Raw genomic sequence first — 72,089 nt, forward strand, 5'->3', positions numbered from 1 at the left:
TTATTTTTTTGTGATAATCTAATTTTCAGATATCAGCCAGCTGCAAAAATGACATATAATTGCGTGACAGTGGTGCTGTTGGTTCAACAGGAAGGCAGACAAAAGCTAAACTTCACTGGGCGTTCTTGACTTTGGAAGATGTAAATGGGAGAATGACCTCCACACTTCAGCCTGCTTAGAAAATTGTTCTGAAGTTTTTAACTGCAGCTTGCTGTTATGAAACTGAGATTTTGGACCAAGCTGACCTTGAATAAAGATGGCCTTGTCTCCAGTTTTTTACCACTTTCAAGTAAGGCTTCCATTTGCTGTAAGTAATGACTTTATTGATGAATAAATTTGCCAACATTTGGCTCAGTTCTTGATAAAAAAAAAAATTTATTTTGCTTGGTGTCATTACAAGCGTCACACCTGCTGTTGCTCTCATTGTTACTGTGCGAAATAATCTGAGAACAGAGTGGACAGTGCTAACAGCCAATGGGTATGTCTGAAGTTTTTAATGTCAAAGTCAACTTTTACATGATTAATCTTCATACCAAACCATTCGTCAAGAGCTCTTCTTCTTCTTCCACATCATAGCAAATGCAATTAGTTCATTATGTAATTACAGGGGGGAATTGGCAAAGAAACAGAGCCAATTCCTAAAGGTAAAGAAAACAAAGAAGAGGAAAACAAAAATAACATTTTTTTCCTTTTTTTTATCAAGTGCAGATTTGAACCTTAAGCATGCCATCGTTTGTTATGGTTTCCGGTTGTCTGTTCTACAGTGTACTTTATTTGTACATGGCTAGGGTAACAGCACAAGGGGGATGACAGGTACATGGCGTCCACTGAAGTGTCTCTTCTCAAAAGTGTCTTGATTAGTAGGTGGCAGATCTCAGACATGATGCCTTTCTCTGTCTCTCTCCCCTCTTCATTTTCGCAGTAGACTGAAACATCTTCATGTTTAAACGTGCAGTATAAAAAAAAGAGACACACCCACACAGATTCATTTACATAAAGTTCCCTTAAATCCACTCTTAAGTGTTTGAAAGGTGCCATCATGGAACTGCCATAAAACAGCAGTTTGAAGAAATATTTGCCACTTTTAAAAGGCAGGGCTGTCTCAAGAGTCTCTTTGCAAAACTCACAAACTGGTTTCTCCACGGGTTCTTGATGCCCTTTAAGGGTCTGAAAACCATTTATCTCAACTCATTCTCCCAGAGAATGAGCACGTGTCCTTTTGTCTCTCAGAACATACCATGCAGGATATTATGATTGTTTTCAAGCCCCATGAAGTCTCCAAGAAGCGAAAAATCCCAAATGTTAGGCTTTGAATTTTGTTACATCCTCAGCACAGTCCATCAAAAACAGAGCTCAGTAAACAGCCATATTGGGGTATATGGGAGTAATGAAGGCTTTGGGAGTAAATACATCAGTGGACCTGAAGCTAAAGAGTGTTTTTTACAGAGTTGGAAAGTTAAAGATATATACAGGTATACAAAGTGTATCCACACACACGGAGCTGTTCTTATCCTTGTAAAATCTAAGGAGGTGTCACAATGATTCCTGCTTCATTTCCAGTCCAGTTATCTTTCAGTGAGGTGACAGTCAAGCCGCGACTCTGTGAGTAAGCTGAACCTTACTACACATTTTTTTTTAAATGTCTTAGTTCACTCTTATGTTCCGAAAACAACCAGAAAAATTAAGAGACACACTAGCAATTTTCCAGCAGTGCTACATTCCTCTATCCAGACATTAATGAGATCAGAACAGATCAAGGGAGGAGAAGAGAGGAGAAAAGAAACTCATTAAGACCACAGGGACGACCTAACCCTATTATCCCTATCACACCACTGAGCCACACACTGATGATGGGAATTAAGATGTGTTGGCCTCAATCCACACCCACTCTTTAGCCCAATGCAGCAGAGTGTGTCGAAGTCGTGCAGTAGCTGATGGGAAGGACAAAATGTGAAGGAGTCTGTTATCTGTGCAGTTCAGCACAGCAGTATGGGCGTGTTCAGGTCAGCACTGCGCGGTGAAACGGGTCGCAGCACAAGTCTTACGTTCCCAATTCACTATGTTCTTTTTTTAATATATATATATATATATATATATATATATAGCCTCTGGCATCCTTTGTGCCAAAGTGAGCGAAAGGGCCCAAGGTTACTTCAAACTCTCTCCACGATAAAGAAGAAACGATCTCATCCACTGAAGCTAACTCCCTTGCTGCAATCATTATCTCCATTTCCCCGCGAGCACACACATTTAGTACAGATGTATCCAAATAGGCGTGGTATTCAAAAAAGCATGTGGTTTAAAAAAGAGAGGAAAAAAAAGTTAGCATAATCTTTCTTTCATGCAGTTTTTTTCTTTCCTTTTTTTCTTACAGAAGCTATAGAAGTTTGGTCTTTTCTATGAGTCCTACGTACAGCAGAATAGCTCCGGTTTTCACATTGTCTATCGTCACTTACAGTAGATGTCACTGAAATTCCCTTTAATGTAGTCTCACACATCAGTCAGAGATGAATAATTATTAAATACATTTCATGTTTAAATACTGGATGGAGGGGAGCAGGCAAAATGCTACAGCTAGTTCAATGATAATGTTAAAAAATTATGATAAAAAAGCACATACATACATAGTGCACATGAACTATGCACTGCGTTTATATGACTTATGTTTAAATATGCTGTGTGTATGTGTGTGTTGTGTTTGCCTGTTCTTAATTTTTTCTGTATGAAAGTTAATGCAGGTTATTACATACTTTATGTTACACAGCCACTGACTCGTGTCATAAACGGTGGCCTTATGCACGTCCACATTCTGTAAATGCACTGTATGTTTGTGTTTACATGCTATGCTCAGTGTATGAGCGCTTGCATGCGTATGAGTGCATATGTGTCCGCGTGTGCGTGAGAGAGCACTTATCATACATGAACACCGTTAGGATACCGTAGATGTGCAATGAACTAAGCACCCCAGTCTACTCAACGAAAGACAGCAGCGGAGAGATAACGCTGCTGTTTTATCAAATACTGACATACACTATATACATACAGACTGGGTGTAAAGGTAAAATAATAAACATATATTCTCACACACGCCCGAATACTGTGGCACTACTGACATACTATGAGGACACTGTATTCTGAAAAATTACATTTGATTGTAAGAAAAGTCTGTTTTCACATTGTTGCTGTTTGTTCTGAATCGTATGTGTTTTAAACAACTGACGTTTTTTTCTAGTGTGTAACATTACGGCAATCACACTCAGGTGGTACTTTACGCTCTATTTATGACAGAAAATCCTCAAGACATGAGCAGTTTGATTGGTTAATATCCCCCTCTTGTGTTATGATACAGTTGATTAGACATTAGAAAAATTGATTGGTTTGAATTAGATTCAAATAACTCAATCAAAGACCCGTCACTTCTTTTTTAATCTGTTTTGACTGGATGAAACCTCTGTGGTTTTTCAGCAGATGGCTCACCAGTTGAGTCCAAATCTGGTCTGCTGTAGACTCAGTTTTTATACGCACTCAGGAATTTATAGCATCAGAATTTACACCGTCTCCGCTTCTTTCTTCTTCATACAGTTCCCTCTGTGGGATAGGGTCAGGCATGCATCAGATTCAGGTAAAAAGAAGAGAAGATTGTCCTCCTCCACATTGTCATAAGAGGAGCTTTGCCTGTAGGTAACTTTCACCAGTATTTAGAAAAATGCTTTAGAAAGTGTTCTTTCTGTTCAGGGTTCTCCTAGGAGTTTATCCAATTTTTTTCCTACATTTAAGGGCCTATAAATATTAGTCAGAATCAAAAAGTATTTTTGGAAAACATCTTTTCTGACAGTTTCACATCTTCCCAGGTTCCAAGTCCTTTCACGCTGATGACTTGCCAGTGAAGTTTTAATCCTCCCTCTTGTTATGGAAAAGGAAGTAGTGGTGAGGACTGCAAGGATGTCACAGGTAGACCTCACGGCGTGACAAGGTTAGGCAGGATGTGGTCTTGTAGTCCCCTCCTGTCCGCGTCAGTGGTATGACCTCAGGTGGGTTTTGGCCTTCTCCCCCTCCCTCCTCTTGTTGGCGTCTCCCAAAACCAGCACTGCTAAATGTGTCGTAGGATGCAGAAGTCATCTTGCGGTTAAGAAGGTTACGGTTGTGATCACCCATATTCCTGTTGTGGTTTCCCCTACCCAGGGTGCCAAGCGGATCCCCATTGGCTAAAGGTAATCTCTGACCTTCTCCACTGACGACCACTCCGGGTTCGGAGCTCCCCGCGCTTCCCGCACTCTCACTGTCACTCTCATGGTCGTTACCGCGAAGGTTATTGTTGTCATCTCCGGGGGCAAAGGTCGAGAGTCGTGGTGGGTCGCTGCCGTGGCGCTGACGCGGCCGTGCCGAAGAGCGGACAGGCATCCAACAAGTGTCAGAATGGCCAAACTCATCACACTCCCTGGTACACTTCCCTGTCAAAGCTACATCTGGCAGCTGTCTAGCATCTGGATACAGAAAAAAGAAACAAAAGAAGTTAAATGACATCTCTGCCTTAATTTAACAAGTAATATATCACAATGAAAACACTGGCGAAAAGAGAGTGAAAGGGGAATGTCACAATGAACTGACTCACGGTGCCACACACTAGACCACCAAATGATGAGGAGACAAGGAAATAAAAAGTACCAGAGAGAAAGGAGAGTTGAACAATGAGACAGGAAGACAGAAAATAGCTTTAAAAAGATGGTTTTAGACAAAGGTTGCAAAGGAGGGGGTTGAATTAAAGGAAAAATGCTGCTGGAGCAAAAAGAAAAACTGCTGACATCCAAAGAATGCATAAAAAAATCAGGTGCGGTTCAGCATTACATTAAAGGTAAAAGTTGAGGTCAAAGCAAAAAAAAAAAAAGAAAAAGAAAAAAATACTGAAAAGAAAAGGAAATTCATCAGCAGGAATTTGAATGGCAAGACTAAATTTCTTTATGTGGAAGGAATTGATTGGATGTGTATTTGTAACATTCCTCCAGTGCTTTTTTCCAAAGGTTAGCAAGACTACCAGAGATTTAATGCTGATGTATTGTAGCCTTATGTATGCAAAACCAGTCGTTTGTCTTTTCATGTCTTGTCATGTCATGTAATGTGTTCATTTCCTGTTAAAGCTTCTAACTTTGGCTTCACTTGAATTTACCGCAAGAAATTAGATATCTCTGCTGTAATCTGCCAGCAAAGTTTTACTGAATATGTAGAGCGGCAGCAGTAACTTCATGCGAAACCAAACAAGAACATACTTGTGCAGTATAATTAAAGCCAACACAATGAATTCTCTGTTCAATTCGTCTCTCCATCTGACCGTGACAAAAACTTATTAAACTCAACAAAATTTCGCACACTGGCAAGAAGCAGCATTGAACTGGAAACTCACTGATAGCCACAGAACTAGTTATTCACCAAGGTCACAGTGACCCTGGCTTGTTGCCGATGTTGCTGCAGCCCTGGCATGACCATATACAGAGGAAAGACGAGTGAAAAGATCAAAAGAATAACTTTTTTTGTCGCTTGCCATCCTTGACAAAGACTTTGCACAAAAAGGTGAAAACACAATTTCATTGGTGAAGCAGATGCTTGGACAAGGCCAGGGATGGTTCTCTGGCATAACATACTAACACACATTAGCTTTTATTAAAAAAAACCTTCACATATTACTCAGAAACACTCTGTATATGTGGGACAAGTGCATGCACACACAGAGACACACAGACACACACACAGAACAAATGCTTTTTTGTATAAAACAGATTTCCATCATGTGAAAGACTGAAAAGATTCCCGAGGCCTTGACAGCAAGCCGAGGTTTTAATGAAAGTGTTATTGTGTGTTTTTATGGCATAGAAAGAGGAGGTGAGGGGGTGCGAGAGAGAGATAGGGAAAGAGAAAATGAGAGACATAGATAGTGTCTATCAACATGTCCAAGCAAAGTAAAACATATACAAGTAAATGCATTGCTCGGCCTTTTTGAGCTCTAATGCGCCATGTGTGTACCATTCTCCACATGCTCCTCCTCCCCTACGCTGCCCTCAGGTGTGGTTCGCTCGTAGCCTTCCTCTGGAAGTGGCAGGGCTCCCAACCGAGGCCCTGATGAACTCTTGCTACTCGGAGTCTCCGAGTCTTCCAGGCCACTGTCATAGCAACCACCGTCCTGTGGTTGGCTCACTACCGAGAAGGTCACCCGGCGAAGGGTCCCCTGCAGAAAACAAACGCACAATATGAGATTAATCATCCAGTATTCCTAATCTGAGGTTCTAAATCTGAGGATTAGGCTGTTGGGCAGGGGTCTGCAAAGACATATTGGGATTATCGGAGGATGTTCGCCTTGATTATGGGCTTAGCTGCTACAATGCAGGGTAATAGTTATCAACCAATCATGGCACTCCCTCAAAGTTTTCAGTTGGCCTTTAATCCCAGTTTAGATTAAGGTTTCTGGACATGGTTGATGTTTACAAACCTCTGGACGGGCCAGAGAGAGTTTCTTTTCAATCTGGAATGGTGCCTAGTAGTAGCAGCTGGGTAATATAAAGTTCAAGCTCACAAACAACATTCAGCACTGTATTGAAATAAGAGAAGGATGTTAAATGATGAGTCTGGTGACATTTTACATCTTTCTCATTGACAGCAAGAAAAAACGGACATGCACAGATTTTATGCTTTTGACTAAAGCAAAAGCCGGGGTGAAGGCCTTCCGTTTTCCTGTCTGTCTCTCAGGTACAAATACTGGCAGGTCAGATTTTTCGGAAATGTGCTGGAATGGTGGAACATGCACAAAGGAAGAGGCCATTAAATTTCAGTCTGAGCGTGGTTAACTCTTTTGAAACTGCAAAAAAGGCCTCGGTGGTGCATGTGCTTTCCAGTTAAAAAGGCTTGTCTGTGTCTCCAAAGGCTCATACAGCCTCTCTGGCACAAAGGGTGACATGTTCCTTCAAAATGAATGACAGGCAGCGTATTCAGCTCAAGCCAGTCTCTACTAGATCATCCTGCTGTGTATGTGGAATTCGCACTAGCTTACTTACTAAAATCCACTGCATTTATTTAACCCCTTTAAAGCCTGAGTTTTAATTTATGTCACATTTGCTACACCTGGCATTTTTTTTACCTCTATTTTTGTTATTTATTGCTTAAAATGTATTGTGAGATTTATTTAGGTTTTTCGGGGGAGTGGGGAGGGTTGACAGATGATGTAGAAGTCTAAAAAATGCATTTTAATATAATACACTGGGCATTAAAGGGTTAATAAAAAAAATAAGAATGTAAAACTACACATTTGTGATCCACAACAATTTACTCTTTGGGCTCCAGTTCCAGAGATATGAGATATCAAAAGATCTGACAAGCGTTTTCCTTCATTTTATCTTAGTTTAGAAGTAAGCCAACTCATCATAATGTAGAAATTTATTAATATCTGAATAGCAAAAAATAAATAAGAACTGCAACTTTCAAAAATAGGTTGCAAGCATCCTTGCGACACAAACCACTGAACCATCTCCCATCAATAACAAATAATCTAGTTTTACAGTGTAAGTGGTTTCAGGAGTGAATTACATCATTCATGCAAACTAAGCATCGCACCTGCTCCAGTTTTAACGCTCTAATCACCCCCAGTCTAGTTAGCGGAGTGGTTTTCACTTTGAGGCGAGACAGAGAGGATAAAGATTGTTATAAGTTCACGCTGAGAGGCTATCAGTGAAAGTTAAACGACGCTGTCTGGCCTGAAGGGATCACTCTGCACCAGGAAGCCCATTTCTATATAACCCCCCTTCCCCCACAAACCCCTTTCATACTCATTTATCTGGTCACAAAATTACATCCCTTTCAACCTAAATCTGCTTTGAAACATGCAGCGTATGGGGAGGAAGTGACTGAGCAGAGGACGGAAGCAGATTAGGGTGGACAAAACGTCAGCTCAGAAAGTCACCTCAGGATAATCGGGGAGGAAAACTGATGGAGGGCTGCAATAAAAGTCCGGACTGTACCAAATCTTCCTTTTCTTTCAAACAGGCACACAAGCGCGCGCAGAAAGAAAAGAAACATTTGAGCGAGTTCACCTAATGAACGCACAAGACAAGATGAGAGGCGAACACAGCAAAATTAATTAAGGAGAAACGGGAAATTAATGGAGCACGTGTTTCTTCTGCCACTTCTTAACATCGTTGAGATAAAATGGGGATGAGAAAAAGTGACTCAGACAACAGGGATGGGAGGCACGTGCAAGGGTGAGGAAAGAGCCGAGACATTGGAATCTAATGGAAAACCAGTAGTTCTTGCAACCTCGGTGGCTTCATTTTAACTCTCCACAGACAGCAATGTATTTTTTAGAGCGTTCACTTAGTTGAAGCAGCTCAACCTCTTTTCCACTTATTCAAACAGGGGGCAACAGCTCAGAGAGGGAACAGTGGATAAATGAGTAGAAGCTGGGTGTAAAGAGTCAGCGAGAACATGAGTAAGAAAATGTGGGAACTTGTAATAATAAGTGTTTTCCGACATCACAGGTGTTGACAAAAAGAAATCCTCTATTCACTTAACAGGCTGTCAAAACTTTTCTACTTCTGATCATAAAATAATATTAACTCAACATTACGGCAGGATGTGTTTTCATGATCACAGATTTATTTCATGAAAATAATGATGAAAAATTATAATAATTTCTGATCACAAGGCCACAAGAGGGGCATGCCCGTGTTCAAGGGATATAAAACAGGAAAAAGAAAGAAAGATATTCTCATGTATGGCTTTGACAAAACAAACTTGCCCCCTAATAAATGACTGGGCAACTTTAAAAACACAGTCCGCTGTTCAGAAGCTCTTTCCTGAATCCGCTAATTTCTTTTCTTGCCCAGCTGAGAAAAACGCTCTCTATCTTACACAATAGAAGATATTTCAACCAGTATAATTGCACAGTTGACATTTCTCCCTTTTCAATCTGAAAAATGTCCAGAATAAAATAAAAATCACTTCTATTTTGATTGTATTCAATAACATCAAGGATGTGCCGTTACATCTACCTGAGTGAGGAAATACACAACTTAAGAAAAGAGGTAATAATCGTACTTTTGTGCAACTAGGTAATTTGTTTCAGGTGGGCAAAGCTGTCAGTAAACAGAGGTATATTGAGATGACAAGTAACAATAACACTGTCAATATGTTTTATATTAGCTACTATGCTAAGAAAGTTAGCGTGTGAGCAACCTTTGCTAATTGAGCAGTAAGTATAAAGTATAAAGCTGAGGCTGCTGTGTCGAAAGATCTGATTCAGCACACAAACTCTTCATGTTCTCTTCATGTGGTTATTGAGCAATTACTTAGTGTGCTCAATAAAGACGAAAAGCACAGCTGTTTGCGTGTTGCTAGTCTAGTCAGTCTGCGGTTGTCTATAATTGTCACATGAAGATCAGATAACATTTTATGGGCAATCAATGTAGAGATCATGGTCTTTCCAAAGGCTTAGCAAACTTTTTCTTAGAGCTGTACTTCTGAATATGAGATTCTTAGCTCTGTGGCTTAAATGTAACATGTCAGCTACATGAGAGGGGGTAGGATTACTGTGTAAGTGTAGAAATCCAGCTTGCAACACAGAGCACGCCTTGATTTACAGCAGCTTATTGCAAAACTGGTGCGGGTTGCTCCTCTGTGTGTGTTTTATTACAGATCTGATCTGTTCAGCCATGATTCCGTCTAATTCAATTTCCCTCTAACCTTGTTTCTGGCCAGACTTGCCCCCTTTCATTCCTTCATCCTTGTTATTTTTTATTTTCTACTTCTCTCCCGCTTCTCCCCCTTCTTCGCTTCGGCCAATTCTACAGTCACCCCCTCTCCACAGCTGTAGCATAGCTCTCCCTCTGTCCTCCGTGACTCCTGTTCACTTCCTCCATCTCCTCCTCAATCCTTTCTTCTCCTTGCCAGTCAGCGTTATGATGTGGCGATCGATGATGTGTCCTTGACCTCGTTATGAGTCCCTCTCTGCTTCCCCACAGCGGGCTTTATTGACCCATAACTTCTCTGCACTCCCCAAACCCCCTTTTCCAGCGTCTTCTCACATCCACTGCCTTAGCCTCATTGACAAACCTCGCTTCTTTTCTTTTGCCAAATCCCATATTTTGGCATCTTCTAGTCATTACATTCTATGACTCCACACTCTACACATTCTGCCTCAGCTCCTCTTGCTACTTCACATTGTCGTCTCACTTTTTCCTTTTCGCTCTCACTCACCCTCTGCTACCCAGTAACCATTTGAACATCTTTCTTTTGTGAATATGGATTTCTTAAAAAGCTTTTCACATCTCCGCCTTCTTTGCTTATACCTGCGAAGTGTCTCCTACTCTCTCCTTGCTTCTTTGCCAGCTTCTACCTTTGCACTGAAAAACCTCCTTGATGTTTTCCAACCTGACTGACAAAAGCACTTTTGTGTGTGCATGTGCACTTTCTCTAATTTGGAGGAGGAACTTCAAAAAAGTCTCATTATTATAATAGGTAACATAGTGCTATACTCAAATATCAACTGAATGTGAAAACACATTTATTAGTTTCAAAACACACGCATGGATGAACTGGCTAAGGTCCAGTGTGGCCTATGAATTCATGCCTGATGGAGTATTAATTGAGTCTGACGGAGGACATAAAAAAAACCCTTCCCCCTAATCTGACATGGGCCATTACAGTCCAATACTGACATGGGAGCTTCGCTCATCTGCGCAGCAAAGTGAGCGAGTGTGAGTGTCCGCGTTTGATCGATTATGTTTTCATATGTGTGTGTGGATGTAATGCAACTATATTGTACAAACATATGACCATCCTGGAAGTTGGTCTGAAGTTATTTCTGGCAGATCGAAAGAGTGAATCAAAAGGAAGCATGATGGGTCTGAACTAAGAATAAACTTAACCATCTGTATCTTGCAGCTCTGAAGAGAAAAAAAAAGAGTTCCTAATATAGCTTTCATTTCAGGGCAAAACCGTGTTGCAGACTGTGTGTGTGAGTGTGTGTATATGCATATGAGTGAGACTTCTCACATTTATGTTTGTGTTTGATAGCCGTGTACGAGTGTGAGACTTTCAAAACCTGCAAGATGTGTTATGTCAGCCCGTGAGACTAGTCGCACCTGCGTGTGCGTCTGTGTTTGTAGAATGTGTGTGTGTGCGCGTGCACAGGTTGGCTCAGTCATCAAGGTAATTAGTGTGTAAACCTCCATGCTGTCGGTTCAAAGAGAATTAACGAGCTCTAGTTAATTAACAGTCTCCCTCTTTTCTTGTTACATGTGTCTGCATATTCAACACATGTGTGTATCTGCACATCTGATTCTTGGTCTCTCTGTGTGTGTGTGTGTGTCTGTGTGTGAGAGAGAGAGAGCATTTGGATGTGAGACCGTGTTTGTGTTTGTTTATGCCCTGGTACACTCTGGTCTGCATAATGAACTGACAGGATGCAGCTTATGCATAAACCAAAACTACAAATATGGTTGTAGGACTGGAGCCACAGTTCCCTTTCGCTCTCTGCTCGTTCTCCTTGATGTTTGACATCATCTTTGTATAGGTGAAGAGCCACTGCGGCTAATTTTTAGAAACCAAGTGTACTGGGTTGTAACAGTGCATAGACAGGGGGACAAATTCCCATCATGAACACAGATTTATTCAAATCATGTTGCATGGAGGCAGAGTGAGACACATTCAGTAAATACAGACCAAAAAATGTAAAATAATTCATTTGACGGATTGACTGATATGACTTTTTAAATGCTGATACATAATATAAAATCATTATCCATTAAAAGAGTTGATGATAGCTTTTAACTTCTGAACTGACAATTGATAAAAGTCAGTGTAATTAGGTTTCGGCTAAACATACTTAATGACCATAATGATTGGTTTTTTTCTTTGTGGCTTCTTTCTTTTATTCAAGAAAACAAAACTATGAAAAGAAGTGTAAAATGTAACAGGCTGTGACAGAACAAATATTAAATTTATCGACTGAGAGCTGGAAATGCTAGTGTTGATGATGATAAATTTTTATCTTTATAATTCATAATGACGTTAGCCGGTCCTACTGCCCGGCATCAAAAGTGTTGTGATGGATTATACTTTCATCTGTCTTTGCCCAACATATTGCTGCATGTTTGTATTTATTGCTGTTTGCTAAAAATAAAAAAACTGGATGTTAAAAGAAAAAGTGTTTTTCCCGTGTTGTTAATATAGTTCTTTTGAAACAGGCCAAAGTCGGTTTATTCACTGAGTCCAACGTCAATCAAGCAGACAACAAACATCCTGTTTGTAATCGCTCCCTCCAGACACCTGAAATTTTCCTTACGTTGACTGAGGGGTGCCGCGGTGTAATTTCCCTGGCAGCGATCCTTGAATCGTGATTTAATCCTGAGAACACGTTACGTTTGATGGCATACATCAATATTTGTAAAATAAGATATTTTTAGGCCAAAAATTGGATTGTGTGACTGATGTGGGATACTGAAAGTCTTAATTACAGACCAGATTTATGGAATTCTTTAAGAGGCTTAGCAGCTCTAGTGGGCAGGATGACCTCTTGAATGATTAGAATAACCCTGGCATTTAAGCATAATATGAGTAATGACTTAATAATCAATTAAAAAAAATAAATTAGTGATTAAACGAGTACATTGCTCTAAAAAGCCTTTAATATACAAATGAATAAAGTAAATAGCGATCTATTCTTTGGTTCTGTACAAAGCTGTCAAAAAATAAATAAATCAGAGGGTTGGCAGTTCAGTCCCTGGTCCCTCCACCTTGGGCAGGACGGTCAACCCTTAGTTGCTCCTGATGGCCGGTGAGCTTCATACGCCAGCTCTACTGTGACTAGTGTTGCACGAGAAAGGATTAAAAATGCCTTAAAAGTGCAGATTATTCAACATAGCTATTTTTTATTAACAGATAATATCACTTTATCCCGATTCTTATAATCTGGAAGTTTATTTACTATCTAAAAAAATACCAGACCTGATAAAATGTCAGCCTAATGCTTATTACAGCTATAACTGTGTGGAATACGTAAGGTGATATTGCACTATACTACCAGAGCACACACTGAAAACTAATATGCTCCTGTTGACACCACATGGGTATAGTCCAGACTTCATATCCGGAATGCTGATCAGTCAAAATGACCTTTGTTTCTGCTCTGTTGTTTTGCTGCCGTTTAGAAATCATGTTGTGCTAATACAGACAGCCAGCGTGCATGTGGTCATACTTTAAGAGTAGAGTGAATACTGGAATGAATAAGTGAACTCAATAACAGCGACCAGATTACAATGCAAATATTATTGAAAAATAATGAGCTTGCATTGACTGCTTTAAAGCAGGCATCCTTACACCTTGCATGATTAAACTGCCATGAAAAAGGCGTTTATGCAGAGACACTTCTTCACTGTGGATTCACACAAAGTGGCTCTACGGATGACATGTTGCATGACTTGCATTTAACTTCAAAGCTTGCTTTTCCTTGCCTTTCTTTACTATTGTTTTCTACCATTTTAATTGCCATTTAAATTCTCTGGCTCCAGATGTCTTGTTTCATAACTGTAAGGGATTTTTTTCTTTTTACAAGCACCTTAAGTGTGAAATTTGTTGGTGAAAAAAACAACAACACATGAATATCTTTGTTGTTGTTTCTTTTTTTTTAATCTAATTGCACAAACAAAGTTCATTTCTACTCCAACACTTTTTGCTATTTCTTTTCTTCTGTCTTTTCTCATCATGTCAAAGAGTCCAATAAAATAAATGAAACTAAAGTTTAACTGGAAAATGAGTTAACTGGTAAAATTCGTGTGATCCTAATAAAATCTCCAAGAGTTTATGAGAAAACCTCCTGAAATCTTTTGCTGTCAACTGTTAAGTTATGCATCAAAGCCAGTGAGGAGGGGAAACAGTGAAGCACGCTGACAGAAAGCATCTTTCAGTTACTGCGCAAACAGGACAGACGGGTTAACAATTTATTTGATGATGATATATTTAAACTGGTTATTTAAATATAGAAATGATCTGCAACTTTGTTCAAGCCCTTAGTGGTGTAACAGAGTGACGTTTCCAGTGCCATAATGCAGTTTCTTAAGGCTATGTTGAAAAGAGCAGACATCCTGCTTACGCAGTGTCACCGCTGGGTCAAGCAGACAGGTACAGACATGTGTCAAGAGACTACGTGGAAGGGAGTGACGGATGATGGATGGAACAACTGATCAAAGGTGGGATGAGGAAAAAAAATGTCTGTTAATCAGCATTTGTAGCGAGGTAAATATAAAATAATAAAAGGAAAAGACTCGGCATGACCACAGACTGTCTGAAGTAGAAGTGAAGAAGAGATGAAGAATGTCGTTCAGAGGGAGAGACGCGGACTGTTGTGGCATTTGCAGAATGCACAAAATGGTTTGGAGCAGGTTGAAACTCAGCTCAGGGAGGGATGAAGCAATATGAGTGGCATTTCTTCAGCTGTCTGGCCCAGTGATGTTGATGAGTCAAGGCGCCTTATTATCACAGTGCACACTCACGCACTCGCACAGACATTCATAGCTTCCACGCTGATGCCGTAAATGCGCACTTCAGCCACGCTTGCTCACACTCACACTTGCAAGTGTGCACTTTAACACACACTGACAACACATCTATAACTATGCAGCATGTATGTTGCAGTGGGACCACCTCTGCAGTAACAGCAATCCTCCCTTATCCATGCTTCTGCTTTTTCCCTCCCTTCCCATGTTTCTCTGCTCTCCTTCACCCTTTGTTCCCTCACCCCCCACTTTCTCCCCTTTCATTTCCTCTTTCTTCTTTCATTCCCCTCATTCTGCAGTTCACCGATCTTCTCTCCCTCTTTCCCTCCCCTCTTCCTTTCTCTTCTTTCCTCTGTCTCAGTCTCTCGCTCTCCATTGCTCCCTCTAGAAGCAGGTGATGTAGAAGGGTGCTCAGCAGTATCTGACTATCAGGCCTGACTCTGTGAGAGGAATGATAATCACTGTGCTGCACTGCAGAGAGAAAAAGAAGAGAGGGAGAGAGAGAGAGAGAAAGGGAGAAGAGGGAGGGAGAGGGGGTATGAGGTAGAGAAAAAGGGGGGCAAGTGCGGCAGTAGAAATGAGGGGGCAAATTAAAGTGCGTGGGGGGGTGGAGACGCAGAGGGCAAGAGAGCGGGACAAAGAGAAAGGAGGCAAAGAAAAAGGAGAAATATGGGGAGAAGGGTATAGAAGAAAGAAAGACCGGATTACAGAAATTGAGCAGTGCTTTAGAAACATGTTACCTTCTTGGTGTCACGCTCCCTCATTCCCCTCACAGGAGCACCTTCTCTTGTTCCACTCCCCTAATCTTTTCCCCTCCTGCATACACACTTACACACAACCACACTCGCACTCCTCAAACAACACCACCCCTACCACCACAACAGCTTGTTGTACAACAGCCCCGCGGTATGAGGGAGAGCCTTAGCCTTGTGTCTGAGCGCCAGAGAACATTAACTGCAGCAGCGAGGTCATCTGATCGGCACTATGCGGACCCATTCGCTCCCTCTCTCCACACTCCTCTTCAGAATGCTGCAGTCTGCTGCAAGCCCTCCGGTGGCAAACACTGGAACTACGAGCCTCGCTGACTTCTGACACGCCTGTCCCGCTTAACAGTTTTTGCTTTGTGCGAGGCACGTTTGTGATTTGTTGAAGCTTTGTGAACTTCAATCACTTTCTCTTATTGGCTCCATTTAGAAATAAAACCGTGAGTCAGTTGTGCACCATTTTAGCCCTAACTAGTTATTTAAAGTGTGTGGATGTTTGCAGGTATTTTGCGGATGACTGTTTGTGCAGAGGCAGACAGGCAGAGAGAGTGTTTCGCTGCATGTGGATCGACTGCTTCGCCATCCACCACAGCTTTATTACCATCAATCTGTCCACTCTGGCATTGTGCTTTCTCCCTTCTCCCTGTCTCCATCTGGGCTCTCCACCCTGCAGATACACATTGAAAATCATTGACTCTATTCACAGCATCAGCCCTTTGAAATGTTTATCCTTTTGTGCAGCCGTGGCTGTCTATAGGGGAAAAAACAAAACAGAAACAAAGGCTCATAGTGTGAGATGTGAAACGAGGCTTACCGGACAAATGCCCATGATTCAGATTAGCTCCTCTGTTGGTGTGTGTGTGCTGGTGGTGTTCATCACTTTCCAGTGCTAGTCCTTAAAACAGTCATCTCTTATAATATCCATGACAGCAGTCATTGTTAAGAAAGATGCAAACAGGATGGCCGCGTACAACTGGCCTTCTGTGTGCCTGCGTGAGTAAGAGAGACCATACATATGTATGCCTGCTATTTAGATGGTATTTACTGCCCATTCTGTCTTCGTGTGTGTGTGTGTGTGTGTGTGTGTGTGAGAATTTGTACCATTAGACTAATAGTATGCGTGTTAGGAACAGGCTTTTCCCACCCACTGCTATTGTCCATTAAGGTTGACCAGATGAAGAGTGAACAATAGCTTCTCTGTGGGGGCCAGTGTATGAAAGAGTAAAAGTGAGGATGAGGCTAAAGATACGTACTTTTTGTAAAAGGCTGGCAAACAAGATCACGCAAACAAGATCACACATCCACGCGCGGGCACACACAAACACAACCTCCCTGTTGAGAGTGATTAGGAGTGCTGCTGTGAACAATAGATAGAGTCAATAAAGGACCTCAGAGACGTCCGACTACAAGAGCAAGGTCTCTTTCCCCCTGCTCCCTCCACCACCTCTACCTCGGTTCACACTCCCATTTTTTTTCTCCTTCACACTCTTTTGCCTCGTTTACACTTTCAGCTCTTTTGGTGTGGCATCCTTTCTCTGTCAAACAAGACCGCTCTTCCTCCCCGACTTTCCAAACTATTTCATTTCTCATATCTTTCCCAGCTTTCTCCATAAACCTCTCATTTTCTTCTTGTTTCTCGTTGTTTCTCTACCTCCCCCTCACATATACTTTGTCTCCTTTGTGACGCTCCTGTCTTTTGTGAAATGGGCGGACGGGCTGAGCTGACAGAGGCTGACACGATGGAGCGCCATGGCAAACTGAAATCCATCCTGTCAGTTTAGACTCAGTGTCACTCATTTTACAAGGTTAAAGATAGCTTTGCCTAATGTGCTGTCAGATACAAACAAGCACGTACACCACATAGGCCTTGCCACACATAATCACAACCCACATATGCGTATGCTATAACTCTGGCACGCACAAGTACAAACACACACTCACACATGCCTGCTCTGCACTCCAGGCGACTGCCACATTAATTCACCTGCCTACATATAAAATGGCATATTTGTACATTAGTTGTGGATCTTATAGATTGTGTGTTTATACTTTGTGGGGACATAAATGTATTTACACCATCATATTGTGGGGACCAACTTCCCATTTGGGAACCATAAACAAGTCCCAATAATAACTAGGGCACAATTCGGAGGTGAAGACATGGTTTGCGAGCAGGTTTAGTTTAAGTTTAGGGAAGGGAAGCAGTTAAGCAAATAGCAGCTATGGTTAGTTTCAGGAGAAGCCTTCAGATAAAAAAATTAAGTCAATTTAATGTCCTCTAAAATGATTTAAACACAACTGTGTGGGTGTATGTGCATGTGCAAACCCCTTTACAGCCCTATCACCCCCGTGACAGACACAGTGCCACAGAAATGTCTTGGGGTGCCTCGCCCAATGTCTTGACAATAGTCTCAGTGTGTGTGAGTGACAGAGAGTGGCTCGGGGACACAGAGGGGGCGTTATACTGGGTAGACGACACGCACGAAGATGTACAGGCACACACACACGTGCACACACGCACATTAAAGAGAGAAGACAGTGAACTCTTTCTCTCCCTCTGCACTATTTCTCATTCCCTCTCTCCCTGACGCAGAGAGACTCAATCATTCTCGCACTCTGTCTCCTTTGACGCATAGGAGAAACAAAATAACTGCTCCCTCACTCTCTCCTCTTTTTTTCTTTGTGTGTGTGCGTGCGTGTACAAACGCAGACTGTATAATTAATACGGCTTTCATTTTCTTTCAGCTATGAAGTATGCTTTTGGTATGCAAACAGACTTCTTGCATGCGAGTGTGTGATAACGTGTGTGAGTCTGCGCGTGCATGTGCGCGCGTGTGTGTGTTCGATACACCAGAGACCAAGTGCAAAGTTGGGCCATTGAGCGGTCGGAGAAGGAAGAAGGAGAGTTAATTAGAAAGCAGGGGAGACTCCAAAGCGTCCCTATCGATAACCTCACACCACACTTCAAGCGTATATATGTACATTGGCTTTTGCAATCCCCTTTGAAAATTATAGTTCGGCATTAGGGTTAAGAAATGGCTCCCGTGAAGTCATATTCAGCAGAGCCTTTTACTCAGAAGTCTGCCTGATTATTATGCGACTCGTGGCATTAAAAAATGTTGAAAAGTGCAAATTATTCTGCAGCTAATGCAGTAAAAATAGTTTAGATGCTGTTTGTCTGCAGCATAAAACGACAGGTATAGATTGCACTTTTAAGGTGTCAGTAAGGAACCTCATTAGGGTTCATTTTGGGTGTATGAGGATTTGTGTATGGTATATTAAAATATAACCATCTATATAACATCTGTCACATTTTCTTTATGTTCTGATTCAGTGCTTCTGTTTTCAGGCTTCAGGGCTTAACTGTGGATTATTTTCACAACTCATTAATAATTTAGTCTCATTAGCCCAATAGGCTGACAGAAATTGCCATTTGTAACCAACCAAGAGTCCAGACTACATATTCAGTATGCTGGCATAGAAGATTCTGAAATCCAACCTGTTTTCATCCCTAAAAGTTACATAAATTTTTAAATACTGAAACTGTTGCAGTCTACGGCTCTTGTACGGTGTCCATCTGCAGAGGAAGCTATGTGTTTTTAGAAAGCATTGATCTTTCAAGCTTTCTTTTAAGCCACGAGACAACAATCCAATTACTCTTTAAAGCTTATTCAAGGAAGAAATGTATTTTTCAGCCCATTAGGGGGATTTAATCCCCTTAGTTTATCTGAAAACTAATTTTCACAAGACAGCAACGAGACCTCTAATGTACACAATATTTCAGCAACTTAAGCACTATATATATTGAAAACTTTGAGCTTAAGTGGAGCACTTTGTAGATGCAAATACATTCACTGATCTCTACATGGGTTCAGACATGATATGCGCATTTGGATTCCTCACAGTCCAGATCTCATATTCTACACAAATCCCCATACGGGAATAAGAAATGAATTATTTAACCATTCATAATGATCATGCCATGTAAGAGTAACACCACTTTGTAAAAGTCACACAGAGACACTTTCTTGCAGGAGCGACTTATTAATCAGATTTAAAAAAAACATTTTTTTTTGATATTCAGTTAGTTAACAATTTTAAATTCAATGTTTGATCATCCACAGCTACACTGTTACTGCTGCTGCTGTTGCCTTTTGGTTGAGATCTACTAAAGATCTACTGCAAACATGGTGAGCACGTTTAACATCTGTCTTTTAGAGAATTCAGAGAAAAAAAAGGGGGGAAAAGAAAAAGAGTAACAACAAAAAAACCCCTTCAGAGCATGTTAAGGTGAAATCGTTGATTCAACATATTTTTGACAGAAGACTCCCTGCAAAGGCTCTGCAGGATTTAAAAGGGCCGCTGTCAGCAAAGGCCGGCATTAGAAAACACTCTCACACATCAAATTCTAATCAAAGCCTGGTCTTTTTAACAGCATGAAAGCTTTTATGTTAACACGACACCACGACCAAAGCTTTATTCACGCTTTTAAAAAGAGACTGACCCAAGCATGTGTGTGTGCCTGCACCTGACAATACACCATATCTGTGTCAACACACTCTACCCTTGCTTCTCATCTTACCGGTGATACCGTGTGTGACTCCCCTAACCATGAATAAATTGTCTGTGATCCGCGCTTACAAAGTGTACACCTGTGTGTGTCTTTGTATGGATGCAGGTAGGGATGTGTATATTTTCCAAGCTGTCTCAAGTTGTCGGCTCGGATGTGAGCATTCTTTTATCCAGCCAATTAGAGGTTGCCATTTCATCCCATGGAAACCTGTTTGGGGCCTAATTGGAAGACGTATTTGCATGACTTTGATTTCAGTTTCTTAGTGCGCTTGTTTTAAAGCTTCTGTGTGCATATGCGGATGTGAGTAATTTTCAGTAAAAGTGAGGGGTTTTTTTTTGCTTTTACCCCCTTTTTCCTCAAGTGCTGTTAGTTGCCATCTTCATATTAGTGCTGCATTTGTGAAACAAGAGGAGAACCTCTTAAATAATCTATGTCTGATTTGTACCTGTGCACTGTTGACCCATTAAGAACGAGCTTTATGGTAATGCCTTGCTATTACTGTGCTATATCAGGAGAAAGTCTTTGACTTTAAGTGTAGTTTGATTCATCACGTTCACTGTGTTTTGGCTCTAAGTGTCTGTATGTGAACATAAATCATGTTAGTTTATGCGTATGGAGGTAGTTCTTCCTTTCCAAAGTCCAAGGGAACAAGAGTGTGTGATTATACAGCCTGTGTGAAAATGTGTGTCTGTCAAGCAGGTCAACCTGTTTTAACATCTCTGTTTGAAGACACTGGCTATTTCTTAGGGCTTGGGTCAGCTAGATCTTTTGGTCTGTGTGTAAGTGTAAGTGTGTCTGCACATTTACGTGGGTGTCTCTCTTCTGGTTTATTTCTGACATGAACAGGCAAGTGGGACTCTACAAGGATCGAACACGCACACATAGCGTGTACGCTCACACATGCACTGGGAGAGGTTTGGGTCAGTGGTATAATATGGAGAAATGCTGCAGGCAGAGGCATGCCCACTCAGATTTATGTAACTTTTTCATTAGGGCAGGTAGAAAGCTCTCATCTCTTTCCCTCTCCCTGTCTCTCCCTCTCTCCCTGACACGCACACACACACACACACACACACACACACACACACACACACACACACACACACACACACACACACACACACACACACACACACACCAAAATAGCCTGTAGAGTCTGAGCTGGCTTTCCTCTCAAAGTGAACCTCCTTCCCTCCTCTCTTCTTCTACTTCTAACCCTAGACCCATACACCTCATTTCTATCTTTTTCAGTCCATCTCCTCCTTCCCTGTACTCCCCCCATCAGCTTTCCACCCCTAGGCAATACCTAAGAATGCATTTTCATTTTGTAGCTTCACATCTCCCTCCACCACTCACTGAAGCATTGCCTGTTCTCCCACTCACCTTATTTCTCTTCATCCACCTACCCAAATCTCCTACAACCACCCCACACCGCCACCACTATACCCCCCCCCCCCCCCCCCCCCCCCCCCCAAAGTTAGTGGTACTAACCAGGAATTTCTTTTCTACTCTTTCATTTATTCTCCTCCTCTTCTACAGTCTTCATCTCGATCTTCCGATTTATCTATCTTCCACCAACAATTCTAAACAGATGGCTACACGTAGCCTGGAGCAAAAACATTGGCTTTGGACTACAGCGCTACCAGGGCCAGTCTTTTGCACTCACGCAAGATCTAATAAGCTGATATCCGGCGAGAAATGTGCTCTGATTCGCCAGTGGCAAAAATGCATAAACCATATTGCACAGTGCAGATATTCACACCTTAGGCTTGTTCCTTGGTAGCATGCTTAATTTTATCCAACCCCCCCAAAAATGAAAAGCAAAGATTAAAGCTGATTTTAACTACGGTCTAAAAACAGACGAAAAAGAGGGAGCAGGAAATGGAGAGGGTTGTTAAGAGTCATTTGTAAAATTTAAAGAAACTATTAAGTGTTATAAAAAAAGAAAGTTTGGAACCATTAAAAACACGTTTTAAAAAAGATGGATCCAGATGGAGAGTGATGAAAAGAGATGAAACCACTTAGGGAGAACAAAGAGATCAATCAAGAGAAAGACAGACGGAGGAAGATGTAATTGTGCGTGTGTGAGTGTGTGGAGGGGGCGGGGGGTAAAGTCAGACATTGGGGATGGAAGATTGGAAAGAGACACTTTTTTTAATTGGACGGCTTACACAGCGCTGAGTTCTAAAGCAAATATCTCAGGCGCCTGCTCTGTACAATAAAATAATAAGTGTTTATAAGCACATTCCAGTGAGTAGATTTTTGCCACCTTGGTTTTGTAAGTTTGTACATTGAAGCTTAGATCTGTTACCATCACTTTTGAGAGTATGTACTGTCTTTTTTTAAGACTCATAATTAGACATATATCTTTATATTCCAATACTTTAACTCTGAGCATTCACCTCCTTTGCTTTAAGCCTGATTGTGATTTAAGAATAAAAGCGCTTTTTCTTTATGTGTGTTTGCAGACCTGTCATTGGATAGGTGTTTGATGATTCGTAAGTTGTTTCCTCTGTAGATGTCATGAGTTCAAAACTCAGTTTCAGCATCTTTTAACGAAAGCATGCTGATATTGTGTCAGTCCATTCTACATAATAAAATCAGTCCGTCCACCGAGCTGTCACCTGGAACATCGACTGGCAACGCTAAACCAATTTTAATCAAGTTGACTCACCCTAGATTGATTCAGTTTGAGTTTATCCAATCTGACTTGATTCCACACAATCTGAATTATTCAATTTAGCTGCGCTGTGCGCAGTCCAGTTCAGTTCAATTCAAAATCCATTCAAGCCAATTTAATTCGGCTCAACTCAATACCACTTAATGCACTGAAGATTCTTTTGTGTAGGTGGATAAAACCAGTCATAGGGCTACTAAGCTGTCTCGAATCCCTGTCTAGTGTGAGAAAGAGTGCTTTTGTTTAGCAATATTGGGTAAAATTGCTCAACCCACAGACAACCATTAAGGTAATGCTGGAAGGCAGATGAGCTGAATGCCGAGCTGTACAATGCGGAGCAGAGTCTTCAAGACGCAAATAAAAGGAAGCATCGCAGTGAGGGGCTTGCTATGTAGGTCTTTGTGTGTGCTCAAATGTGTGTCTGTGTCAGGGAGTTAAGAGAGAGTGTTTGTGAGCCTCCGCAGATGTGTGTGATTCTTGGAGGCAGAGTGTGCCCGGGCTTGTGAATGTGATTCCGATCCAGAGGGAATGGAAGAAGAAACTGATGTAAGAGATGGAAAACTTTCCTATCCACTTGTGTGTCATCATATTCTTATCAGACTTCATTTGCTTGCAGTGAAAAAGTGTGTATGCATAAGGATCTGGGAGGGTGTGTAATTATGTGCTATTATGTACACACAAAAGTGTTTCGGTGGGCACGTCTGTGTGTGTTAAAATCATAATTTTGACAGTGCCTGCCACATGTATCCCTGCTTCAGCTTGCCTGCGTGAGTGCATGTATCTGCTGGAAAGACATTCCCACATTCTTGCCATTTCCACAGAGAAGTTGAAACAAAAGCTGAAGGGAGGAGTTGTTAACACGGTAACATTATCAGCTGAACACCCTGTCTGTATTATCTTGTGTGGTAAACAGCTGAGACAGACAAGGGACTTCTAATCACATTCCAGCTCTGGTTGACCTTGATGTGTAAGGAAACAGACAATTTGTCTCCTTTTGCCTCCTGCAACCTCCCTCCCTCTGATTCTCTCCTTCCTTTGTCTTTCTCTGGCTGCACTTAGGCTGCCACACATGGAAGTGCACATGCTGTCTTTGTGGCTTTAATTCAATGAATCCTAAAAATAATCTCAACCTTTATAATCGCCTGTTGCCCTTTACTTTTTACATTCACATTCTTATCTTGAGTCAAAGCGTTTTAAAGAGTATGGGCGACCAAAACATCACTTTAAAAACCTCATCTTCATCCCACTGAGGACATTTGGACTGCACCTTGTCTACGCTGGCTACATTGTGAAAGCAGCATGCCAGCCCAGCAGCAGTAGCAGCTGCAGTTCTCAATCATTTTGTGTTCAGTTGGAGCGCCGCTGTGCAATCTGAAAAGTTTCGGCAGCAGTCACGGCCCAATACACTCTACATAGTCCCGGAGAAAATAGCAGAAAAACAGGTGTGAAATGGCAGCTTCGAAATGAGACCAAAACAGTTCTTGTGCAGATGCAGCCTGCAGTGCTTTCACATTTACCATTTTTCAGGAATTTGAAACCAAATCTGGTCCTCAAGCTAAGGCTTTTCCCCTGTATTACAGAGTTATATCTGTGGAAGTGAGTGCAATGCAGCTGAAGATTTGTTTGGTCAGATTCAGTCTATGAGCTTAGTTTCTTTCAGTTAAATTTATATCAATGTAGCTGTTCTAACAACAGAGGAGTTCAAACAGATGGATAGCTCAAAACCTGTGATTGTAGATATGTCTATACTATGTACAGTACTACACTGTAAACATGGAAATAAATAAATAAAAACATGAATAAAAAAGTAAAGGATTATTTTGTCCAGTGACCTTAAAAAACATGACAAAAACATTTATGAGTCATTTATAAATCTGATCGTTGCCTATATTTAAAATATAAATGTTGAATGAAATGATTTAACTAACAAACTATTATTCTTTCAATTTCAGCTGATGCTTCTAAATCTTAAATCGAAGGTGCGATGAAGATGCTTTTGTACTTCCATTCAACTGTGGCTCTTCATGCCAAGAGCCCACAAAGTACTGCTGAATGGCAGGTCGACAAAACTGTCAATAAAAGGGAAATTCGTGTTTCTCGATGTTTACAAATGTCAGTTTGTTTGTGAGTTTTAATAATGGACCTTCAGTGCACTTTCAGACGCAGACTATTTATGTTCGTACAATCTCGATCAAGCAGAAAATCAATGTTTACAGGGTAAGCAAGTGTTCTAAATCTACAGCCAAGCACCTAAGAAGGGATAGTGCGATGGTCAACCCTTTCTTAGTCTCCTTCCATCATTTAAACCTCTCTCACTCTGTCTCATTTCATTCAGTCTGGCTCATGTTTCCTCTCTCAAGTCCACTGCCTCTAACCCCAGCACCTCCCCTCCCCTCGTGCTTTGCTGCCAGGTCAGCAGATCAGTTTCAGTCTGGCTCAATGGGTGATCCCCACTTTGGTTACCTTGTCCTTCTCACCTCCCACTTACCTCCACCTCCTCATCTCCCATCTACTCGCCCCTTGAGCATATGGCTGGCTGAGTGGCCTGAACTCGTCGTGACTTTAATAAATACCTCAGTGTGCTGGTATCATCATGACAAGGGTCACGGGATGGTTACAGTGTGCGCATTCGTGTGTGTAACAAAGCAACAGGGAGGGGACAGTGTGTGGTTGTGTGTTTCTGTTTGTTTCTGGATGACAGTACCTTCACCTCTACGACCCAAATGCACGCTGCATGTTATCACAGGGGGCGTATGTGCGGATGCATTCATGTGGCATGCATGAATCTGAGTCTGTGACAGAGGCTCATCATATTTAATCCTGGAGGGATTTTGCTGAAATGAAAAGCTGCTTTTCAATTTTATAATCCAGTAGACCTAATCTCTCCACCCGCACCCGTCCATACAGTCCAATTAGATGGACAAGACTGGCCGGATGAGTCCTGTTCACCACAAACTCCCCTTCACCTGACCTTGCTGTGCCAATACAAGTGCCCCGTGTTGTGAGAGTCCAGCAGTGACCTTCACCAAGTGTTGCAGAAATGTGCAGTGCGCAAAAAACTGCACCGTCGACCCACCTGTTTCCACTGCAGTCTTGGCCTTGTTAACAGGACATTGATTGGACTTGGACTGAATGTGTGTGCATGGGTTTAAGATGATGTGTGACTGGTTCGATTCAGCCTTTGTGGCACCGAGCGCTCACCCGCCCCCGCACACCCGCTGGGTTCAGCAAGAGAGAAAGTGCACACTACAGTAAAAGAAGTCGCACTAGTGAAAATGCTGAGTCGATTTATTCTCGGAGGTCAGTGTGGCGCATGGAAGATGCAAGGGTACCAGCGACGGGGTGTTTAGATTTATAGCCTGGCATATGGCAAAGAAAGTTGGAGACTGATGGAAAGGAAGAGGGAGTGAGAGTTAAAAGGGGAGAAAAGTGAACAAGTGAAAAGTTCAAAGCGCTCTTTCAGATTAAGTTACACTCTGCAAAAAGGATGAAAACCAAAGATAACTGGAAAAATAACTGTTAAGTTTGATAAGCTTTAATTGTGGGTGACTGAGGACAACAGACAGGAGGAACCTTGTTGTGATGAATTGTGCATTTTTTTTGTGTGTGTGGTGGAGTTAAAGGGTGGAACAAGGCCACTTTGCCCATATTGACTGCAGTGCCATGTGACTGCTGTGATCATTAATGTGTCCTGATGCCAACGGGTATCCTGATGACCCACATCTCAGCAGTCCACTCTCAGTCTCTGGCTGCCACCCAAACCAGGCCTCTCTCTTTCTCTCGCTCTCTTGTCTTCTATCTTTACTCCCCGCTTTCCATGCCTCTCTTTTCTTGGAGAAACATACTCCTATCGTCTTTCTTAGAATTTGTCCACTGCAGGTGTAAAAGTGAAGTTGCAAGGAGCAGAGGTGGTGAGGGTAAACAAAACTAAATACCTGGGCTCAACCAACCTCCACAGCACTGGACAGCATGTAAGAGAGGTGAAGGGGAGAGTGCAGGCAGGGTGGAGTGGGTGGAGATAAGTGTCAGGGATGATTTGTGACTGAAAGATAGTAGCAAGAGTGAAAAGGGAAGGTGTTAGTGAGAGCTGCTATGATATATGGTTTGGAGACTGATGAAACGACAGGAGGCCAAACTGGAGGTGAAGAGTTGAAGATGTTATGGTGTGACCAGGATGGACAAGGTTAGAAATGAGTATATCAGGGGGATAGCACGGGTTGATCAATTTACAGACAAAGTCTGAGGCTGAGATGCTCTCGACATGTGCAGAGGAGGGATAGTAGGTATGTTTGGAGTCTTCTCTCACCCCCATTCTCTGCGACCTGCTGGAGCAGGGGGGCTAGGACTAGGAGGAGGAGTTGGCCGTCCGACTGCGGTCTGGAGTGTGGAGCCTTCCTGCTGCTGCGGAGTCGGGGCGGTCTGCCTCCCCCCACCGCAGGGAAAAGGGAAACACCACCTGGGTCTGGGTGCAGTTCCCCCCTCCAGGGGCGGGGGCACCTAGACCCGGTTTGTAGAGTACGCTTGGGGAGTGTGATCGTGTGTACAGCGTCTCTTTATGTCTGTCTCCACGTTGGTTGAGTGTGGAGTGAGTGCATATGAGAGCATGAGGGTGGGAATGGATGTTTGTGTCTGTGTGTGCCTGTATGTCTGTGTCTATATGTCAGGTTGGGTGTCAGGCGCCACCTCTCTGGGGACATCTCAGGCCCTCCAAGGTTTGGAGGCCTATCTCCCCCTACCACCACTTCCCCTGCCAGTGGCAGACCCCCTCAGACATCGGTGCGTTGGTGGTTCTTTGTGTCCGGGGATGGGCGTCCAGGTACACACCGGCTCACTCCTTGGTGGCCGCTTATCGGGGCCTGGAGCCTGGGGCTCGCTCGGGCCACTTCGGAGGTGGGGTGCCCCCGGCCTCTCGGCCTGGGGCTCGGTCACTCAGGCGCAGCTGGCTGCCGGCGGAGCTCACGGGCGCGTCACTGCAACCCCCCCTGGCTTCTGCTCCGCGGCTGCTGAGTGAGCCCTCATCTGGGACTCTCCTCAGCTCTTTCCGGGACAGTGGCGCGGCTGCCCCTCTGTTGGTCTTCCTTGGTCTCTTGTGTTCTGGGGGCCTCTGGATGTCTGGAGTTTTGATCTCCTCCACACCTGCTTCACGCCCTGGAGGACGGGGCTGTGGCCCCCCCACACCCTCTAGCAGATTATTACATGAAGGAACCTTTTAAAAAACAAAAAACAAGCGCGTCCATGCTCACAGGTGTACACACGGGTGATCACACCCACAAACTACACCCTTTTTGGCTCCTACCTCAAAGCACACTGTGTTCTGTTGATCTTATGTGCTGCACAATAATGTTTAACATTTAGTATTTACTGTCATATTCCCATATATCATTGTGATGTTGTTTATTCTATTACTCTTGTTCTCTTCTGCTTGCTTTCTTTTTTCTTTCTCAGCAGGTGATCCAGGTGATTGATATATGCATTTTTTTTCTCTGCCCGTTCTGTTGGTTTTTGTCTTTTGCCCTTCTCCCCCGTCCCTCTTCTCAACTGTTTCTCTTTCCCTCTTTCTTTCTCCCCTTCTTTCCCCCAGTCAAGTCTGTCCCGTATTCAGTAAGTGAAAATAAAATAAACAATAAAAGGTGAATCAAATGGACCATTACGGCAAGGCTGGGATGGTCAGTTTGGTAAAGTAAATCCGTTGGGCATCTTTCTTTGCCTTTAGACAACAATTCTGATGGCAAAAGAGCCAAACGGGACAGGCAAAAAAAAAAAAGGTATGTTGGGGAAAGGATGTTGAAAATGGAGCTCCTGAGCAGAAGGAAAAGAGGAAAAAGACAGACAACATTCATGGATATAGTGGAAATTAAGGGGGTCGGCGTGACAGAGGAGGATGTTAGAGACAGGGTGAGATGGAGGCAGTTGATCAACTGTGGTGAGCAAGAAGAAGAAGTTTGGTATTGAACCTCTATAATTTTTCTATTACTGTTAGAGACACACACCCCCGACCCCCAACACAAACACACACGGACACACACACTTCTTGTAGAATTTAGTTAAATAGCTAATCATTTAGACCACATTTCTGTTTTTTTCACCATTTTGTCCCTCACCATTTCCATTCGTATACAGATATCTTTCCCACTCTCTCTCTCCCTACTCCTCAGTGGACAATTTACATAAAAACAACCAACACTATTAACTGAGCTGTCTTGTGATCTTGTTTCCTCTTTGATGCAATCTTGCACTTTATTCATGAGCATCCAAGTTGGTCTGATGATGTGCTGACTTCAAATGAACAGCTTTTAATATTTTCACTGACCCAGTAAAGTAGCTTTAAAATGCAGAAGTTCTGCCCCATCTCGTTTACTCCATCTTCTTCCCCCTCCTAACCTTCTGTAATTCTCACCCACTCCTGATCTAATTCTATTCCAATTTCTGTTGGCATCGCAAATCCTACATCTGGCACATGCACACCACCTATTACTCCCGGAGTCTATCTCTCACTTGCACTCATGTATAAAATGCATATGCCTTCATGGAATAAGCACTACTGCAAGCAAAGTGACAGGCACCCACAAACAAAAACCTGCTCATGTCACTAAACTGTTTGAGTTAACAAATTTTGACATGTAAGCGAAACCAAGTCACGCATGAGCTCCCAAAATCTTAGCCAGCACACACACACACACACACACACTGTGTATGAAACCAATGGGTGTTGGAAATTTTGGGGGTCAGCTTGGGTGGGGAGGGGGCAAACCTCACTGCAGAATGGGAGTTAATTACCACATCCGATCAATAATTCATTACTCTGTCAGTTTGTGTGTCTGTGTGAGTCTCTCTCTGCTCTGGCATGTTTTGAGTGCACATAAGCATGAACACCAAACTCTCCCAGTAAGCATTTTCTTTCCCTGGGAATGGCAGATTAAGAGGATTGAATCCGTAATGGATTAACCTCTGCAGTTTGTGTGCGTATGCATATGTGTGAGTGTTCCTGTGTGTGTGTGTGTGCACGTGCACTGAGCGGGATCAGAGAGCCCATGTATGAACTGATTAGCCTAAGAAGCTGCTCTCCTTCCCTTTTAATGACCACATCAGCACTTTTCTCACCACGTGGAGGATAAATGTAGACTTGTCTGTCAAGGAAATGAGAAGCCCGCCTCTTTAAGAAGGGTTAGCTGTCATTCAAATATCACTCGTGGGCGCACTCCCTACAGAGTCCGGAGACCCTGCTGTGTCAGTGTGGCCGTGATGATAGATAGTGACTGTGTCTGTGTATTTGTAAATGTGTATACATGTGTAGGTGGAGGGGTGAGTGACCATCTCTATGGTGCATTTATTTATCAGCAGGAATTCAGCTTTTAACTGCAGCGCCTGGATTGAAAACCAAAGCCATTGCATCCATTAACTATATGACTGATATTGTTTATGGGATAAACATATATATAAATGGAAGAAAGATAACAGCTTGACAAGGGAAACAGAAACACAAAATGACCAATTACCCTGCTGGAAGCAACTATTCACCCACACCCCTCTCTGTTTTCACTCCGACTGATCTCCTCAGGGGTTCATACACACGGTGTCACATACACACACGTGTGCGCGCGCACATATACACACAATCATGCACATTCACGTACTCTTTGGCTACAGTGTGAGCTTGATGTATGTGCCCTGTAGTAGATCTTGCTAAACAGAGGGCCGATGTTTGACATGGAGCGCACGCGTCTGACAGCAGGCTACCGCCACACTGCTCATAGGCTTAGTATGCTGACACAGACACAAAAAAGTGCGTAAGCATACACACACACACACACACTGACAGCTATTTTGTGGAGATAAAATGGTGTTTAGACATCAGCGACAGGGTTTGCAGTACAGTATGTCAGCAGATGTGTGAATAAGAAGACATGAAGCCTGGGATGAAAAGGAGGAGATCAGGAGCCACACAGCGGACAAAGAGACAAAGAGACAGAAAGAGCTGAGTTTTTTAAGACAGAGTTGTAAAGAGGGACCAGTCAAAAGAATATTCAACATCCAGTGCGCCTACCTGTTTGCTGTACTTGTTTCCAGTCTGGCAGCCATACTCTGAGCACTGGTCAGATCCCAGGGACATGGCATCTGCATTGCCACTGCCTCCACTACTGCTGCTGCTGGAACCAGCACTTCCCACACACCCACCACTGCCTACAAAGGTGTTAGAGGGAGGCAGCTCCTGGACTGCCTGGTGCTTCTTTCCCTCTGCTGGAGGTGAGTGAGGCTGAAGATTCACTGCGGGGAGGGGCGAGCTGGATTTGTAGTGCCGGGCCAGATCTGGGCTTGACTGATGCCTCCTACCACCGCCCATCCGCGGGCTTCCAGGGTCACCATCCACAGCACAGTAACGAGCTGCCAGGCGCTCACTAGCACTGCTCAGATCCTCTTCATCATCATCATTGGCATGGCGACGCAGTCCGTTGACTGTGACTATACCACTGTAGAGGGCTCTGTCTGACTTTCCTCCTCCAGGTCCATTCCCACTGCTTCCACTGCGCTTGTCCCTACGAGGCTTGCGTCCACGATCTGATCCCCCACCACGGCCAACCTGTGGCTGCGCCCCCGTGGGACCAAAGAAATCTTCCTCTGGCTCCTTCTTGCCGGCCTCATAGCCATTCTTACCCTGAGCACCACACTGCCGAGCTGTGACTACCAGAAGAATAACCAAGATGACTGCTGCGGCTCCTGCCAGGACACCAATTGCTACACTGAGGCGCTGCTTGCCTAACGCACGCTCGCTGTCTGGGTCCCCTGCAATGTCTAGTGACAGCGGAGCCATCAGGCTTCGGGCCACCTGGGGAGAAAGGGAATAGGGGGAAAGATAAGATGCAAATGCAGAGTAAAGAAGGAAAAGGAATGCAGAGACAAACCATCAATAAAAAGTTTAGAGCAGCAACTGTAAAAAGATGACACAGTGGGGGTGAGCCACAGAGAAACATCAAACAGCATCGTCATCTTAATTACACTGTGTTTTAGTGTGAGAGCTTCCCATTATTCCCAGACACATAGGGTGTCACTAAATATATAATTGCTCTTGCTTCCCAGTTGCAGCATTTCAAATTGTGCCTCCAATTCTTCACTTGTGATCTCGCATCTTCTGCAGTAGTAGAGAAAAAATCTGGGATTATACTGTTTAAAGCTGATTAAAAGAATAAAATGAAACTTTAGACATTGAGCTCATGGGCAGTTAGGAATGGGAAAAGTAGGAGAAACAGTCAGTAAATGTGAAAATAAATTCAAGAGACATTATGAATACACCCTCTGAATGCAAACTCATCTACTGTCTCATCAATGAACAATGTCCCTATTGTAAATGAAAGCGTAGGCATGGATTTGTTAAGGATTTGGTATCACAATTTTTGCACTGCGAATTGGACAGTTAGACAAATAAGGAGGCCACTGTAAATATGTGAGCTCTGTGGAATTGTCTTTAGAGCCATTTTTTCCCCCACATTTTAAGGTCTCAAGTTTGTTCTGTTTAGCATAATGGTTTTGTTACAAGGTAAATCCACGCTAATCCATTTCAATATACAGCATATTGCACATATTTTGTCTCTGGGCTTAAGATAGATCTAACAATTATCTTCCTTTATGAACACATATACAGGATTGAAGCTCAGACATGCTCTGAGCTTGTACACTAATAAAAGGATCATTATAAGAAAGTGGGTTATGCTGAAACACAAACACAGCCATTAGTGGATATGGAGCCTTGCTCGACAGGAGACAATGAGGCTGTGGTGTTCTGGTCTGCACAGCCCTGCTGATAATATGGGGTAGACTCATGAATTTAAATATGACTAATCAATACAAACCAGCTTTGTAGGCAGAATCATTATTTAGATGCACTACAAGTTTAGACAGATATGAGCACAGTGATATCTATTCATGCACCTACACATGCCCGCAGAGAGTGTAAGCTGTTAGCGAGACAACTCATTCAGCAATCCCGACACCTTGTCACAGAGCTCATACGACAATTTCTTTGACCCATCTAGACAAAAAACTACTGACTCATGTAATTCCTGCTGCCTGCTGCTTAAGAATGTTAGATAATAAAGTATGCAAGGATGAATGGGAGAAAAAGAAGTTAAATATGAGCCCTCGTGGCTTCAGATGGCTCAATAAAAAAAATATATGGTATAACCTGCAGTGTTAGTAATACTGCAGAAAATTCTGCTCATACAGCTGCACTGTGTAACTTGCTCATTATACTACAAAAGGCATATGAGGCTTACTTATACAGAGGCATTCTTTTTGTTATCCATGAGCTGAGAATAAGCCTGGCAGTGTTGTAGTTCGTTGTTTTATCCCCATCTATCAGGGTTAAGTTTCATTGTTTTTCACTGAGTTGTGTTGGTTCTATTCCATTATTCTGCTTCCACTGCAGAGGGCCTCTCTGCCAGGCTCCGCTCTCCCATCAGCCCCACTGTTCTTTTGCCTGCAGTATTCCTTTCCATTCTCATTCTACTGGGCGTCTCTGGCATAGCGCATCCCCTGCACTGTCTGCTGTATTGTGTGTGCAGAACAAAGAGAACATTGCGATGGTGTGTCATATGTACAGATACCACTATGTGATGGTGCAGCCGCCGAGTCTCTGTGTGTTTGAGTGAGCACACAGGCACATGTGACGGCAAAAAACACGAAATGGTGCAAGGTGTATGCTTGTGAATCATCTCCTCTCTCTCTGTGTGTGTGTGTGTGTGTGTGTGTGTGTGTGTGTGTGTGTGTGTGAGTGAGTGTGCATGTGAGAAGATGAGACAGCCCATGTATTGTCATCCAAGTGTAGATATGCATGCTGTATGCAGGTATGGGTACAGCATACCTGCACAAGAACATTAGATGCCCCAAGTGTTGAGCGATATAAGCTGCCAACTCTACCCCTACATTTGAATTCAACCTTGTGACGCATCCCAAAATCCCAGAGGAATCTTCCATTCTGCTGCATGAGCTTTATTCTAGCTGGACCTAACATTAGCATCTATCTGTTCTACTCTCCAAGGATTCAGTTATCAGCATGTCACTGCAGATACTGATGCATCCAGACAAGGAGTCCACACAACTAGCCGATACTTGAAAAGTACTCATTCCCGGTTGGGGGCTCAATAAATTCACACCACAGAATAGCAACACTTTTAAAAATCTTACATTTTTAAGATGAAAAAATATATATTCATATATATATAGATGAACTGAGATAATATACAATTGGTCAAAATGTGAAAGTGGACGTCATAGTAGATCACACTTTTGATGTACCTTAAGGGGTCCCAAATGACAGCAATGTCTAAAATCTCACAACTAAATTCTTTCTTCTTCTACCTCAAACTCTGCAGAATGATATTCCAGATAATTATCCAACATGTGGCTCTCCCAGTAATGTTGGATAGAAAAGACTGGGGTAATTTTCTGCCGCGGTGCTACTGCAGCAGCAGCAGCCGTTTTCGTTCCCTAATTGCATCTGGCATCCATCCACCACTCAGTTTGACTTCATTATGAGATGGAGGTATTCTCTCTTCAATGACTTCTACTCAATTACTCCTTCAAGTTCCTCCTTACAGTCACACTAAACTATGCATATTGTAATCACAGACAGCTTTTATATCAGCTTGGATATATTACACCCTATTGTTTGATTCAGTGGCATGGTCATTTAGGCATACTGCAGCTAATTCTTCCTGCCCTGGTATTGTTTCATCACTTACCTCGTGATCTTTTTAAATTCTCATCTCTTTGATTTCTTGTTTTTTTATATATATATTTCTATTTTTAAGTGTTAAATTCATAAGGTGTTCTATTTACTCCCTTGTGATAAAATCATTCACCCTCTGTCTGCACTCATTTGTTTGACTTTGTTCGAAAAGATATCTGGATGCCAAATTGTCTCCACATGAGGTGAGTCAAAACTTTCAAGCTGAGGTAATACAGGATGTTTTTCCCTTGCTAAAACACAACATTTAGCTTTAAGTGTGGTTCAATACAAGGATTTAGATTACTCAGAGGGCATGTTTAGCACAGTTTTACTGTAGTTGCTATGCAACTGTCTAAAATAGCTATACTAACATAACAGAAAATGAGAAATTAGTTAAAGTTTACATTTCTCAGCTGGCAATCATATATATTCTCCAAGTGTCTCATTTTTAGTCATCTTCCCACCCAGGGAAGCAATACACTACAACAAGCATAGAACGAGGTAGAGTCTGCAAGAGGTGCATCTGCATTATAAAGTGTGCTCTTACAGATTCAGCTAACATTTTGCATAGGTTAGAGTTCAGTGGAACTTTTTATGCTGTCCATATTGACCAAAACATTTTTTTTGCTTGTTATATGTGTGCCTCTTACTACTCTTACTGTTCGCCTCACTACCTCACTACTATTTATACAATATTTATATTTATATAAATCATGATACATGCAAAGAGTGGACAGCTGAAGACCTTTTCCTCAGAGAAAATCTAAGAATCAGTTCCTGCCCAAGTTTCAAGTGGGAGTTGAAACCACAAGTTCAGCACAAACACTCTAACCACAAAGCCACTGAACCAATTTAATTAATTAAGCGCCAGTACCAATTTCCACACCAGAGATAAAGTTTCAGTAATTATTACCTGCCAGCATTTATAACTTAATTGAACATTTTTAAAGTGTAATGGGAAATTCATTTGATTAATACGGAGGCAGAGGAGAAAGAAAGATTTCCACCAGCATAGCATAAGCTAAATTTGAACTCATACTGTTGTAGTTATTTTTGGTATCTCGGTAATGTCTTTGAGTCTAGTCAATTACCTCTGCACCTCTGTGTGGCTCTTTCAAGCCAACTCTGATCTTGCTCTGAAGACTTCTGTTTCAGAAAGCCACACAGATTTATTCAGTAATAGCAGATGCATTATATATTAAAGATTCTCTTTATTCTCCCAGTAAACATTACTCCTTTACCATTTGAAGTGGTTTACTTTATCTAATCTCTGCCCGTGTCTCTTCTCTTCACAGTGTGCTTCAAAACACAATGCAAACTCTATACTGCATTAATATTCAAGTCTATAGTTAAGAGACACGGCTCTGGAATAACTTCTATTCAAATGTACGAACATACTTCAACCTATTCTGTATCAGAGGGCCAAAACTGGGACAGGGCGATCTCTCTCTTGCTGGCTCTCTAACATACTTACCTCTAATGCTCTCTCTCTCTCAAACACACTCTTTTCCTCTCCTCTTTCTCTCTCACTCTCCCTCTCTCTATCACACACACACACACACACACACACACACACACACACACACACACACACACACACACACACACACACACACACACACACACACACACACACACACCTAATGCTTTCAGCTTTGAGTTCAATGTACCATAAAAGGAGAACCACTTCAGTAATAACAGTTATTTTAACCACACACACATTATAACAATGCATGCTGGACAAAGAACACACTCCAGTAGGCTCCAAACTACAAAGAAGCTGGCATTGCCAGTAGCCATCAATTGAGAAATGGGCTTCTTTATCTGGGGCAAATGTAGGCACATTTTCCCCCAAAAAACTGTCTGAAAATTACACCATGCAGGCTGCAGAATCTCTGCATTTATTCATTCTGCAGCCACAGCTCCTGCACTGTAATGTGTAGACATTGTGGCCGTTTAAGTAGGCCCCGGGGCAATACCATCGCTGTCAATATTTGTTATCATTATCAACAGTGTGGAATTGTGGTTCACATTTACCAAAAAGGGACAGTAGGTTTCATTAAATCTTTTACTTTGAGTTATTTAACTTAATGCACTCTGTGGGAGAAATCAGTTAGCATAAGACTGTATTAATACATGAAGTTACCTGTGCATCCACTAGTGAAGCATTAGCCAAGCTCTCATTAATGAAGACATGAACCAGCGCAGTGGCACAGAGAGAGGGGATGCCACTGTCATTCACTCGGACCACCAAACGATGTAGACCTCTGTGGCGGCGCTCCAGAGGCTCTGCCAGGGTGATCACTCCATTGGTGTGGCCAATCTCAAACAGTCGGAAGGGATTTCCTCCTACTAGAGAGTAGTGAAGATCAGCATTTGGGCCTGTGTCTGAGTCTATGGCTGTTACAGTTTTGACAATGGTGCGGGCACTGCTAGCAGGCGGTAGGAGGGTGTAGGACTCGTTGGCTGGAGAAGTAATTGCGGGGGCGTTGTCATTTTCGTCCGTCACAAAGAGCGAGACGGTGGCAGTAGCAGTTTTGCGAGGCTCACCTCCATCCACTGCCCGGACACGGAAAGTGTAGGTGGAAAGCTTTTCACGATCAAATGATGCAGAAGAGAAGATGGTTCCAGTGTTGTTCTCAATGGAGAACAACTCTTCATTCTCTTTTTTACCATCTTCTCCCTCTGATTTTTCTCCTGTCATCTTCTCATCAACTCCATCCATCTCTACAAAAAGACTTAGTTCTGCATTCTGACCTTCGTCAGCATCAGTCACAGTGACCATGCCAACTGGACTGTTGGCTAGCAGATTCTCCTTTACATAAAATGTGAAGATTTCCTGAACAAACTTTGGAGCGTTGTCATTGCGATCGGTCACCTGAACAACAACGCTGGCAGAGCCTTGTAAAGACGGGGTGCCTTTGTCCTTTGCAAAAACCCGCAGTTCATATCGCTCTCGCTGCTCACGGTCCAAAACCCCAGTGGCACGAATGTCTCCATTGTCTGCATCTATGTAAAATGGTCCATTAGCAGCAGGGTCGAGTGAGTAGGCAATTTCAGCATTCTTGCCACTGTCTGCATCTGTAGCTACAACAGTGACTACCCTTTCGCCAGGCGAGTTGTTCTCTGCAAAGTGGACCTCCACAACACTCTGGGCAAAGGTTGGAGCATGGTCATTGATATCTACAACTCGCACCATCAATGAGCTGTTACTAGAGAGACTGGGGCTGCCAGAATCTACTGCCACAATTGTTACACTGTACTCTTTTGTGGCCTCGTAGTCCAGCAAGGCAGAAGTGTGTAAGAAGTACTTTTTCTTGTTCCTGTAAAAAAAGAAAAAAGAAAAAAAAGAAACATGAATGCAATAGACATTTTACAGGGAAATGATATACGTCTGATCTCCGGTGGAGACAAATAATGATATTTCTTATTAAACTGCACTGGCACTGAGACACCAGGTGTTGCAGAAAGTTAAGTGGCTATTGTCTTGGTATTTTTATGGGAAATGTTCTATTATCATATCATACAAAATGTCACTTCTTTTGATTTTAGAAAGCCCAAGGTCACATCTTCAAAAGTCTTGTGTTGTCTCTCCAACAGGAAAAAAAGCATAGAGATACGTAGATCACAGTGATTAGAAACAAAAAAAAGACAAGCACTCAATTAAAAAGAAAGGACTAGAGAATACCTTGTTCTTTTTTTTTGCCTGAAAATTAACATCTGTCGAATAATTTCACTTTTCTTTCAATCAGCTCTAATATTTGCTACTTTAATAATCATTGGATTTAAAAACATCTTCCAAGGTGACTGCAATAATCTGTGAAGGGACACTAACACTGGAGAAACTGTGATTGTGACATTTTAATTAAAACCATGTATCGATGTGGTGAAGACCTCTTATCGTTGCCACTTTGACAAATTTCTTTAGTCGACAATAGCCTTACATTCAATAAAACCACTAACCTCATTGTACAGGTGTCTGGTACTAACAATAATATCCTAAGAGGCTTTGTCTTTTTTTTCTCACTCCTGCCATTCAATGCCTTAAGGGAACATTCTTATAACTGACTGAAGTGCACTGACATCTGTAGTCATCACTGCTGGAATAATATTATTTAAAAGTGCAAAGCCCTTGACTATAATGAATATTTGTGCCTTAAGTTTACAGATTGTAAGATAGCTTCCCTACTTTGTAACGTTAGTGAATGAGTGACACTACTTGAACTAAGCTCAAGTGAAATTGGCATGGAAAAACACTTGAATTCTCTGTGAAAAACAGAGATCTAGATGGAAACGGTTTGCTGGATGTGTTGTTATCAGTGTTAGAATAAGCAGGTGTATATACATTTTCATATGCTGTATATTTCTGAATCATGATAACAGTTCACACGGTTCAAGGTTTGTATGGTATGTATGGTGAGGAGATACCAGTGAGTGAGCCAAGAAGTAGCTTCACATTAGTGTACAGTTTATGGAAAATGGGGGTTGACAAATTACAAAAGAAGAAGAAAAGCATCTTACTAAGCTAATAGGCTCCTTCTAGAACAACTTTTATTCACCATTCATCACTGATTCTACAAGTGTGCGAAACGCTAATGGGGGGGATTAAATATTGTTATTAAAAAATATATATTCCCACATTTGATGTTTTGATAACAATGGTAGAGAGTCAGGTCTTTGTATATGGTTCAAAATCTCCCATAGGTGTTGTGCTGGGTTGAGATGGGGTTACTACAAAGACCATATGATTAATATCATTTTTATACTCATAAACCATTTAGTGACCCCTTGTGCCCTATGGATTAAGGCCATCAGTACAGAAATATTTCATCAAGCAATAAAGGTGAGCACTCAGGACACCTTTGTATTGATTTTTGGAGACCCTTGCCTTTAAGGGAACAAACTGTTCCAGGAACTTGACCTCCATAGCATGACAGAGCCCACAGAATCTCTCCGTATAAGGATCAAGGGTTCAAGTTTCCCTCTGATTGTTCACACATCTGTGTTCTTTGATAACTGAATTAATCACTGTACATAAGTGTTAATAAATAGCTATAAATTACCTGTGTTTGATGGAATTTTAAAGTTGTATTGTTTGATGTATATGACCCTTTTTTTAATAAACAATGACCTCGCTGTTGTTTTTCAACTCTGTCATTTTGATTCAGGTGCTTAATGATACATAGACACATGTTATTTTACTAATATTCTGCCTGTTTGCTAATGTTTTGTCCCCCGCTCAAGTGAAGTTGTGTATCATATTGAACTTTTATTTGAAATGCCTCATTACTTCATAATTACCAAAGATAACTTACTGTGTTGTGCTCCTTAAAAAATTTCCACCGTGCTTTGGCAAGGAATTATTATTAGGATAGAGGTTCATTATCTGACAGTGTGTGCCCAAGTAACTTATTATCTAGTCTTTGATTCAGTGTTGTTCAGCAAATGCTTAATGATAAACACTTATCCTGGCATGTTTACTTTTAACTTTTCAGGATTTTGTGTAAGTTATCACTGTTAACTGTTTTGGTTCATCTTACCTGTCAAAGGCGTCATCTGCAGGTAAGGGTGGGAGCACTGTTTCCCCAGCTGGCTTGAGTGTGAATGGGACATCTCCTACTACTGTGCAAGTCACAGCTCCATTCTCTCCCTGGTCCCGGTCTGACACCTGGACCAGAGCTACTGGTGTGTCCACCAAGACATTCTCTGGCACTAAAGAGGCTCCGTCTCGTACAGGGATCCGGCCAATTTTTCGGATCTCTACAACAGGAACGTTGTCATTTTCATCCCGAACAGCCAAAACTACCGTGGTTCGATCAGTGCGGGGTGGCTGGCCGCGGTCCCTGGCCATTACTGTGAACCTCAGTTGTGCCACTTCTTCTCTATCAATCCTGTGGAGAACACTCAGCCATCCAGTTGCTTCATCCAGCCTTAGGAGTCGCCTGACAGACTCAGTTGCAGCTCCAAAGACGTACTCCACTTGCCCATTGACTCCAATATCACGGTCTGACGCTCTAACCTGGAGGACAGGTGTACCTGGAGGGGCATTTTCTGCCATTTCTGCTTCATATGTAGACCTCTCAAATTGTGGGCTGTTGTCATTCACGTCAGAGATAGAAACACGAAGCAGAGCTTGGGAGGAACGTGGTGGGTTCCCTCCATCTCGAACCCTCAGGACAAGCTCATATGAATCTTTTTGCTCACGGTCTAAGGTGCCTTTCACAATGAGCTGTGGCTGTTTTTCACCATCTGGTATATCTGCCACTTGCAGTTCAAACACACTGCTTCTAGCTCCTCCCCCATTATCTCCACTTCTACCCCTCCGGTCCCCAAGCCCATCTACTCTAGTAATGGGGTTTCCTCCTGCTGTGCGTCTTGATGAAGTTGACCCAGCCCCACCGTCCTGAATGAGCTCATAACGGTCAATGCCGTTTCGCCCAAAATCTCTGTCTGTGGCAGTGGGAAGCAGGTAAAGGGTTCCAATGGGCCGATTCTCTTCAACTGAGAGCTGCAGCACGGGTGAGGGGAAGGAAGGTGTATTGTCATTGATGTCTGTGATGACAACACGGCCTTCAAACAGGTCTACCCAGCTCTGCAGTGGCCCGATCACTGACACTTCAAAGTCCAAGAAACACTCATTTTCATCAAATATCATCTGGCACTGGGGGAGTTTCTCTCTGTCGATGCGCCGTGGGCCGGTTGTCAGCTCACCTGTCACATTGTCAATCTTGAAGTACTCTGAGCCGCTCTCCAGGGCAAAGGTGACATCCCCACTGCCTGTACCTGCTGTGAGGCCAAGGTCTGCGGCTACGTTGCCAATCTTGACGTCAGGTGGACCCTCCTCCGCCACCCGGTACCGGAGAGCTGAGTCGGCACCCGGTAGCTGAGTCAGCAGCTGCAGCACTAAGACCACGAGGCTGAGAACCTGCGCCGCGGAGGAGTGCACTGCACCAAGCCTCTGCATGGCTCTTTCTCTCGCTTCTCTCCTTCCCGCTCTGTCTGCCTCGTAGCTGCGGCTCGTCTCTTCTTTATTTATGTTCTGGTGTACCTCACGGCGTGGGTGTTTGGTTTATCCTTTCTTACCCTTTCTCTACCACTCTCTGTGGACTGCTGCCTGAGGTCCGGAGAAAAGCTTTCTGACTGTAGTTCACTTCAGTGGCACAGGCTCCTTTCTTCTGTTCTCCTCCTATACTCAGTGATTTTTATTTTCAAACTTCTATAGCAGCAGTGCTCTTATCTTGCTGGGCTGTTTAAGCCTCAGAGATATAAAAAAATCCATCCTGCTGCGAAAAATAAAACTAATTTATCAGAATTGGATTAATCCACTTCCTCACTTCTTTCTCTTCCCTCCGTAAACCGGAGAGCTATCCGGACAAGGGCGCTTATCAGTTCATAATGCTATTTGTAACTTCTTTTTATTCCAGTCACATTTGGGACAGAGGCTTTTCTCGCGTTTTTCACAGTTAGAAACTGCAATGCAGCACCACTAGAGGAAAGAAAGAGAGAGAGAGAGAGAGGGAGAGGGAGAAAGAGAAAACAGCCTCTCAGCTCTCCGGATGGTCAAAATTTACTCGAATCTCAGAAAAAGAATGAAAATCTGTTTGAAACAAGTCTCTGGGATCCTGCTAGACGGGATCTTTTCTTACCTTCAGATCCAGCTGCGTTTTCCTCTTTTTCCCGCAGTGGAGCAACGTGCCAAGCAGTCGGATTCCTTCACGCAAGTTATCTGGAGAGAGGAGTGTTTTGCAAGCCGACTTTCTGATCATGTATTTTCTCATAAAATAGAAAAACCAGAGCCACTCTTTGTGGACTAAAAGGGGGGTATCCCGAGTGCAGCATCAATTTAGCATAATCCTGTGCAGCCCGTGTTCGGGATGGATGTCTCGGTGATGGACCGAGTGTAGATGCGTCTTTTTCCAAGAGTCCCGCATTCTCTCTCACTCCTCCACACGCGCCTCCTCCTCTGGTTTTTTTTCCCTCTCACCTGCACTGCTCGGGACTGCTGCTGCTGCCTCCGGTCTCCAGCAATGCTGCAGTCTCTCTCGCTCTCTCTCTCTCTCTCTCTCTCTCTGCCTCTCTCTCTCTCTCTCTCTCTCTCTCTGTCTCTCTCTCTTCGCTACTGCAACATTTTCCCCCATTCGCGTAACTCGATCGCTGAGCTGTAACGGGAGAGGCAGCAGAGGCGGTGTTGGGTCGCTGTGTGTGTATGTCGGTTACTGGGGACAGACCTCACCCCCCTTCCTGTCATATAGGAAGATTAAATGGCTTGGTGTCTGGGCTGCTGACAGCTCCTGGTGGGGAAATATCTTTATTCACGTATTCATACAAAGGACAAGAGAGACGGATAGAAAAGAGAGTGATCTGGCTGTAATACAAGTCAGCCCAGCGCTCAGTCATATTTCTGCTGGTGCAGCTCTTTTGCAGAGGCAAGTGTAGAGGGCTTCATTCATTCTTTTCTGAAAGAGGCAGAAATTGACACAGCCTTTGCGCTCTCACGTAATGGGAAATTGTTGTAATATTTACAATCCTGTGACGGGTATAGTTGCACGGCATGCGTAAACTGTAACCTATAGTATACCTTCCACAAGGCAACACTGCAACCAATGCTCTATTGTAAATAAATGCAGAAATAAATTCCACGGATGAATTAAAAGTGGTAAGCATGCTATCTACCACTTTTTCTGATTTTCTTTTCTTTTCTTTTAACGTTCAGAGGTGTTTCGGTTGTTTCTTGGCTTTCACTGCCTCTTACATAGTCTACTCACACACGTGCGCACACTGGTGTGGAGTTGTTGTCTCTCAGCGGAGGGACCTGCTCGGTGAGAAGCGCAATGCAGCATCGGTCCGCTGCTTACTGAACACTACCGGGATTTCCACGTTGCTGCTCTACTACATCACCTTTGCATTTCTAATTTCCAAGCTAGTCAGGCCGTTTGTTATAGAGCCACTAGCACCGTTTGTCTCCCGGCCTGAAAGCAGGGAGTTCCCCATAACACATAACATTATTGACGGAGTGAGCCCTGTGCACCAGCCATTAGTGAACAGTTTATTGCTGACGGAGAGTAAACAAAGACTGACAAACTGCCTAGACGGGTGACATGTTGCCGTTTCTACCCTCTCTCCCACCCCCACTCCCCTTTCTCCCCCCCTCCCAGCTGCACCAGGAGCTGTGGGTGTGTAAAGCGCTTATGGGCCAATGTGCTTAACATTCAGAGGCACCGACACTCGCCCGCTTCAAGCGCACTCACGCCCTCTATTGTCTGCCCCACGTGCGCGTTTGTTTCCCTCGAAATGAATCCTGGAATTCGCCTCGTGTTTTGTGCGCGCGGGCATGAGCGCGCACATTCATTTCTGGGAAGAAACGAGAGAAAGAAAGAAACGGGCAATTAGAAAATGAAGTGCACGTGCGCGCCTGCTTGTGTGTATTGTTTGGCTCCTCCGGTCAGGTTAGTTCATTTTTGCTTCAGCTGATTTAAGAAATTTTGGTCTCATTTGACCTAATAAAAAAATCATCTAATAAAAATATGCTGACCCGAACATGCTGTTATATCCAACCCATTAAGATATAATTGAGCACGAATCCTCTTTCATCAGCAAATGAACTGCACTTTCAATTTGCATATTGAATGAAAAGTGACCCGTGGTGTGCGTGCGTGTGTGTGTGTGTGGTCTAGTTAAACACAGAATGTCTTTTTTGTCTCTGCGCTGACAAGCTTTTTAGCCTAAAGGCTTAATCTGCTGTTTGTGCCACCGCAGCAGCAGTCAACAGTCTTTACATCATATTGTAATAACTACACAGAGAAATAAGGAAATAAGGGAAATAAGGGAAAAACCATTCCACAGCATTGATCATAAAAAGTTATTCATGTTAAGTATCATGAATCATGTTTGCTCGATGTCATCCAGGCAAATGATAATTGTTCCAGCACCATCCCTTTTAAGAGAATGCGACCTTATAATCAATTTCATTCAAATTTATGTATATGTGATGTTACATTGACATCATGGAGCTTTAACTACAGACATTCAGTCAATCAGAAACTTTCAAGGTGCATTATATCTAAAGCCATTATATGCCATTTCTTTGACATTTGTATTTTCCCCTCTCCGTCTATTCATTTTTTCTACTCAAACTGCATCATAAATGAGATTTGTTAATTGTTTATTGATTGCTGCCTCTGTTATGTTTTGGTAGAAGCACAAAGACGAACACCAGTTGCCAACTATCTGTGACACATTAGGTTGTTTGAGCATATATTTATACCCCAGTGTTCCCATCCAGAACTGCAGCAAAAAAAGGCTGAGTGACTACAAAACTCATCACGCTAACCTCAGTGGTCATAAAGCCCTTTAAAACCTGAATCATCTTCACAGACCACCTACTTGACATCCTGCAGTCCACCTCCTACACAGAACACAAGCTGCAAGCCCAAGAATACATTTATTGATTCTTCCTGGTGGTGGACTTCAGCTCAGCGTTTGCGATTTGATCCATTAACTGCTTCACACGAATCTCTCCTAAATCACAATGCCTGCTTCCACCTGTTAAAGGATCGGCAGCTTCCTGGTAGGGGAGCGCAAATGAAGCTGCAGAATATTCCATCACTCCTTAGATGTGTGTACTTTCTGTTGCTCTTCTCCAGTTAAACACATCAGAATCTTTTTAATCCTTTTCAAACTTCTTGGGTTTGTATGTAATGCAAGCGTTAGATGAGTTTGCATAATGTTAAGGTGAACAGCTCTGGCAACCTTAACAAAATGGAATGATTTGTTCAATAAAAAAACATGAAAAAAAGCATTACAGGTGAAGAATGTTAGAAGAGGAATACAGAAAATCAAGAAAAATATCAACAGTTGAAAAAAGAAAAAGTCATAATCAGTTCTAATAACTGCAACCACAACTTTAATTGCTTCCCTTAAGATTGTGCCTCACCACATCTTAGCATTCACCTTAGAAACAAGCAGGGAAGAAATCCTCTTCTTTGTTAACTCGGTTTTCAGAATTTCTCAACATACATAATATTTTCGTCATTCATGGTTCTTAATAATTCAAATCACTGTCACTTCGCCCACACCGATCCAATTACCCTACAAACATATATATCCTTATACAGTGAAACTGATATCTGTTTGTACATTTGACTGTGCCAATATCTAATTCTCCACAGCATGTGAAAAGCAGAGATACAGAGGAGGCAGGAGGCTGACTCTGTCCTTCACTGTGTACAATACCATAACACAGGACATTGAGGAGCTTGTGCACTCTTTTTTATGATGTGCTGGAGAGGGAGCATCAAGATTGGCAAAGCTAAATAGCTCAATAAGCCAGTCAAGAAAGCAAGCTGTGTTGTAGGATGAGCCCATATTGTCTAGAGGTAGTCAGTGAGAGTGGGATGAGTACAAGGACTGACTCAATCTTGCATGACCTTCATCCTCTTTATCATGGTGAAAGAGCCAATAAACCAAGCACCATCAGCACTGATGTGGGACTTTAGCCTCTGTCACCATTCTCTGACTTCTACCATGGATCAGCCCTCATGGCTTTGTGTGGACAGTATACTTTGCTGTTATGTTGTGTATGTATAATGTTTAATTTTTATACACCTGGTATTTAATGTGTAGAAGACATTTAATAAAGGAACAAAGAGCACAGGTGTCCTTCAATATGAAATTACAGCTCAGTTCACACACCCATGTGTGCATTAGACTATTTCTAGAATAAAAGGTTTCTGTTTGTTAATATGTTGTCATAGTTACAAATCTCTGGATGCAAGGAATATTACAGTTCAGTTCACATGCCCACGTGTGCATTGGATGATGTCTAGAATAAAATGTTTCTGTTTGTTAATATGTTATCACAGTTACAAATCTCTAGATACAAGGGATATGCTTTATTAAACTGGACTCTGGAATAACTTAATCACATTTGAAAGCACTGGTACTGGTGGGCTATATTAGATGAAATGCCAATTAGTAGCTTTTGTTAGCAAGGTCTGGTAATCAACGGTTTGATGTCTTTTCAAAGCAGCTTGAAACAGCTGCAGTAACAGACCTCTAAAGAGGCCCAATCATTCACATTCTAACTATGAGAGTGTCAGTCAAAGAACTATTTTAATATTGAATAAGTCCAGGGTAAGGAGTCTGACAAAGAAGAACAGCAATTACAAGGTGAAATGATCTAACGGTGATGATCTAACTCCACATTTTGCAAATGTTCCTAAAACTTGCAGTTATAATTCCAACAAATGCATATTTGTCCTATTTTAACTCTTTGTAAAATAATTTCAGTGACAAGCATCTATCTGAATTTTATGCTGGTTTGTGTACTTGCTTCCCAGAGCTGTGAACTATAAATCATGTTCTACATGCTGGGAACTACTAATGTTCTAATAAACTAATAAAGCTCCTAGAAATAAAACCCCTGTTGCTGTCTGTTCGTCCTTTACTCTCTGTCTCAGTCAGTGTTATGTGAGAAACTTGTGATCAAACTAAAAACATGCAGTAATTTCATGTCTAATTTACAGTGATCTTGTGTGTCACCTGAAAAGTGACTCTTTCTCATTGAAAGGTTGAAAACCACTTAAGAATAGAATCCCAGTGATCTATACTGCATTATTTTTTTCTTTTACATCAGCATTTAAGAGCTAGCTTCTGCATAATGTCAGCTTTTGTACTGAATCATACCATATTTTGACCACTATCTGCACTATGATATCATGTTTTATTCAACATTATTTCTAATATATGAATCAATTGAATTTTCACTTCTGATTCAGCTTTGATGGTACTGACCTCTAGGTAGCTCAGCATCTCTGGGCTTCTCCTTATATGCAGCTGTATCTCTGTTATTATTCCTATGCCCCTGCTAGTGCTGTGTACACAGGCATACTTGGCTCCAAAGTTCAAATTCCCCTGGGTTGTTTGTATTATCCCCAGGGTACTTTCTTTATTTTCCATTTTTATAGTTGGTAGTCATAGATGTTTTTGAACAGCTGTTTACACCTAGTGCATATAATTTATTGCAGACATTAAATGCAGCATGTAGTCTGCTTTAAGTTCTGTGCTGAGTGTGAATAGGAAAACAGAGAGAGACGTGGCAGTGTGTTTGGGGTAGCTGGTCTTCTCCACTAGGATGATAACAAGCACTCAAACAATATTGGAAAGAAAGGTTTAGGAGTTGTGACTGTGAGAAGCATTTGCCACAATTTTAATTTTAATGTTTTAAGGCTTCCCAGCTAAGGTGCCAGTGCTAAATTAGCTTCTTCATAGAGTTGGACTTGCTAGATGCAGTGCTAAACCTGAGTCAGCAAATTCAATGAAATTGCTATGAACTCTCAACTGATTCTGAAGGAACCAACCTTAATCACCTGTAAAAGACAGTCAGAAGTTGGCATTACTAATAGGTGAGTGATCTGGTTTTCTTGTCTACTAGCAAATGTCATATTATATAAAAACATATTCAATAAAATATATATAAAAATCTACCTTTTTAGGTATGTCCCTCATAATTTGTGGTTCTGGAGGTAGATCAGGTACTCTACTGATTGGACAGTTAGTGGTTCAATCCCTGGCTCTTCCAGCCTGCATACCAAAGTATCCTTGGGCAAGATATTGAAGCTGCTACTGATGCATTCATCAGCATGTGAATGTGAGATGGAAAGCACTTAGATGTAGAAAATGTGCTTGTGTGAATGAGTGAACGAGGCATGTAGCACAAAACGCTTTGAGAGCTCAAGTAGAATAGAAAAGTGCAATATAAGTCCATTTACCAGAATCAGGATCACAGTGAGATGACACAAAGAAGAAGTGACACGATCGAGTCGTGTACTTACACCATGGGTAGATCAAAGGTCAGTCCTCCATATTGTTCTAATATTTTCTGATTCGATTTAGAGTGTGAGTCTAACCAATGCAATATTTCCTTTATTTTAACATCTACATTTATCCTTGACTTTTATAGTTCATTACATTCCACTTCTAGCATCTTCTTTTCTGAGAAAACACTAATGTTAGGACTGATTTCCAACCCGGGTTACTAAAAATAAAATACAAAAGTGATAAACATATTAAAACCATTAAATATTAAGCAACATTTCTGCATTTATTTTTTATGTTTACCAACAGAATAATATATGTATCCTGCCATGATGTTGTGTGACCCTTTTGCTCCAATTTTAACCGTGTTAGCGTATTATTTTTAACAAAATGATTATAAATGCTTTGTGTAGCTCACAAGGATTCAGTCTGTTGCGTTTGTTATAGCTTAAGTTATGACATAAATTGTGTATTTGAACAAAGATTTGAAAATAAATACCGAAATTACTGAAAAAGAAACAAAACAATCTGCGACTACTGAAATGTTGGGAAAGGTTGATTTCATAAAACTGAATGAGTGCATGAGGGCAATCTTTAAATGGCAAATAGTAGTAACAATAGTGGCAACAGGCATGCACACAACTACAATAGGTTGTCTGTCTCTCTGTCTTAGCCCTGTGACAGACAGGCGAACAGGGTGTACCTCGCCTTTTGCCAGTTGGCAGCTGGGATAGACTCATGATACAACTGGGATTTGAGACATTTAACAGTTTCAAATATTTAAAGTAGAATCCAGGTACTATAGAGCAGACAAAAAACCCAGCTCTTTCTTGAAATATGTACTGTCCATCTCTTGGGTTGCTATATTGCTCTTTTTAATGACATCTGGACTCTACACTACAAGCGTTTGACTGCATGTGACAGTGGAAATTACAGTGTGTAAATGAAAAACTAGTTGCACGTCGGTGAGTGACTGTTCTGCGGTGAGTGACTGTTCTGACACCCGGGATGGCAAAATTCGCTAAGCCGCTTAGTGTTATTTCTTTTTTTTTTATGATTAGAAAAGATCAGTGTACATAACATTCAGGGAGCAAAGCCCTGCTGATTGTCACAAAATGACAAAATGGAACTGGTGGAAGGTTACACTAATTCTACAATAACCCAATGGCAGGTCAAAATCAAGCTTACATGTCAGTGGTTTTGTTCTGGAGTACCTATTCAGCAAAGGAAGCATCAATCTGTAACACTCATGTATCATAACTGTACGCGTAGGTGTGTGGCAGGCAGACCCAAAAACGTAGAACTGAACTAAAATTCATAGCTTTAATGCTGGAAAAGGCAACAAAAAACACGAGGAAAAGGGCCAACTAAAGAGTCACAAAACATAAAATAAACTGACTCACTGACAGGAAGGAAAACAGACAGACAGAACCACTACCTACAATGAAGCAAAACACGACAGAGCACAGACGGGAACGCAGTCGTGTCCAAATTCATTTTTCGCTACTCGGGTTAAACGTAATATATAAGTCACTTAGACAACCTAAAAATGTTATTGTTGGGCTTTTTTCAGTGTTTTGTTTGTTCGTGAGTAAATCGGTTTGGCTGAGATTAAAGTTATTAGATTAGATAAAATAAAACTTTATTAATCCCCCGGGTGGGTTCCTCCTTGGTTTTTACACAGCTGACTAAACGTCAAACAGAAAACTGATGAAAAAGAAGTATGAGACGGTCGAGAATTTACGCCAGTGTCCTGTTATATTTTAGATAGCAAGGAGCAGACGGCTGAGTTTATTAAACTCCACCGAGACAGCGGTGACGCTAATCAGAAGGCTAGACCGTCCAATTTCCCCAGCTGTTTACTTCCGGCCTACCCGACCTTCTGAGGACCCGGCCCGCATAGACCGCGGAGGTCCTCAGGAGGATGCAGCCCATGAATTTGGACACGACCAATATATACACAGGCTGTATCCCAATTCAGGGTCTGCAGCCTTAAAGGCCGCATTTCAAGGCCGATTACGTCACAGCGGCGCGCCGAAGGCTGTCCCAATTCAAAGGCTGCTCGAAATGCGGCCCTGAAATGCGTCCTTCATTTCCCTGAATTTTAAGGCTGTGGCAGTGTAGACTTCGTGGCCCAACATATCCCAGAATGCATAGCGTGGCGGTGGGTGTGGATAATTTTGCCGAAAAAAAACGGCGGATGAGGGGCGCCCGAAGAGTACACTTTAAGTAAGTACTGAATATTATGTCACTTATTTATGTGCAAATGTTTAATAACGAAGAACATTAAAACATTACTGTTGGCCACATGTCGGCAAAGTTATGTGACATAAGTGACGTTTGTACTAACTTGGTTTTAAAGCCTTTACTTTAAAATATACGCCGTTCAATAGCTGAGCTTAATCTTACAGAGAATGATCAAAGCTCATGTAGAAAGAAACCAACAAATGAACAAAAGATTTTCTCCTTCATTTCTGTCAAACAAAGCTGTATGACACGTTTCCAGTTGTTAGTATCATGGTTGCTAGGCAACCTGGGCAGCGCAACGGAGGCTAGACCGTCCCATTTCACAAGCCTCGCACTTCCGGCCTTTGAGTACGCGGCCCTTGAGGATCGTTGAGGCTGCGTACTTTAAGGCTGCAGACCCTGAATTGGGATACAGCCACAGAGAGGATAAGAAGGGAACAGGACACAGGTGGGAACACAGTTGACACTAATCCGATTGATGAGACAGATGAAGCAAACCTGAACATAATACACACAAGACAGGAACTATCAACGTAAAACAGGAACTAACACCGAGACCCATACTAAGACATGTGAACTTGACACTAAGATAAGATAAGATAAGATAAGATAACCTTTATTAGTCCCACACGTGGGAAATTTGTTTTGTCACAGCAGGAAGTGGACAGTGCAAAAGTTATGAGGCAAAAATTAGAATACAATAAGAATAAATACAGTACACAACTGTACAGAATAGAATAAAATAAAATACTATATACAGTAGAATAAAATAAAAATAAATATACAATAAGATAAAAATAGAATACAAATACAAATACTATATACAACTGACTGGAAATAACCCAACAAGGGGAAAACAACAGACTGGGGAGACAGAAGGGAACATAAAACACCAGGACAAGAGATAAGCAAACATGAAGACAAGGGTGACTAAACATGGAAGATGGAAAACAGGGGAGGCATGGAAACAAAGACCTAAAGACTAGATGACAAAACTAAGACCAGAATATACAACTACTACACAAACCCTGAAAATAAACTAAACGAATCAAAAAGCCAGAATCAAAAAGTCCAAATACATACAGGACCATGACACTCATGTACAAATAAATGTAGATACAAGCATGTCAACAATTGAACCTTTTCATATTATTAATTAAATACACAGACCTCTAGTAATCTGGTTAAGAAGCTTGTAAAAAATATGCCTGTCAGATCTAGAAGGGTACAGCTGTTAAACTAGTGTGTCAGATACATATTCACTCAGCCTTTTCTAAGCCTCAGCTTGTAATTGATATCGAAGATGCTCTGTAATAAATGAATAGGGCTGAGATCAGACCCGTCGGGAAGTTCTTTATTAAAGGCATTGCAGCTTTTCAGCAACATTTATTTATAATGCCTGAGATGTTATGAGCATCGCTGACATTTACACTCGGCAGTGCAGTCTGTTGTTTAACACCTTGTTTTGACCAAACAGTGTGTATCTTTATACCACTGCTAAGCAGGAGAGGCGAGGTAATTATTTTTATCATTTACATGATTGATGTCTGACAGTGCTCTTTGAAAAAACAAGGATGTTGTGTTTGTACCTTAATTAAAGGTGAAAGTTTAATTGCAGTTAGGTGTACTGTTAATTGAAGAATTTTTCTGTGAAGCTGCTGTTTTAATCTTTATGAAAGACGGTTTCTTGTTAACAATAGAAACCATTGGTTGTGGCTGCAAAAAATAAGGCTTTAACCACTGTAGTGCATTCCAGAGCAGTAAGATCTTGAAACATTAGACTGCTTTCAGATCATACAATAACCTCTGTTAGCGAACCGCAGCTTATTTACACATCCTATATTTACAAATGAAGATTAGTGATGGGTTATGAATTAGGTTATAATTGCTTTTGTGTATCCAGTACTTTAGCAGTACTTTTAAACCCTTATGCTCCTGCTAGGGCTTTAAGGTCATCGTCACAGCTACTGCTGGCTCAGCCCAGATCTCGACTTAAGACTAGAGGTGATCGATCGTTTGCTCTTGTCGCACCTGTGCTGTGGAACAATCTCCCGATTGGCATCCGGGCATCTGATTCTATTCATTCTTTTAAATCACAGCTTAAAACATATCTTTTTAAACTTGCCTTCTCCACCTTTTAATTGCTGGTTTGTTTGTTTGTTTGTTTGTTTGGTTGCTGTGACCTATAGACCTCTTGTATTAATTCCCTCCTATCTTTCTATTGGTGTCTTTTATTATGGTGGTACAGCTTTTATCTTGCTATTACCCATGTGCTGTAGTCATTCTTATTGGTAGCTTTTATCTATGAACATAACTCGTTATTTTTATTTATCCGTTATCAATGTTTGAACCTTTTATTGTTTTATGTAAAGCACTTTGGTATGCCCAAGGCTTTTAAATGTGCTCTATAAATAAAGATTGTTGTTGTTGTTGTTAGCAGAGTCTATGATATTTAGGTTTTGCACTATTTGCACATACAGTAGAAGCACTTAAAATGGATCATGTAGTGATTAGATACTGTCACAAAACCAATCAGCGGGCCCAAACCATTGTTTGCTTTGTTTTTGTGTAGATAAACTAGTTTCAGGAAACATGATAGATGCATTAAAACTATTTGTGTAAACACATCATAATGGACTGTATATGCCCAACTAGAAGCTTAGCAGCCATTATTTTACTGGTTAGAGCTTTGTGCTTCTCCACATATCGAAAAATGGGGTTACTTCAGATTTCCCCAATGCATTCTGCAAGATACTCCAAGTGCTTGTCAATAAACACTTATTGAACTGTCTATCACTCTGCAGTCATTTCATACTTGTGAAGTCATATCCTTGGGTGCATGTAAGTTCAATATTCACTCTCCTTTAAGTTTGCCTCCAACACTCATATCTGTCAGCTAACTGGTACCAGCAGTCTGCATGATGTTTGATGCTGTGTAGGCAGTGTATAGTGGGCTTTCAGTGCTTTTCTGTTGTAGACAGCTGTTTGCTGCAGCTTAAATAAAGCTATTAGAGAAAACTGGAACAGGCAAGTCGCAAACAGTGACCTGAAAACCGCTATGAAGCTCTGCAGAGCTGATGGGACTGCAGAGTCATGGTTTGAGACCTTGTTTATAGGAAGAGTCAAACATGTTGATTATATGAACATATTTATTTCACTTTAATTAAGAAAAAAAAAATCGGAGGTGCCAAACAAAAAGTTCTGTATGTCTAGTTTGTTTTTAACTGGGGACTTCTGTTGGACTTGGTCTTCTTATTCACATTTGCAGTCCTTGATTTTGTATTAGCCCTCTGCTATCCACTATAAACATCCACAAAATGTTTAAACAGTGATTTTAAAAAAATAATGCAAATGTCAAGTGAGAAAAATGTCTCTTCCTTCCAGTAAACCTGTCTATTATTATGGCAACTTCTGCATTAATTTATTTGCATATAAAAAGCCATGCCTTTAGAATAAAAAACTGGATCCATTACAGGTAGAAAAGAATGTCGGAAAATATTAGAATAAAAATCTTAATATTTAAGAAACAATAACAACTTTACTCAGCTTTCATTTGCAGTTCTACACAACTTTATCATATTTATTTGTTTTCAAAGGGCTGAATAATTTCTCGTTGCCTCTGTGTTTGCTGAGAAATAATTTGCTGCTTTTCAGTCCTTAATTCTTCAGAAAGTAATCCTTTAGAAATATCCTTCTTCACAATTTTACTTTGAGGCTCGTAGCTTCTGAGAAACATACCAAAAAAACCCCAACAAAACAAAAAAACATCAGGCATATTCATTGCTACAGAACTATATTATGATTCGAACTCACTGCAGCTTAGGTGTATTGGCATTCTGATGCCGCTTACTCAACCTGTGACACAGACTGTCACATTGCAGAGAATAAATCAGAGACGTGACCTTAAACTGAAAAGTCTAAGCCGTTCTCACCTCTGCACGCGCTCATACGCGCACACCCCCACCTACACACACAGAGTCATGCACAAAAAGAAAATGTACTTTTAAAGAGGGATACGACACTCATAATTGCACACATGCTCACATTCTTATTTGCTATCACTTTCTTTCACTTTGTTAACTTAAGCTGAACATGCAAACATTCACATGTACAAATGCATGCGCATATTAATGCACACTTAATGCTTTTTACTCCCCACCTGTCAGGTGTAGAAGAAAGGTATAAGTGCAGATAAATTGCTACTACGAGCATTAACACCCTTGTGTCTCATTGAAAAAAAAAGTATAAAACAAATCCTCGGTGATCTGCTTCAGTGGTCATTTGCATTGTTAATGCATTGCAATTTGCTATGTTGCAGTGGAAAGCAAAAAGAGGCATACATAATGCAGAGGGAAAGACATTCCTCAGCATTCCCATAAAAGGTAGGCTATGCTAATGTCTTGTGCACATTATCAGTTTTACAACTTGGATGTGGTTTTGAAAGTAAGAAAAGCTACAAAGAATCTCCATTAACAATTATTAAAAAATCAAATAAAGTTAAAATTTTAGATAAAGTTTAAAGCACAATAAAATCAATCAGCACACAAAAGTTTTCTATGTTTTTTTTAATTAAAAAAACACATTTGAAATTGATTTCCACCCGTACATTGCCTCATAAGCGTACACTTTGAGTTTGCTGTTTCAAAATGTGTTTAACTTAAAAAAAAATGAATAAGCAAATTAAAATCAGTAGCTTCTCTTTTTGACTTACAGTGCGAGGAATAATTAAACTGACATTTTAATAAGCTGTAGGAGATTACACACGTCTCAACTCTTCTTTTTTAATCAGGTTACAGTAATATAAAGAGCTTGTGATGAGTATTAAGTTTCTAACTTTGCCTTGACTTTCTTAACGCCACATGACATGCACACACACACACACACACACATCATGTATACTATCTCACAAATTTGACAATTATAATTTAATTCAAGCCGTGGCAGCCTTAGTCTTAAACTCTCAATTCCTGTGTTGAATAGCTCTCCCGGCAGCACCCCTGGAACGTCATCAGCTTTGGAAATGCTGACAAGCCAAAAAAGCAGCTGAGTCATTCTTAATGAAGATCAGGAAGCTTTTCCTCCTTTCCCTCCATCGTCAGAATAACAAGCATGCTGGCACAGACAGCATAGGCTTACCCGACTGGAAATTTACTGCTACAGCACCAGCTGTCAAAAAGTTACAGAGCGAATAAAAGACAGAACCAGAACAAATTTTTACTCTCCACACTTCACCTTTATTTGTCATAACAGGTTTTTCTCCCCTGTGGATGTCATGGTTTGATTTGCAAAATCTCACATGAATGTTGTTGAGTCAGACCATTGAGCATGGCTGCAGAGTGACCGGTAAAGTGAGGCAAATAAAAGAAGTCGATATGTATCAGTGAACAATCATAAGGCACAAGGTCTTTTATAACAGATGTCATTTGCAGCAAAAACAACAACAACAAAAAGGAAGAAAACACCACAATCCTTTAAGGCATGAGAAATGTACTTAGCTTTATGATACACTGTCGTGAAACATCCTTGCAGTTTACCCTCTTATATTTTGACATTGTGTACACCAAAGTGTTTGTCATGGGTGCAGCCACGCATGGAGCTTAAACTGAGTGTGATTGTCAAGCGGCCTACATGAATCATGGACAATGTTTCCACGAAGAAGAAGAAGAAGCCGACGGAGTAACAGAGTTGTCTAAGAATGCAGATCATGGAGAAAAATCATGCTCTCTTTTATGGCAGCGGTTCATACACTTGCCCTTGAGATGGTTGAAAATGCTTTTGATTTGATTTCATTCTGACAAGTACTTGTAAAAAAAAAAGAAAAAAAAGTAACTGCACGGTTGTCAACCAGTAAGTCAAATTCAGTGTAGCTGTTGAGTAAGTAGACTTTGGTGTCAGATTCTATAAACCAGTGTGAGTGACTCCTTTTTTGCGCTTTTTCTTTCCCAGGCAGGAAAACGAATGGAATAACGTGTGACATTGCATTCAGAGGCACAATAACAAACATCAGATTTACACTGTAGGAAATTAAAGATGGAACATGACGGAGAGTCACGTGTTAGAAAAAGAAAAAAAGAAAGCTCGTCTGATAAAGAGGTAAAGAGAAGTGTCAGTGGTTGAAGGGAACAGATTAAGTAATGTAATGAATGTGCTGTAATCTGGGCAGTGTTGATCTCATTATTTGTTTATTTCTCCCCACACCTGCCTAGACACGCCGTTCCACAATGTTTCCCCTCTTCATTAGTGAGGAGCTACTGCTGCGCGCTAATGCATGTACTCGGCTGATGTTCATGTCCTGGGTATTTGTGTCTGTTTGTGTGTGTGCGTGTGTGTAGCTCAGCGTCTGCATATGTGCGTGGACATGCTGGCATATTTTCATTTCCCCCCCCCCTCTGATTAAACTCCTGCCGTGAAGCGATACCTCCTGTTGTCTCTGAAAACTCCTCCTGTTTTTGACCTTTCTGTCGAACCTGCGCGCACGCTCGCACATCACATGCGTGCATGTTCACACACGCCGGTGATGGATGGTGTTATTACCTGAAACTTTTAAGGGGCAGAGAGGTGCTTAAGAGAACAAACACATCTGACTATTGTGCTTTATCATAAGAAATTAACACTCAGATATGCACAGCAAAGTCAGATACATGCAGTGATACACACATCTTCGACGCATACAGTGTTTCGTGAAGATGTTAGCAAGTATGCTCTCACCAAAATTTGTTTTCAGCTTTATTTTTTGTTTTGTTTTGCACACACTCTTTCACCTGTGAAAATTATTCATTAATGATTTATTGAGACTCACACAAGCCACCCATGCTCGAGAAGCTGAATTAAGCTTTGCATTTCTAACACAGCATTAAGTACAGATAAACACATGCACACTCACACGCACACACATATATATATGCATTTTTAAATATTTATTGTGCCACTTTCAATCTGCATTAGGGCATTTTAGCACTCTGGATGACCTTCCTTTGTATCTCGATGGAATAAATAAAACACCAGTGAAGGAAATAAGTAGTTTGTACAGGTTGAACATGCTCATGCTAAAAGTGATGATTCCATGTATATCCTTTTGCTGATAGTCCAAATGTCACAGGAGCACTGGCAATAAAGACATATTGCTTTCATCCATCTCTCTTTCTTTTTTCCCCCACTGTCTTCCCCTTGCGTCTTCCTTCTGTCTACCCATCTCCATTTTTGCCGATTGCTTTGCACCATTAATATTTCATGTGTAATGTGGCTCTTTTGGATAGTGTGAGCATGTGTATGTGCCCCTTTGAGCCCGTGGTGGTGCGCGTGCGTGTACGTACACACGTGTGTGTGTGTGTCTACGCCTGCATACGTGCGTGTTTGTGTGTTTGTACTGCAGTATCAAATTCTGCTCTCACAGCTGTCGGCCAGTCTCAGCCTGGTTGTGATCTGTCTGTCTACCTCTCAACCTTCAACCTCTCCTTCTGTTTCACTCTCTTTCTCGCCTTCTTCAGAGTTGTTTCTCTTTCATTTTACATACCTCTGTTGCTCTCTGGGTCTTTTCTTCTCCATTTCATTTCTATTTTTTTTCTCTTGCAGCATCTTGTTGCCTATCTTAACATCCTTTTCATCCCTCCCTCTGAGCTACTACAACCCCAATTTTTTTTAATTTTTATCTTGCATTACGTTCAATCTGCCTGGCTCTGGTTATTTTCACCTTTCAGCTATTTTTTTTTCTAAAATACTTCCTTGATTTTCTTCTTTTTTTTGAATGGCGGTTTTTACTTGAGTTTGTGAAAACAAGTTGGAAGTAGTTGAGAAATGATGATGAATGAATGAAAAAGGCCTTGAACTGTTTTTAAGAAGCAGTTGCAGCAGCCAAGCAGAAACCTCATACTGAACAAGGATGATGGTGGTGTTAGAGGATATGGTGTGACCTCTTCAGCAAAAGAAAGGGGACAATTATTTATTTATTTGGTTATTTATTTTTCTGATGATCAGTGTTATATGCACAAAACTGCTACAACTCAGAAAAGTTCAGAGGTGGGAATGAATTTCTTTTGCTTGCCATAAAGTATTCTCAAATGTCTCTTTAGGCAGCCCTTCAAGTTTGTGTGTGTGTGTGTGTGTGTGTGTGTGTGTGTGTGTGTGTGTGTGTGTGTGTGTGTGTGTGTGTGTATTTAAGAGAGAGAGAGAGAGGGCTTGTTTGTGTGCACCAAAAGCCTCCTGCTGGTTATAGGCACACACACTCTGCACCGTAATGAACAGAATTACCACTGACACACACATTTTCCATTTATTACGCTCGTCTCTCATTATCGAATTTCCATGCATGCTCTCCCGTGGATGTGTGTGTGTGTTTATGCTGTTGCACTGTATGTATATGTGTGTGTCTGGGTGTATGCATTAACTGCTTCACCGAGGGCCCAGGCGTGTGATTGGCTGTGGATGAGAGCTAAGGTTGGCACGGCGACATTTCCGCAGAAGGCCGTAAAGCAGTGGGCCTGGAGCGCAGGCAGCATCTGCCCCTTCACTGCTGCCAAGACACACACACACACACACACACACACACACACACACACACACACACACACACCCTTACATGCATAGATTTGCATCAGCACTCACACAGATTGAAATACATGTATTTACACACACTAGATAATTCATAATCAGTCATTTAGCCCCATTCCTCGGTCCAGTCTCTCCTCTCTCCTGGCTATCATCTGGCTTTCTCTCACCCTACTGACCTCTGTCCATCTCTCTTCTTCCAATTTACCACAGCTTTGCCCCTCATAAGCTCCCTCTCTCTGTCTCATATTAAATTCTTTAGCCCTCTGCTCTATTTGTCTGTCTTTTAAGCTGTCCCTTTCTATCACGCAGTTTGAGGTAAACAGTTTCTGTAGACCCACTTCTCCAGCACGCTGCTCATTTTCTTCCTTCTTCACCTTTCCTGCCCTGTGACAGAGCCATACACTCATTATAGGTCTGCCCCTTTTCTCTCTCTCTCTCTCTTTCTCAAACACACACACACACACACACCCACGCGCGCGCACGCACACACACACACACACACACACACACACACACACACACACACACCCACGCGCGCGCGCACACACACACACACACACACACAGGGACACATTTATCAAACATACACAGTACACAAATACAAGCAACAACACATAGACACAGTGCTATAGGGCTATTCATCTGTCTGGAGCAGTGGCTTATGAAAGGTCAGCCTTTGAGTTATGACAGAATCTCCTGGCCACAACAACCTAAGTGTGGGTGGCAGAGCATTAACTCTGTATGTGGGTGGCCATGTGTGTGTGTTAGATTAGGTTTGATAGCTATTGGTGGCAAGTGCATGCTATTTCTTGTGGACACTTGTGATTCTGTGTGTGTGTGTGTGATGGGTGGGGTGTACACTACCTGTGTTTTAATGTTTTTGTATTCATGTGTGTATGTCTGCATGAATGCATGGCTGTGTGTGTCATAAAGATTGTGACCTAGTCAAATAAAATATAGAGAAAACATTTTTCAGCAAAAGACTGAAAAATCAGTGTTACAAAAAATCCGACAAACCTTAAATATTTTGTGATTGTATCTATTCCTGCTTTTTATTCAACTTCTAATATTATAAACAAATGAATAAATTATTCATTAAAATGTGTTAAAATTATTTTCAGTTGTGTGGGCTTGTTTATCACAGCGTGTGGAGTGCAGCCTTATCAAGGCTCATTCTTTGGACCCTCTGGACATGTTAATCTACAAATGATAATCAATAGCTTGTGAATTCTTATATTTTAAAGAGGTTTATCCTCTTTCTCACTCATCTGTCTCTGCTACTTATAGCACAGAGATCAAGTAAATGCGCACAAGATGCATTCAAAAACAGGCCTGCCTCAAAAGCGGGTCAACCACTAATCAGAGGGTGAGTTGTTTGATCCCTGGCTATTCCAGTCTGCATGTTAATGTCCACTTAGACAATATACTGAATCCCAAATCTTCCTAAATGTATTCCCCAGTGTCTCAGTAACAGATAAAGAGCTTGGCCTTCAGTGTAAAAAGTGCTCTGAGTGCTCTATAAGGATCTTTGTCTATAGGCAGCATTCTTTGCACTCTTATAATCTATTTTGTCTACAAGTTCTCTACAAGTGAAGGTCAACATTGACAGCTGAAAATCCTCCTTGCAAAAAATACAGCCCATACACAGCTTCTCATTTTGCTGCTGATCTTGCAGTGCTCTGTTGAAAGTAGACTAAATGCTGCTGTGTTCCAAGAAGGGGTGGGCTTCACAATAAACTTGTGAAAGAAAAAGACCATTTTTCAAACCTAGCAAGGTTTTTATGTAAATTAAAAAAGAAACAGGCCAAGGATACTTCCAGCACAAAAAGAAAGAAAGAAATTTAAAAAAAAAAAGTTGTCTCGGACTGTGCTCATGAAACCCCAAATCCTTACTTGATTCAAATTAGGTTTATTAGTCTTTCAAGGATGTCTTCTCGTTCAAGTTTAATTACTCATTTGTTCATTAATCATAAAACCAAATGTATATGTAAGGACACAGTAGACAGAGTATTTCTTTCTCATTATTTCTTTTTTGTAAGAACAATTTAAAGTAACAGTACTCTTTTTATATTTTCTGAAGAACAGTAATATTGGTGGTTGAAACTTTCACCTGGGTTTTTATGTCTTGGGAACTTTATGAGCAAAACTTTGTCTGTCTTTAATTCCTATGCTTTTGCAAGAGCAAACACACCTAGATCTTATAATAAGAAAGTCAATCCTAGGGACAATCCTCTGAACACTAAACAATATTTCACTGGAAAGCACTGTTCCAGAGGAATATGGCTCATATCTTCAGTTTCAGTTCTGTCTTCCTTCGTCTACAAAAGCCATGGTAACAATGTTGCCATGACCACCTTAAAACTACTGGCAACAGATTACATATTGGAAAAGTAAAGTTAAGAAAAAAACACAAAAAAACAAACAAAAAAAAAGAACCTTGTTCAAGATTTTTTGAGGACAGAGCGTAATGATAGTGATTTAAAATTTCACTTTTAGACTGTTTATGGTAAAATCCTTAACATGGACATGCACTTGATTTCACCACAAAAACACACAACACATCCTGACAGACAGTCTCCTCATGAGTAGGGATGGGTATTGATAAGATTTTAACGATTCCGATTCCATTTTCGATTCTGTTTAACGATTCGATTCCTTATCGATTCTCTTATCGATTCTTTTTTTTTTAAAAGGAGAACACTAAGGTCGATTAGCTTAGAACTGTGTTTTATATCTTCTCTTTGAACAAGATAGAAATTTAGGAGTAACATGGCCTTACAAACCCAACAGTGAGATCTTAAGAGATCCAGCCTACGGCTCTTCAATGGGGTGTCACAGGGTCCCCAGGAAAAAAAATGTATATGTAAAATAATAAAATAAATATTCTCCTGTAGCAATAACAAAGTTTAACATAAATTATTCTGTAGCAATTACACAAGAATATCCAGTAATGTCCCTGCCTACAATTAAACACATTCACTTACCAAAGTGAAATCGGGGGCATCTGTTGTGGCAAATGGGTGCAAGCCTTTGACCACAAACTTAGACACTGCTCGGTGACATTTGTCTATCCTGGCCTGAAAGGAGACGCTACCGGTAGACTGCAGCGAGAACTGCCAGCATCTGAGCCAGCCAGACTCTGTCTCTCTCATCATGGTTATCTAAATGCAACGCACAGTAATAGCAGGTTTTGTAATAAGGCAGATCGCGCTAACATAATATGCAATGCTAATTGATTAGTTACCTGCAGTATTAATGGGAAAGGACGTGGAAACGCTACCGCTGCTGCTGGGTTGAGCTTCGCTAGTCCGGAGCGGATCAAAAACACGACATTCGTTGAAAGCAATCGCGTGTTATTTGAGCAAATGCTTTTGCATGTTCGTAGTGTTTCCTCCCTTTGATGAAATCTCTACTTTGCAAGTATTGCACGTTGCCCTGTTGTCATCCTTTCTCATAAAGTGTAACCAAACTTTTGAGCGTTTGTGCCGCTCAGGCGCCATGTTTCCTACTGGGTAAGAGACGCCACTCAACGTGATGACGTCATTCGGGGCGACTGGAATCGATAAGGGAATCGTTTTTAAAAGTGGCAAACGATTCCAAGGAATTGAAACAGTGGGAACCGGTTCTCAACAAGAACCGGTTTTCGATACCCATCCCTACTCATGAGTAGATATAAATTATAGATCATGTTCCCACTCTAAGCTTGTGCCTCTGCCAGACAGAGTTCTGGGCTAAAATGCTGAGATAGACTGTTTCAGTATCTCATCTCACTCAAAAGTGAGAGAGAGAAAAAAAACATCATAGATGTCATAGAGAGTGGTGCTTAAACATTTACCCTGGTACTGCAGTATTTCTGGGTAAGTATGCTATTTAAACTGAACTAGCACATGTAAATTTGGTAAAAATCTTTCATTGTTTGGTTGACAAAGAGATAGAGGTAGACATATCTCAAAGATACTGTAATGTGTATAAATTAAAGATGACAGACATACACAGTATAGTTGTTTTGATAGTACTTTCTTCTGTCGTACATGTGTCATACCTTCATAAGCAAAAGTGTTAGATTCCTTTTCTTCTGGGATGAAAATAGCCATTTAATCAGATATCAGATGACAGGATTTTTTCTTTTGTTCCCAGTTAAGTTCAGCACAGCACATAAGAGCTTGAAGTCGAAATTTTGTTGTAGAATTTATTATGACTTCATAAAAAAATCTCTCTAAAAAAAAAAAACTAAAAAAAAAACTTAATTGTGGTTATTTTCTTTGGGCTTTTTGGGTACTCAGTGTTTGGTGGTCAGTTGTCATCATAAGAAGCTGTATATGTTGTTTTGGCCCTATAGGCCATTCAGATCTGAAAGGAGGGTGAAAAGCCGCCCCAGGAGGTAATAAAGAGGAAAGTCGACCACTCACCGGATGGTAGAGGAAATCCTCTGCTGTTTCGTACCTTCTGACAGTTTCCTGCTGATATACACGGCTGAGTGGTCAACCCCCCCTTACCTAATGGGACAAAACTGCCCCCAGCCCTATGTTTGAGGCGTCAGTCTGCAGAACAGGGAGGGAAAAGCTGGGACTGTAGACCAGAGGTTCCCCACAGAGGCCTTCTTTACCTACATGAACGCCATGTGGCACTGCTCTGTCCCCCGGACCAGAAAATCTCGTGGAGGCATGGTGCACCTCCCGCATTGCAAACAACAGACGGTCTAACCAGTGATCCTAATAGCGTTCATCCTTGAGAATTAACTTACTAATAATGAACTTTAAAGTCTTATTCAGCAGCTCCACCAGCCTGTCAGTCTGAGGGTGGTAGATGTTGGTCCAAGCCGGTCAGAGCGGCACGCTCCGTTTTGCGCAACTACTTTTAAATACCGGTAGCACTGCAACCACGTAAGCTAGCGCAATATTTTTTTTTTGCATATGAAACCGGAGGAGTTGTACTTACATCTTATGCCATCAGCTTGTCCTGGGTCACGGTTTCCTTCCACATATAGCTTTGCAAAAACTGCATAAAAAAAGCTAGCAGCAACAAAAACACAATATTCCAGAAACACCTTTGCCGATCCGATCAACTGGTCATAACACTTCCTACATTGGAATAGACGTCAGCTGGAACTACCGCATGTCCGCCATTACCTGCTCGAAACCGGAAGTGACGTCATTTTCACGGAAATGTAGTTTTTTACCATCAGGGCCTCATGAGCCTATACTGGTGTTTTTAAAAAAATATGTTTAACTTTATGACTTTCTGTGTCGTTTCTGGGATGCTTAGAACTCAAATTGCACTGTCGGAAATAGTTTATTTTGATGCACATGCTGCTTTTTTGCAAATTTGCATTATAATATTTATTTTAGTTTTTCCTGCAGTATATAAAAATTGGTGTATTTCAAAAATAAAACTATGAAGACACTCAAAATTTATGGTGGCCCCTAGAGACAAAGCACTTGCAAACTCCAAAACACATGCAAACTCCAAAACACTTGCAAACTCCAAAACACTTGCAAAATCCAAAACACATGCAAGCTCCAAAACACTTGCAAAATCCAAAACACTTGCAAACTCCAAGACACTTGCAAACTCCAAAACACTTGCAAACTCCAAAACACAGTGGAAGTGCTCCAGGACGCTAGGGGCAGTGTTGAGATTGATTTGCAAAATAAACGGCAAGTTTGTCTGTATGGGGCGGTCTAGTCTCCGTTGCGCTTCCCAGGTTGCCTAGCAACCATGATACTAACCGCTGGAAACGTGTCATACAACTTTGTTTGACAGAAATGAAGGAGAACATATTTTGTTCATTTGTTTGTTTGTTTCTACAAGAGCTTTGTGTGATTTGATAAGTATCTGAGGCTGAGACCACAGGACAGTAAAACATGATTTTTGGGCTTCATTTCTGTACTGAACAGTCATTTAAGATTAGTTAGTAAATAACAATTAGCTAATGTTGTTCATGAGACTAAAGTCATATCACTTTGGTAATGTAAATATAATATGGCCAATATTATAGTTATTATATTAATCATTATTAGTTATTACAGCAGTGAACATGAACTCTGTGTCAAATACTGAGCCTCAGTACAGATTCAAGTTGCAGTTATTTATATGTCTTATCACCTTAAATCTTCACTCAAAGACAAGTATCTTTGACAGTGTATATATAGGTGTATCATATATAAGAGACAAATGTTGTTCCTTAAGTATGTTGGTGTCACGGTCCTGGGTCTCCTGACCCAGCGTTTTTAGTTCTTTGTGATGTTTGTATTATTGTACTTGTGTGAGTTATTCTATGGTTTCTAGTTTCGATCCCTTGCCCTTCATGTTTCTCTGTGTCCCCTCTGTTCTGTGTAAGTCTGTGTCTGCATGTTTGATTTCCCCTCTGTGTCTTTCGGTTCTTAGAGTCCTCTGCCTTATGGTTTATGTCTCTGTGTTTCTTAGTTGCTGTCTCCACTGTGTCAAGTTCGCGTCTCTGTGTGATCCTTCCTGTTTTACTTTGAAGGTCCGTGTCTTATGTGAATGTGTCCTGCTTTGCTTGTCTTGTCAGTCCTGATTTCTCCCAACTGTGCCCTCCTTCTGTGTCTCATTCCCCTCGTTACTCCCCAGTGTATTTAAACCCTGTGTTTCTCTGAGTCAGTGTTGTGTCATCCCTTATGCTGTGTGTTTCTACCTGTAGCTCCCTGTGTGTTTTGTTAGAGTCTTTCCAGTTTAGATTTTGTAGAGTTTTTGTGTTCAGCAATAAAAGCTGTCATTTTGAGTTCAGTCCTGTCTCCAGTGAGTTTGCGTTTGGGTCCAATTCCTGCTGGCACACAGCCGAACTATGACAGAACGACGCGACCACAACATGGACCCAGCAGACTTACCCGGGGAGAGCGATCTGATACGTGTCCAACGCCTAGTCGAGTGGATAACCCACACTTCCAATACAAGGGCAAAGATTGTGGGGATAAATGCTATCGAAGCAATCCTCAAAGGAAATTCTCATCTCCGCCAGGTCAGAGGATGTTTGGACTTATTGGCCAATTTGAATGAAGCCCGGGAGGCGGCGCGAACTCGGGAAATATCAGACTTGGCCCAGCAGCAACAGACAACAGCCACCCTGGAGCAGCCGCGTCAGTTTCACCGGCCGGATGTGGTTTTGCCCGGCCCTTTGGAGCCATCTGCGGGGAAGAAACGACGATCACGCCGCCGGCGCGCCACCCCACAGCCGGACGTTCGGACTTTTACATCGCCGGCTGTGGTGAATAAGGACTCTTTTTCTGTGTCGAACCGTGGGACTATTCGTTCAGGGGTTGTGTTTTGTGCTACGGATGGTAATGTGAACAGTTTATTAGCTGCCCAGCCTCCTGAAGCTCTCTTAGCTACCCAGCCTCCTGAAGCTCTCTTAGCTACCCAGCCTCCTGAAGCTCTCTTAGCTGCCCAGCCTCCTGAAGCTCTCTTAGCTGCCCAGCCTCCTGAAGCTCTCTTAGCTGCCCAGCCTCCTGAAGCTCTCTTAGCTGCCCAGCCTCCTGAAGCTCTCTTAGCTGCCCAGCCTCCTGAAGCTCTCTTAGCTGCCCAGCCTCCTGAAGCTCTCTTAGCTGTCCAGCCTCCTGAAGCTCTCTTAGCTGCCCAGCTACAAGCTGCGTCTCCTGTGTCCCCGCTAGCACAGTCATTAACTCCACCACAAGCTCCATTTTCACCTCTACCATCGCTTCAGTCATCAGTTTGGTCTGCCACTCAGTCGCCCTTAGCTCCATCATCCACACTACCACCTGTTTCTCTTCCACCACAACCGTCACTACACCCAGCCATTCAGGCTGCTACTCAGTCAGTCATTCAACCCATAGCCCTGCCATTAAGGCACTCTGTAGCCGAGCCATTAGCCACCCGACCCGCAGCCAATTCAGCCGCTCTTCCACCCGTTACACCTCCACCACAATCCCCAGTGCAGTCTCCGGTGTCCCCAGTGCAGTCTCCGGTGTCCCCAGTGCAGCCTCCCTTAGCACAGTCATCCACTCAACCACCAGCTCCACTTTCTCCCCAACCATCACTACTACCTCTAGCTCAGTCTCCTGTGCAGTCACCTCTGGTTCATTCTCCTGTGAAGTCATCAACTCCACCACCAACTCCACTCTCACACCACCGTTACTACAGACATCAGTTCAGTTCCCTGTGCCAGTGCAGACGCTCTCAGTTCAGTCTCCCTTGCAGTCATCTACTTCACCACCACCAGTAGCTCAGCTCCCACTCTCACCTGTGTCTCCAGTAGCTCAGCTCCCACTCTCACCTGTGTCTCCAGTAGCTCAGCTAGCTGCCCAGCGGCCACTCTCTGCTCAGTCTCCTGTGTCGCCAGTTTTGCTCATTCACTCCATGCAGGGAGATAACTTAATTTCTACTCAGGGTGCTCTTCATGGTTTAGCCGCCGTTGGCACAGTTTGCCACTCCAGGGCTTCCCCAGAGGCTAGGTCTCAGTCCTCAGCTGATTCTGGACCCCTGAAGTTTAAGCAGCCCCCTAAGAACTGCACCATGTTAGCATTTCCTGGGCAGAGTCAGTGCTCGGTGCAGCGCCAGTTGTCCTCATGTCTGCCAAAGGACTTCATGCCTGTTGGCTTTGTTTTTGCCTCCGCTGGAGGGTCCGAGGGACCGCTCCGGCCTCAGCCTCCCGTCTCCGCTGGAGGGTCCGAGGGGCCTCAGAGTCTTCATCCTCGCCAGCTGCGGCCTCAGAGTCTTCATCCTCGCCAGCTGCAGCCTCAGAGTCTTCATCCTCGCCAGCTGCGGCCTCAGAGTCTCCACCCACGCCGTCGCCTGATTCAGCTCCAGCATCATCAGCTTCAGCGTCGCCTGGTCCTGTCATGGTCCTGGGTCGTGCGACCCAGTGTTTTGTGTTTTAGCCTATTTTGATGTTTATTCTTTGTTTAGGGTCACTAAGGCAGTCCAGCCATTTGTACATATTACCCGTGTATTAAGTCTCCCTTGCCCTTCGTGTGTTTATGTCTGCGTGTCTTATATTGTCAAGTCCATGCTGTCGGTTATGTCATCTCCCCTGTACTACGTCTCCCCGGTTCATGTGTCTTGTCTAATCTCCATGTTTCCTGTTTTACTTTGAAAGTCTGTATTCACGGTCAGTGTATTCAGTTTCACTCCTTCTGTCCTGTCGTTAAGTTCATGTGTGTCAGCTGTGTTCCCATGTGTGGCCACTTCCCCTGATCATCCCTCATGTGTATTTAGTCTCTGTGTTTCATACAGTCTGTCTCGCGTCGTCTGTGTTACCACCTCCTGTGTTCTGTACCTCCAGCCATAGTCTTTCCTTAGTTTTGTCCAGTTTAGGTTTTCTGTTGAGTACTACACGTATGCTGCCCTCATTCTGCTCTCATTCATTGACAATAAACTGGACTGGGCTAAAAACACCACAGCACTTTACAGGAAGGGCCAGAGTCGTCTCTATTTTTTGAGGCGACTGAGGTCCTTCAACATCTGCCAGAAAATGCTGAGGATTTTCTATGAGTCTGTGGTGGCCAGTGCGATCCTCTATGCTGTTGCATGCTGGGGGAGCAGGCTGAGGGTCGCAGATGCCAACAGACTTAATAAACTGATCCGTAAGGCCAGCAATGTTGTGGGGATGGAGCTGGACTCCCTCAAGGTGGTGTCGGAGAGGCGGATGCTGTCCAAGATAAAGACAATGTTGGATAACACCTCCCACCCACTCCATGACATGTTGGTCAGTCACAGGAGCTCGTTCAGTGAGAGACTGAGATTACCGAAAAGCACCACTGAACGACACAGGAAATCATTCCTGCCTGTGGCCATCTCCCTGTACAACGCATCCACTTAACACACTGTTTGCTGCTACAACTACACATGTTTCTTTTCCAAATATTTATTTATAAGTGACTTATGTATGTATGTATGTATATATGTATATATTGTACTATTCTTAGTTAGCGTATTGTCTGTCTTGTCTTAATGTTGGTTTAAAATGGAGCACTGTAACAAAAAATAATTTCCCCCAGGGATCAATAAAGTATTCTGATTCTGATTCTGATTCTGATTCTGTTTTTGTTCTTTTCATCAGCCATAATAAAAGGCTCGTTTTGTTGGAATCCACTCCTGCATCCTCGTTTGTGTTCGCACCTGGGTCCACCACACACCTTTCCGCACGGTCTGCCTCCGGCCTCATCGGAGTCTTCAGCCTCGTCTGGTCCTGTGTCCACCGGGCCTCGGCCAGTGCGCCTGACACTGCTCCGTCGCCGCTGCCTTCCGCGCGGCCGGCCCCCTGAACTGCTCCGTCGTCTCCTTCGCCGCCGCCGCTGCCTTCTGCGTGGCCGGCCTCCTGAACTGCTCCGTCGCCTTCGTCGCCGCCGCTGCCTTCTGCCTCATCCGAGTCTTCATCCCCGTCTGGTCCAGCCTCATCCGAGTCTTCATCCCCGTCTGGTCCTGCCTTGCCTGGTCCTGTGCCCTCCAAGCCTCGGCCGGTACGCCTGACACTTGGGAGCCGCTGCCTTCCGCTCGGCCGGCCCCCTGAACAGCTCCATCGTCTCCTTCGCCGCCGCTGCCTTCCGCGCAGTTGGCCCCTTGAACTGTTTCCTCGTTGCCACCGTTGCCTTCTGCCTGGCTGGCCCCCTGGCCTGTTCTTTTTTTTGGACTCCTGTTTTGTTTTGGGGCTTTCTTGTGCTTGGCATTACTAAATTTGGCTCATTGCTTACATATATTTATAAAAAGAAAATGTTCAAGCTGTGATAACTGTTTCTGATAAAATGAAGAGTAGACTGATATATTGAACATTCCTTTATTGGGTGAGAAAATCAGACCATGTCATAACTGCTTTAAGTTATACAGAATAGATATCAGCGCCTTAAACGGGCTGACTTCTGCTAAATGGGTCAAACTGGGCAGAAAGTATACAAACACATAACATCCGTATAGAATAGCATGTGACACTATAGATCAACTTACATCAAAATATATAAAGCATATAAACAATTACAGTAATATGATGCAACAAACACAGCAGTACTACTAATCCAAAATACTCAAAGCTTTATAGAACTGAAACAAACATTTATTTTTAGGTCCATTCTGCTGCTGATACATATTTTAGGTTTCTGAATATTAAACTTGTTGCTACCTTTCATAGTGTGGAGGATAAAATTATTTGAACATTACCTAATAAGACTGATTCAGGACAGACAATTAGTGATTCTAAACTTTCCTAGCAGTCCTTCACAAACAGGGAACAGTCTTTCTATTCTCTCCATCTGTCAGCTGCTGCTGGCTCTTCCTCCTCCTCTTCCTCACACACTGCTGAGTTTGTCCTGGTGGATCATTAGGGGTGCAAAGCCTCACAGATGATGTGCAGCAGTGGGTCCCTCAGTCTGTCCTCACTCTGGACACTTGCAGTTGTCACACATGGAAATCAAATGTGTGATAAGCTGCAGGATTCAAACACAAGTGTAACTTATAAATGAATGTTCATACATTTATTACACAATCAGAGAGAAAGAAACAGAGAGAGAGTGCAGGACGGACAGACAGGTGACAGTCTCAGGTGTATACACTGCTACAAAACAGCACAAAAGAAGGAGGATTTAGTGTTTGTGTTATTACGAAACAAGAAGAGTTCCCAGATGGTACAGTGGACACATGTGTGACTCCTGTGATTAAAGTATCTTTCTTTCAGCTTAACGAGTGAACCGTCAGCTCGCTCAAACACACGTTAAAGTCCGTTTGGCTCGACACCACCGAACAGAGGCAGCAATATAACATAGCTAACATTAACAGTGCAGTGAATCCTGCTTGTGCTGTGATATTCAGGACTGCAAACCGAGTAGCATCACTGACTTTCAGCTTGTTGTGTTTGTGGATATATGACTGACTTTAATTATCCATAAAATCATCACATTCTCTGTAAGATTAAAGTCAGCTATTGAACTGCGTATATTTTGAAGTAAAGGCTTTAAAACCAAGTTTCACATAACTTTCCCGACATGTGGCCAACAGTAATGTTTTAATGTTCTTCATTATAAAAACATTTGCGTATAAAGTGACACAATATATGGGCAGAAATCTGTGCCATCAGAAACTGAATTTGAATAAGTTAAATTTGAATTTGAATTGCTCAGATTGATTCTGAATTGTAACTTGAATAAATGCTTTTGAAAACGTTTAGAGAATGAGAAGTGTTGTTTGCTTATTTACAAAGTTTCCTGTTTCAGTGATAGTTGTATATCATATTATATCACTTCAAACAGAGGTGACCCAGTAATGCTGCACTAATGAATTAGACTAACTATTCACTTTAGCTAAAGTTGTTAAGTTAGCTAAAGAGTTTGGATGCTGTGTAAGACATAAATAAAGCCAAAATACAAAGGTTTGGACACCGTTTTGCATGTTTCCCTACTGTAGGGGTCTCTGCAAGCATACAGAGGGGGTACTCTGAGAGGGTCCAAGATGACAACTTTGGAATTCTACTAGAAACAGCCGATCAAATTTGTTTGTCAAAGCTGAATTCAGGGCAAACTACGCTAAATTAGCGTTTTTAGCTAACAGCTACAATAAGCATAAAAGTTACCTTACGGCTATCATTTGTTAACATGACGTTTGTTCTTATACATGTAATACATTTATTACCAACCTGAGAGTTTATCCGCTGGTCATTCGACATGACGAATGACTTCTGAAGTTTTAATTCAGCTCAAGACGCTGTAGATTCCCGTCAGTAACACTTTCGGTCCGCTAGTAAAACGTAGTTCTATTAATCTGTGCTTGAACCGGAACCGGATGTAAGTTCCAAAAAACTGGATTTTGGAACTGAAATTGAATTGTAGAACTGAAACTGATTGATTTGATTGATTTATTGATTTTATTGATTAACATTCAAATTCAAATCTCAGTGAAAACAGTGAAAAAACAAAACAAAACAAACAAACAGTGAAAACAGAACAAAAATCTACCATAAAGAAAGAAAGCATGAGACAAGGCTAATCAAAAGGTATTGGCTGAAGCATTTGCTTATTACGCCAACCCTTTTCACAAAATATCTTTTTGTATGCAGCTCCTGTACACAGGGCTTGACTGAATGGTGAGAAGTGAAACTGAAATTATTCGAGAGCTGAATTTTTAAAGGATAAAATGCAGTTTCAAAGCAAATCAATTCATTTTCAAAATATAAAATGCAATTTCAATTTAGTGATGATCATTTTCAAACCATAAATTCAATTTCAAATTAGACTAATTCAGATTCAGTTTTCAA

General features: G+C 42.0%; 1 protein-coding gene across 2 annotated transcripts; it reads right to left on the reverse strand.

Annotated features, from left to right (window-relative positions):
• Positions 1–479: 479 nt before the first annotated feature.
• On the reverse strand, positions 480–42,294 carry pcdh7a (protocadherin 7a). 2 transcript variants are annotated; one of them, XM_004564246.5, is made up of 7 exons: positions 41,914–42,294; positions 39,808–41,753; positions 36,414–37,590; positions 30,590–31,369; positions 15,897–15,962; positions 6,016–6,217; positions 480–4,484 (listed from the first exon to the last, which is right to left on the reverse strand). In XM_004564246.5, the coding sequence occupies exons 2-7, from the start codon at positions 41,229–41,231 to the stop codon at positions 3,946–3,948; spliced, it is 4,188 nt and encodes a 1,395-aa protein (XP_004564303.1). In that variant the 5' UTR covers positions 41,232–41,753; positions 41,914–42,294; the 3' UTR covers positions 480–3,945. The 2 variants fall into 2 exon arrangements, with proteins under 2 accessions (XP_004564303.1, XP_004564304.1); XM_004564247.5 differs by lacking the exon at positions 15,897–15,962.
• Between the last annotated feature and the right edge of the window lie 29,795 nt (positions 42,295–72,089).

The sequence above is a fragment of the Maylandia zebra genome, linkage group LG6 (genome assembly GCF_041146795.1).
Source record: "Maylandia zebra isolate NMK-2024a linkage group LG6, Mzebra_GT3a, whole genome shotgun sequence".
In the NCBI taxonomy this organism is placed as follows: Eukaryota; Metazoa; Chordata; class Actinopteri; order Cichliformes; family Cichlidae; genus Maylandia; species Maylandia zebra.

What these genes read in the sequence shown, in the direction of transcription:
- pcdh7a (XM_004564246.5), bottom strand. Translation starts at nt 41,231, where the DNA reads ATGCAGAGGCTTGGTGCAGTGCACTCCTCCGCGGCGCAGGTTCTCAGC. An exon ending in GCAGATGACGCCTTTGACAG is followed by an intron (nt 37,591 to 39,807) that starts GTAAGATGAACC and finishes CTTTTTTTACAG; the next exon opens with GAACAAGAAAAAGTACTTCT. An exon ending in CTTCACTAGTGGATGCACAG is followed by an intron (nt 31,370 to 36,413) that starts GTAACTTCATGT and finishes CTTTCTCCCCAG; the next exon opens with GTGGCCCGAAGCCTGATGGC.